This window comes from Rattus rattus, chromosome 1 (assembly GCF_011064425.1).
Source record: "Rattus rattus isolate New Zealand chromosome 1, Rrattus_CSIRO_v1, whole genome shotgun sequence".
NCBI classification, from domain to species: Eukaryota; Metazoa; Chordata; class Mammalia; order Rodentia; family Muridae; genus Rattus; species Rattus rattus.
In genome coordinates, this window is record NC_046154.1 from 176,836,928 (window position 1) to 176,909,016 (window position 72,089).

The window sequence follows — 72,089 nt, forward strand, 5'->3', positions numbered from 1 at the left end:
TGAGATTAGCTGAATCTATGAGATTGAATTTCAAACATCTCTTTGAGACTAAAATAGAGAGTAATAGAGGAAGACATATCATATAGGTAACCCATAGACATGCACTTTACACATTCTCTCTCTCTCTCTCTCTCTCTCTCTCTCTCTCTCACACACACACACACACACACACACACACACACACACACACACACACACACACACACACACACACTCCTATACAGACATGAACACTGGCATAGGTTGTGGATTAAGGGCTCTCTTAGACACTGAAAATGTAACTGTGACTCTGACAAGTAATGTTTATGTTATGAAGTTTATAAGCTTTATTCATTCTAGCTTCTACATCCTATAAAAACTGTAATTTGAAAGACAGGATGAAACATCAAGGAGAATGGGCAGAAATGTCTCAGATGCAACCTGCCAGAGCTACATGCACGTAAACAGAAGGGCGATGAGTGAAGCAGGCAGTAATAGGGAGCAACATAAGAAGAACAAGTCTGTGAGAAAATGAAAAAGGATGAATGGAATCCCAGGCATTAGGTGGAGAATACACGTACAGATCCTTGCACAGGCGCAGAAGGGAAGGCAATGATGTACAATGGAGTGCAGGTGGATCTGAAGACTAAGAACTAAACACTTGATGTTTAGCTCCTTTTGGTAATGAGACAAAGTGTATAGGACAGTGCTTCACGACCTTCCTAATGCTGTGACCCTTTATGACCCTTCTTGTTGTGTTGACCTTTAACCCTTAATTAGTTCTAATATTAATTCATAACTATGTAATTTTTGCTACTGTAAAGAATCTTAATGTAGATGTCTTTATTTTCAAATGATCTTAGGAGACCCCTGTGAAAGGATCATTTGAACCTCTGAGAGAGTCATGACCCATAGGATAAGAACCACTGATATAGGGATTATTGTGACAAAATACATCTTGTAACATAGCCCTCTTAGTGTTAGTAATAGAATCATCCTAAAACTATTGTCTCTGAGTGGATTTACAATTGTAACAGCCATTCTTTTTGTGTAATTTTCAATAGCAGTAGTTGTAGCTTCTCACAATAGATGGGGGGGAGAAGAAAAAAACATGCGTTCAACTCTAAAGGATTATAGTAATTATTTATCTGACATGAGTGTAAGAAGAAAAAGAAGGTACGGAAAAGGTGATGGAGCCTTTCAATGAAGCTCTCAGAGGAAACGAGGCACATTCAAGAGTACAGAGTGAGAGGATGAAGTGACTAGGGTTGACAGTTGGAAGATGGCAGTTGCTAAGTGGATAGCAATGTGGTGGTCTTTCTAGTAAATGAGGAGACAACACAGTAATGTGCCACCAAGACAAATGAAACATGTGCTTGGAGAATCATGTCACTGGGAATGATGGCATGGGTATGTGTGGAGGGTAGGGAGAGCCAGGAACAAAGTTGAATCCAAAACCCCAACCAGTAAGTCAAGGGGAGATGTTGTGGGTAATTAAGTGAAGAATTTACGTACAAAAGAAGTGAAGTCCAGAACAGATAAACCTATTCCCTGAGCAACAAGACAAAATCGTTTGGAAGATAAAGTGTTGGGAATGAATTCTCCCATCGTTCAGCTATGTGAGTGATTGGCTGCCAGAGAAAACCTCTGTCCGGAGTTATAGTTGCATAATAAAGTAAAGGAAGGGAAATCTCCATCAAAACCAGAGCACGTGTGTTTATAGATCGGAGAACAGTCTTGGAAAAGCCTACCAGAAAACTGTATAGGATTGTGCGTGCAGGCAACACAGTCTGTTTGGGTAATGGTTTAACTAGGGTTTTGCACTCCTACTAGTGTGTAAAACTTTGCAAGGCAGTGGGGGGAGATTCACGGTAGATAGCTCATTATAAGAAGACAGCTGAACATTGTAAGCAATATTTTCATTGATTAACATCAGCGGGTGGAATATATATGTCCCACCTTGTAACTGTTTAACTTGATCCTTTAGTATCCAAAGGGAAGCTAACAAAGATTATCCTCAGAGTTACTGCTGGTTTGAGCTCATTTTTGCTACAGAATAGAAAGACTTTTTTAACACTAATGCTGTTAAAGCAATCAGCCTAGTTTTTAATTCTGTAAAGAGTTCTAGCCAAAAGTCTTTGTGAAATGTTTTGGAAGAGGAGAAAAGGCTCCATAAAACCCCAGTTATGAGCTAATGCAACTTGTCATAATAGCTGATTCCCTGGGGTTTCTGATAAACAGGCTTAGCCTCTATTAAGAAAATTATCAGGAGACCAAAAGATGTTTACTAAGAATAAAGCAGCCTGGAACTGGTAATTAATCCTTCCTCACTGCTCAGTGTTGATTATGTCCTCGGGAGCTTGTTACAAACTTGAGAACCAACAGTTCAAGATAGATTTTGAAAATTTCAAGAAGACCAAGTCAAAATAAAGGGAACGACTCAAGAAATTATCCATTTTTACAGGAAGAAACAGAAGTGATATTAATTTGAAAACAGAGAACAGAGAAGTTTGAGGAATTATATTTTTGCTCTAATTTTATACTAAGACAAGTAGCTTTATCTGTTCATCCATCCATCCATCATCCATCTAATCATCTATCTAACCATCCATCCATCCATCCATCTATCCATCCATCCATCCATCCATCCATCCATCCATACATACATACATACATACATACATACATCTAATCATCCATCTAACCATCTATCTATCTATCTATCTATCTATCTATCTATCTATCTATCTATCTATCTATCTATCTATCTATCCATCCATCCATCCATCCATCCATCCATCCATCCATCCATCCATCCATCCATCTATCTATCTATCTATCTATCTATCTATCTATCTATCTATCTATCTATCTATCTATCTATCCATCTATCTACCTACCTATCTATCTACTTAAACAGAAGCTCATATATACTATCTGGTTTCAAACCCATGAATCAGAAGGTGGCCTGATTCTGACTCTCCTTCCCGACTACCTAATTTCTGAGACTTTAGGCATGGATCATTGAGTGCTGATTGTCAGATGCTGGTACTTAAACCCAGAATTATGCATATGTTAGGTAAGCACTCTACCAACATTCTCATCAAGTCTTGGCTTTTAAATTGTGATAAAAATAAGACATCGTTTAATCACTGGTTTAATAATGGACATTATGGAAGTATTAGTTCTGAAACTAATTTTAAATATTCATCCAGAACTCTCGAGGAAGCTCTGATAGGCTATGTCTATCTCATGCTTCCATTGTGTGGCAATGTATATATGAAACCTAAATAATAAGAGAAGAAAAAGAAATGTTATATATTTCCTGGATTTTTATCAACCTATTTATTATTCTAAAGAAATCAAGAGCCTTAAAAATACCAATAATAATACAGGTCTTAAAATAAAATCTAAGGAGGTGAGAGCTATTATTTTCTTCATCTCCCAAAGCCGCTCAGACAAGCTCAGTATCATGCAGAATCTGGGAATCAGGGAAAATATAATTGGCTTCCTCTTTCTTATTCTACATGTAATGTTAGATCATTAACATCTGATCATAACCATCTATGGGTAGAAATAATCATACAGTATCTGAGTGCCTTGGAAGAATAAAGAGTTTATGGAATGACTGACTGAGTGCAGAACATTTCTGCTAAACAGAGCTGGTACATGAAGCAAGATTTGACCTTTCAAGTCATAATCGAAAGTTGTCTCCACATGAAGGATCAGGAAAATGTCCTGCTGCAGGGTGGCCTCTATTTTTTGAATGATATTCACAACTTCCTACCATACTTATTATCACCACTTCCATTCTAAATAAAAGTGGTTGCAACAAAAGGAATATACTGTGAATTAAGCAAAGAAATTAGAAGCAGCTGGATGGTGAAAATGATGCATTAAGAGCTCTTAATAACGTAGGTGAAGAAAGACATTTTAAGGGCAGAGGAGTTTGGGAAAATGCTATAAAGAGAAGGGGAAGGTCCTGAGAACAGACCTTCATTATCTGCATTGCCAGAACCCAATTGGCTTTAGGAATGCAATACATCTATTTACATTGGTCATATATGAAAGATTCTTGATGCATACGAGTCAGGCTTCTAGAAGTCTATAAAATAGAATAGAGTAAAACATGCTACTTTTATTTTCTCTAGGACTTTCATAGTCCTGATACTAAGAAATATAAAAACTACAAACATTATTTTTTCCTCCCTGTCTGTAATGAAACTCAAATTTATAAACCACTTCCTTTAAGAAAAGTTTAAAACATTTTTTGGGGGGTTGGGGAATATCTTGTTCTTATGTAATTTGATTTCTTGGGCTCTGTTAGATAAAAGAGGGGAAAATGAGCTTTTATAGAAAGAACACTCAGATCATATTTATATATTATTTCTAGAAATACTCCTTTCAAAATTGTTCGTGCAAAGGGCTCATTGTTCATTGTTATCAAAGCATTCCAGGCAATCTGAATAATTTTGGCTATCTTTTCTTACACAAAGGGAGACAGTTAAGTCTTTTGTAACATTCGAGATTTCAGTTAACATTAGTGAAAAGGGAAGCATGTAATCCAAGACATGCAAAGTGAGGGGGAATTATTCCTTCTTAGTCTATTTACTTAAGAAACCCTTGCCTACAATAACCTCATGCCCATTCCCTTCTTTTCCTACCTGGCGAATTCGTTATAGAAGAGACATATGAAAACCAGCCTTTCTCTACTTAAATGTTTTAAGGTGACAGGTTGGCGATTATAACTAATTAGCATCATTGCAAGCTTCGTGTGCTGTGTAATTTGGATTATGCAGCAAAGCTTGTGTGACCATAAAATAATGCGTGGTTTTTAAAGACAGAGAAGCATTCTTCAGAGTAGGTTTTGCGAACAGAAAGTTGAGTGTTATAAATTACACCTCCCACAGACCAGAATTCATATCCATTGGTCAGGGGTAAATACCAAGGACTCTGTATGCTCAGTCACCCTGTGCCACTTCGTCAAGTCGGAGCCAAAGGTAAGTTTTTACACATGCTTTCTTCTTTCTCCCCCTAGTATAACAGCCTTTAAAAAAATAATTCAACATGCTTTAAGGTCTCCTGCTGCCTTTGATCGATACAGTGGGTTTGTTTTAATTTTGCTGTGGACTGTTGATTGATATTACTCTTGGAAAATCCAAAATTGTGGATTAGCTTAGGTATTAATAACATTGGGCAAGAGAGTTAATCTTAATAGTTGTAACAGATGGGAATAAAATTATAGTGGTTTGCAATATATGCCTTCAATCAATATCCCTTACACTAACCATAGCCTTTGACAGCAGAAAGACAATCTTGATTGATATTGATTGAAATAGTATGCAGAAGGAGAAAATGGTGGTATTTCATCTGTTTAAAATGTATTGATCATTATATGACACTTTACATGTGGTATCCTTTTGTGATAAATATTTTAAAGTTTTAATGAAGTTGATGTTTCCAGACTATTTTAATATGATGTAAAGTGAGCCAAGAAAACCTGAAATATTCAACTACATGAAATACAAATATAAATGTATGAACAAAGAAACATCTTTGTGACAAAACATACTTAGATACTCTTACCAATTGTACTTCACACAAGCTGCCTGTCCTTGTCCTGATAGATTTTCTGCAAAGGCTAAATGCTATTAAACACTCACATGCAGACATTCGAATTACAAAAGGAATGTAAAGAGAGAAACAGTATTAGTAAGTGCAAGTTTTCTTTAAATGATGGAATGTGTTAGAAATGTGCAGGGGACATTCTTTTCCGTGATAGCCATGCTGATACTTCACACTGGAGTGGGAGAACATGGTTCATAGAGGATTCGTGAATCGTGCTGTCCTACTAAGCATGACTGTTGGTTATTGTTCGTGAGGATTCTAAATCCTCAACCTGTAAATCTACATTCAAAGGCAACTGAAATAGAGCCAAGTTCAACCAGTGTGAATTTTACAAAATATTTGGAGAAAGCATGGGAGAGGGAAATAAGGAACTATTTGTCCTGATCTTGTTCTCGGAGGAATCAAAGATCATCCTGCTTATGTGAGCTTCATAAAAGCTTGTTTCAAGTAACTGAAGGTGCATTTAAGTCTCAAAGTGATAGATCCCCTTCTACAAGTGCGCTCAGAGGCAGTAACATCACAGACACTGTCCTTAAACTAGAAAATGAGTCTCAGATCATAAAATCTTTCCATATTTCACATTGAGCAAGAAAATCTACTGTCTTGCATGGTGAACAATTGATTATTAGTGAATATTCTTGATATTACCAATGTAAACATTGATTATTAGTGAATATTCTTGATATTACCAATGTAAATACTCAAAATTAAGCATGAGGAGTTATTTATCTTTTATTCTTAAATTTCTATTATTTTTATTCTTTTATTCTTAAAATTCTATAATCTAAGGGATATGTACACACAGAACAAAAAACATTTGAAGCAATTATGCTAAGACTGTATTGGAGGCATTCCAAAGTCTCATATTATAACGAGAAACAAATTATGCTTTCTCAACAATTACGAAAGAAATGCTGAGTCCCTTTTATGTGTGTACAAACCCCCTCCTAGAGGGAATTTGGCAACTATTGCCTTTCTGACATGTATCATTGTTGTTTTCTAAGTCAACATCTCGGTTATAGATAATTAAAACAAAATACCATGACATTAAAGTGACATTATATACTCTGTTAAAACATCAGAAATTACTGCATAAAATATTAATTTTGAAATATATCAAATTGTATATGCATTCAGATTTCCATGTCAACAAAGGACCGATAGGAGAAGTTGCCTTCATTAATTTGTTTTGAAAAGGGAAAGCCTTAGGCGTGGGTGCACAGGAAGTGTATCAGTAGCTCAGTAATGACCTCTGAGTCTCCTCATCTGAACAATGGCAAGATGATCAATCTCCATCTTCATCATCATCCTCATCACACATCTGTACCCCAAAGTCAGTGAGAGTTCTAGGGCTTCTTACATGGTACAGAGAGCTCTAATGCTTATAATTATCAGCTAACAAAAGGCTTTGGGAATCAGTGCATTGCAAACATTTCACATCCTAGCACATTCCTCCCCATGAATAGCGTGAGGCATTTTTCACTGTAGTTTACATTATAGAAATATGAAGATGCGTGTGAATGGAACATTTGGCTCCTTGAAATTACCAATTTGCATGTGTTGTTTTTAAATTATGTTTTAAAGAAAGATACCAGCTTGAGTTTTCTTAATTCTGACATTGATCAATCATTTCTATTTACTACAAACTATTTCCAAGATATCATGTTTTGTCTTTTACATTTTCTGTTTAAGAAATCTCTAAAGATGAGAATGGCAGCAAGAATTGTCCTGGTACTTATCATCATTGATGCTACATTGGCCGCACCAACCACAGAGCTCTTTAACTATGACTCAGAAGTGTACGATGCCATCTTGGAGGACACGGGGACCTTTTATAACTATGAACACATACCTGACAACCAAGTAGAGGTAATGACATCTCATGCTCGAGGTTTTTAAATCCATTGCTTGATCACTGATAAAAGCTTTTTTTTACTGTCAAATATTACATTTTTTATTTGTAAAATGTATGTATTTAATCAGTTACTTTTTAGCAATAGATTTTGCTTACTTCTAAACAAAGGTTGGATCTCAATTTCCCATAAATATTTGGATACAGCATGTGCAACTTTTCCAATGTGAATGCGGGGACAGTGTTTTGGCTTCCAACAACAACAAAAATGGCACCGTCTGTGTGTGTGTGTGTGTGTGTGTGTGTGTGTGTGTGTGTGTGTGTGTGTGTGCGCGCGTGCGTGCGTGTGCACACAAGTGCACATGTGGGAGAGAAAAATTTGGGAAAGTTGTCTGTCTACTTCCACCATGTGGGTTTTGGTGACCAAACTCAGGTAACTGAGGGTCTTTCTATGTTTAGCCATCTCCTTAATCCAATAAACCAACAGTGTTTTCTATCAGTTACAACAGGTACATTTTAAAAATGTAATCAGCAATGCTGAGGAAAATATGAAGAAAATACGTGAGGTTAAAGACACACAAGAAGAAAAGCAAAAGCAGGCAAAAAGAAAAAGAAAGAGAGCATTCTTGTTTAGAACTGTGCTGAGTACCAGAAGGAAATGTACATTTCTGAATGGTTAATTTCTCTCCCCAGCAGTAGAAGAGGCTTTGGCAAGGTTACAGTCTGTTACATAAATCTAATATGACATGTTTCTAATTAAAGGCTGGGCTCCCTTACACTTTCACAAAACTAAAGGATACAGGCTAATTCTCATGAGTCAGAAAGCAAACAGACCTTGAAGGATGATTAATCTGCAACATTGGCAAAAATGTAGATATAAATAAAGAAAGAAGAAAATCAGATTAGCCTTAAAGGATCATTGTAAATTTTAAACTCTGTTTCGAGTGTAAATCCTTGAATTTCTGCTTTTTATGGCCATGACTATGAAATATCAGGGCAAGATGAGACATTTAACTTATATAAAATTTAAGATGCCAAAATATGATACAATTCATGTTGCTCTATGAAATAAGAATCAGAACTTAAAACAAAACATTCACACTTCTCTCTTACAATCTCAGCCTAACTTTCTTCCCATATTTTATCTCATTTTTCTTCTGTTTTTAATAAAGTTTTAGTCTCTTAGCAGTTATCTGCCAAGATGAACATTTTAGCTCAGATATATTTGATTCATTGCATATTTTAAAATAGAAAAGAAAGGAACCCAGGGACTAAACATTTAACTATTATCACCAAAGAATTCTGTTTGAGTATTTCTGAGGAGTAGAGTAAGAACTTTGTCCATTTCTTTCAGAAGAACCCAATGCATGGTATAAGAAATACTTATCTAGTTCTGAGTCTTTCAGGTAAGACTGTGAAAAATATTTTTTTTGGAGATAATACCCTTTATATAAAATTTAAAACTAGTCATCGCTGTCAGAATCCTGCACACTGTCCTAACTCCCCCGGATATTCGGGGAAGTAAGTGGAGTATCTCCTGTTGTCAAGTTGTTTAAGGATACGTCTGTATAAAGATGATTTGCATACAACCTTCTCTCAATGAACAAATTCCCACGTGCCTACTATGTGGTAAATGCCTCAACTATTGCCTCACGCTAATATCCCTCCTCTGTGATAGAATTTTATTTTAAAGCAGAGCCCATGCTCATTTCATTCCTCAAGGAAATTTTGAAAAGCCCTAACAACTTCCATTGAACAGATGTAACTTTAAAGACAAAGCCTTTAAAGAACTTGCCTAAGATTTAATGGCAAGGCTGCATCTACAAACAATATTACCTTAAAACAACAACCACAAATTCTATCTGAGCAATTCCTCTCCTTGCTTCCTACATTTTTCCATAGTATTTTTTTAACTTGATATTGATTTTAACTGAACTGGATTCCAAATGCTCCGACATCCCTAAAAGTGCCCAAAAGGGATTCACCTATGTTGGCATAAATATGAAGTAGAAGGATGCCTTGTAGATAGCATTGGCTATAAACCCATTTCTCTACAAAAGAATGTCTCAGGACTATAAGGAATGACTGAGCATAGACATTCTACAATGTATGTTTCAGCTCTCGAGGACAGCCTAAACATGAGCATATATTTACATGTGATGTCATATTATGTTCATATCACATAGGTAACATATATCTCCTGTGGTTCTTAGGGAAAAACTTTTTTGTACTTGCCTAGATGATTCATCAAAGAGCGTAGCGTTTGAATCTGATAGTCTTTGTGTAGCTTAACTATTTCCAATGACCATGGTTATTAAATGTTTTCTGTCTAAATTTTAGGTTATGGGTAGTTTATCTCTCTTATGGTAAAGGGAACTCCAAACTGTCTTAAAGAGAATGGTGACCTGTGAGTGATATCTATTTCTAGGAATATATTCCATGACAACTGTGGTGCTGGTGGCATTTCCATTCTTCATCAGCAATCTATAAGGCTCCACCCAAATAGATTAGTTAGTCCTATGCATTTAACTTTTCTTATATGGATCCCAGGTCTCCAATAAGAAGAAGCATTGTCCTAGAGAATTCAAGAGGGGTTGTTGCTATAGTTGCTGTGAAATATCAACGATTGTTGTCATAAAATTATAAAAAATAAAAAAAATGGTTGTCTTTTATCCCCACTAGGTCTGACACCATGGTGCCCCAAGATATCTACTGGATATCTTACCAGAAGCACACATTCCAATTCCGTGGCAGCCCAGACCAGTTGCCCCACACTCTATTACACTTAAATCTACACATGAAAGAACACACAACACAATAACGTTAGATCCAACTGGTAAGATATAATTACCCACCTAAACATACAAAGCCCAGTACCATCCATCCCTTAAGAACATTATAACAACCTGTAAATACACAGAGTGGAATCTTAACATCACCTGCCATGACTTCTCTCCCTCTCTCTCCTGTCTCTTCCCCCTTTCCATTCCAGTCTCCTCTTCCTTCAAACTTCTCCCCCACCCATCCTTTCTCTCATTCAATGACAGGCCTCCTTCTATCCTGAACCTGCCCCTCACCTGTACTTTACAAATTCAATGGGGAGAAGGTTCTGGTGAAGTCACCTGAGTCCTGAGTATGTGACAAGGCAGCTGTTCTTGAGGGAGTGGAATTAGCATCAAAATACAGATAACTCCGGGGCAAACCACAACAAACGATGACACTTGGTGCTCTTATGAAGATATAAATCTTCATGAGTTATTCATAGGACAGCCATCTTTCCAGTCTCAGTCATAGGAATCGAAATGTTTTATCTTGTTTTATTACTTTTATTTTTTTTACAGTCCAGTCATTACCCTTCTCCCGATCTGCCTCCCCCACAGTTCCACATCCCATTCTTGCTCCCCCTTGTGTCCAAGAGGATGTCCCCACCCACCTCCCCACCCCTTTCATGACCCCCACTCCCACTCCCTGGGGCTCAAGTCTCTCTAGGGTTCGGAGTATCTTTTCTCACTGAGGCCAGACCAGGCAGTCCTCTGCTGTATATATGTTGGGGTCTTATATCAAATAGTATTTTCCACCTGGTTGGTGATCCAGCGTCTGAGAGATCTCAGGGGTCAAGATTAGTTGAGACTGCTGGTCTTCCTATTGGGTCACCCTCCTCCTCAGTTTCTTTCAGCTTTTCCCTAATTCAACCACAGGGGTTGCCAATTTCAGTCCATTGGTTGGATATAAATATCTCTATCTGTTTTAGTCAGCTGCTTGTTGGGCTTCTCGAAGGAGGGCAGTCATGCTAGGTTCTGTCTGTAAGCACACCACAGCATCAGTAATAGTGTCAGGTCTTGGAGCCTCCCCTTGATATGGATCCCAAGTTGGGCCATTGGATCCTAAGGAGGTCATTGGACCTCCTTTACCTCAGTCTCTGCTCCATTTTTCCCTGCAGTTCTTCTAGACAGAAATAATTCTGGATCAGAGATTTTGATTGTGAGATGGCAACCTCATCCCTCCTCTTGATGCCCTATCTTTTACTCGAGATGGACTCTACAAGTTCCCTCTCTCCACAGTTGGGCACTTCATCTAAGGTACCCTACCTGAGAGTCCTGAGAGTCTATCTCCTCTCAGGTCTCTGGTAAATTCTAGAGGGTCCTCCCAAACTCCTTCCTCCCCCTGAGGTTGCTTATCTCCATTCACTCTGCTGGTCCTCAGGGCTTCTGTCCTGTTCCCTCCCCAATACCTGATCATGTTCCCCCTTTCCCCTCTGCCTCCCCTCTCCCACTCAGATTCCTCCCTACCTCTGCCTCCGATGATTGCTTTCTTTTCCCTCCCAACTGGGATTGAGGCATCCTCACTTGGGCCATTCTGCCTGTTAAACTTCTTGAGTTCTGTAGATTGTATCCTGAGTATTCTGTCCCTTTTTTGGCTAATATCCCCTTATTAGTGTGTACATACCATGCATGTCCTTTTGGCTCTGAGTTACCTCATCCAGGATTATATTATCGAGTTCCACCCATTTGCCTGTAAAACTCATTATGTCCTCATTCTTAATAGCTGAATAGTATTCCATTGTGTAAATGAACCACATTTTCTGTATCTATTCTTTCATTTTGGGACATCTGGGTTGTTTCCAGCTTTTGGCTATCACAGATAAGGCCACTATGAACATAGTGGAGTACATGCCTCTATGGTATGATGGGGTATCTTTTGGGTATATGCCCAAGAGTGGTATAGCTGTGTCTTCAGGTAGATCTATTTCCAATTTTCTGAAGAACCTCCAGATTGATTTCCAGAGTGGTTGTACCAATTTGCAATCCCACCAGAAATGGAGGAGTGTTCCCTTTTCTCCACATCCTCACTAACATGGGCTGTCATCTGAGTTTTTGATCATAGCCATTATGATTGGTGTGACTTTGCTCCTTTGCTAAACCTTAAACCATTAAAATGAGTGTTCTTGTTAGTTTATTTTGCCTGCTCACAATTCGGGAACTAGATTTTTGTCTTCTTCCTTAGTTTCTTGTAACTTCCTTTATCTTTATTTTCCAGTTGTCCAAAGTCATTGTGCAGATTTTTGGAAGCCTCATTATACATTGTTTTAAATTATACATTGCCTTTTACAATGTCTGAAATGTGCGATCATATATAAATACTAAGAACAACAGCAACAGAAAGAAATGTAGGCAAAATTTCCTTCTTAGGAATGATTTTTTTGCTTTTCTCCTTCAGTGCTGAGGACAGTCTTTTTTGTCATGAATTTTTAAATGTGTGTTTTGCTTTCTTTAATGAATATTTCATGCTTATTTAGTGTATGCATTTAATAGCTCAGTTCATCTAGCATGTTTAAATATAAGTTACACATTTTTTTTTAATGAAAAGGCCATGAGTTTTCAAGACAAAACTCATCAAGTAGTAACAGTGGAACAATGGCACTGTTTTGTGCTTTTGTAAATCCCTTCAGTGTTTGGTCTAATATAACACAGCCTCTCTCTGTAGCTGCTTTGGTTTTCAGTGTATTAGGATGTTTTGGTTGGATTCTGAAAGAGTCCACCTTGACATAGATACACAGTACAAAGGGCAGAAATATTTTAGTAAGGGTTTAAGAGAGCTATGATAATATTCGTTGCTAGTCTAGAGATGTTCAGTATGTCTCACTGCAGATATTAATTGTGAAGCCTCATCAATGAATTTTCTGACACTGTACCCTAAGACTCATTGTCTAGCTTCACTTTGGATGAGTGACTTAATTGTAAATGGTTTGATTCTGCCATGCATTGACTTTTTGAAAAATACTTGTTTGTGAAGTTAGGCGAATCTTTCAAATGTTCACTTTTACCGTCATCTCCAAACAAAAGACAGTTGATAGCATCACCGAGCATCTCAGAAAAGTCATTAAAAGATGAACAAGCAAGGAACACAGGGAAAGTATGTATTGGGATGATTTTGTTCTTACAAAGTTGTTTCAAGCTTTAAATAAATTAAGTCTGAGAATGACATTTAGAGATGATGAAGCTGTAAGATTCTTGGAAGGAGTGAAATTATTTCAGTGAGACTGTAGGGATGGGGAAGGCCGGGAGAGCAACTTTATTAGCTAACAATGGAAAAGAGGCTTTTCTTCTCCTGTCATGATCATAGCATGTCACTCAATGATCTAAGGACAAATGCTTATGCACAGTGACCCAAGATCCAGCCTTTAGACGAGTCAGAGTATTTCTGCTCTCTTTATAGAAATGAAATTTCACTTTAGACAGTAAAAGTTACATTCAATTTTCAAAACTGAAAATTAATCAACAGCCTTTTTATCTAATACATTTTAACTGGAATACAATTACATCACTTCCTTCCCTCCCTATACTCTCTCCAGCCACTCTAGAGTTGCTGTTTCCCATCATCTCCTCAAATTATAAATTTTCTTATATTGTCATTCTTACAACTAGATACACAGACATGGAAATGCAGCCTACCAAGTCTGCCATTTCTGTTGTTTATGTGCAATTGATTTCTGTACATATAATTCCAGGGCTGACCACTTCATATTAGATAGTAAATCAGGTCACTCAACCTTGGAAACGGGGAACTTCAATTCCCTCAGCACTACTTGCCTGTAGCTCTTTATCTAGGTTATTTTGTATTGAAATATTCTTCAGCTTTTCTGATAATATTTAGATTAGTATTACTATTACTGGTCATTTCACTGGGTAGCAGAATATAGGCTATGATTTAATCCTTATGTTTCATTACTACTGCTACATTTGGGCCAAGTTTATAGTACACGTTAGCATTTCGAACATGAGGATTTCATGAGCAACACATTTCTATTAAAAGAGAGATTCTAACTCATCAGCCTGAGTTAAACATTCTTTTCTCGGTTTGATGAAAAATAAAAGTGAACTTACACTTTCCCTATAGTGCCTCTGGTTGAAGGAAGGGGAGTGTTTCACAGATGAGCTTACAATGAATTATTCTGATCAATACTCTGAACATTTATTTTATAGAGTTTTGAACAATCTAATTTTTATTTTAAGATGCAATAAAACTGTACAAATGAAATGCCAGGAAATGTCAGAATCCCGGTGTCTCAATAGGAAAGTATATTGATAAACATTGTCAATAATTTCCTTTTGTTTGTCTTATATTTTTATGAGATTATACACATAAATTGATTCAGACTATTCATGACAATAAGATACTATTGTACTGCATAAATATAGTAACTAAAGACTAGAGTTTTGCTCAAGGTTATTTACCCAGAAAGTTTCAGAGTGACATTTAAGCTGGATCCTTTCCTTGCCAAGGCAAGAAGACATTGGCACTAACCACCTCTGTTACTTTTCAGCTTGATCTCCAAACTTCAGTTCTTTTAACTATGTCCAAATAGTGCTTTATGTCCTGTGAAATTAAGTCATTAGGAAAATAACAGCTCTCAAGTGATTATAATTGGTGCAGTATCACAATGAGAGTCAATGTTGTTAAAAGCTCAAACGAGGAGAAAATGTATCTTTCTGACCTAAATTCAGCTCATGGAAATTCGAGGAAGGGCTTGCCACACTTCTCTCTTACTCCGTTCCAAGGTACACAGAGGAAAGCACAGCATTTCCTGTCAGGTGTTCACAATCACCACTTTTAAATAATTAATATAGATTACTATATTAGGTTTAAAGTAAAATTACATATTGCCAAGCATATCTTCATGCCAGTGTGTCAAATTCATCTGAATACATCATTAGCATCATAGGCTGAAAGCTCAGGGCCTTTTAACACTGAGGAATTCAGTCGTTGACATAGTGGTTATTAAGTAGTGCCAAAAGTTATTTGCTCAATGATGAGATGTATTTGGGGAGACAGGTAAATTCATGGATCCATTTTTATCAATAAAATCATCAGCGATGGAGTAAATCTCCAAATGTCATTTATTTCCAAACACTTTTTCTGAGAATGAAAAGAAGGGAAATCCATACACTAAATAAGATTGCTGAGGACCAAGGCTTACTAGTTAGGAACTGACAAAGTGGGAAGGCAAGGTAAATAACTACACAGTTAAATGGTTTTGTTTCTGAATCTGTGTTCCTGGGGTGTTAGACTGAACATGTATACTCTAAAGGTGGCAGGAGATCTTAACCCATTTCTGTACCCAGGAGGCACTCTGTCACCTTGTACAATAATAGGAGTGAGATTGCCTAGAAATTGGGTGCGTGCTTGTCCTACCAATTATATGACTTTAGGCAAAGTCTTTACATCTGTCTCAATCTCTACTCCTAGTATATCTTTTGACAATTGGGTAAAATAAACATGATAATTGTTTAAGGTGGAGCCTTGGGCATAAAGAACATCTAATAAATGCAGTTAGTTTTATAATGGGCTCGTTCAAAGAAACTCTACTGAAACTTCTAAGAATACGATCATGACAGATTCCTCATGGGAAGGGTGGACCTTGAGTAACAGTTAGTGTTAAACTCCACTGTGCTTTGAGCACATATTGATCAGGCCACCCCTTTCTGTTGCTCAACACTTATCTGGAAGTCAGTCTGGAGGTTCCTCAGAAAATTGGACATAGTACTACCTGAGGACCCAGCTATACCTCTCCTAGGCATATACTCACAAGATGCTCCAACATATAACAAGGGCACCTGCTCCACTATGTTCATAGCAACCTTATTTATAATAGCCAGAAGCTGGAAAGAACCCAGATGCCCTTCAACAAAGGAATGGATACACAAAATATGGTACATTTACACAAAGGAATACTATTCAACTATTAAAAACAATGACTTCATGAAGTTCTTAGGCAAATGGATGGAACTAGAAAACATCATCCTGAGTGAGGTAACCCAGTCACAAAAGAACACACATGGTATCTGCATTCACCGATAAGTGAATATTATCCCAAAACCTCAGAATACCCAAGATACAAATAGGTCATTTGAAGTTCAAGAAGGAAGACCAAAGTATGGATGCATTAGTCCTTCTTAGAAGTGGGAACAAAAATATTCAGAGGAGGAGTTATGGAGACAAAGTTTGGAGCAGAGCCTGAAGGAATGGCCTTTCAGAGACTGTTCCACCTGGGGATCCAGCCCATATACATACAGCCACCAAACCCAGAAAATATTGCTGATGCCAAGAAGTGCATGCTGACAGGAGGCTGATATAGCTGTGTCCTGAGAGGCTCTGCCAGAGCCTGACAAATACAGAGGCAAATGCTCACAGTCAACCATTGAACTGAGAACAGGGTCCCCATTGGAGGGGTTAGAGAAAGAATTGAAGGAGGTAAAGGGATTTGCAACTTCCTAAGAACAACAATACCAACCAACCAGAGCTCCCAGGGACTAAACCAAAGAGTACACATGGACAGACCCATGGCCCCAGCTGCATCTGTAGCAAAGGATGGCCTTGGTAGTCTCCAGTGGGAGGAAAAGCTCTTGGTCCTGCCAAGGCTGGACCCCTCACCTCCAAATGTAGGGGAATGTCAGGGCGGAGAGGTAGGAAGGGTGGGTGATTAGAAGGGGGGATACCTCATAGAAGACAGGGGAGGGGGATGGGATAGGGGGGTTATGAATGGGAAACCAGGAAAGGGGATAAAATTTAGAATGTAAATTAAAAATATCCAATTAAAAAAGAGTAGACTTATGAATAAACAATGTAAACACACCAGAGGAAAGGAAAACATATGAGTGAATTGCAGGAGTGGGATGTAAAGTTGTATGATTCTATTCACAAAATGCACATAATAAATTCTCCATGAATTCCTTATCATCATGAATCTGATCAGTGTCTCAGGTCATTTACATAAATGAATGTAATGAAAGACAGCCCAGCAGTTTATGAGTGTGTACTCTTCTTGCGGTAGGGCTCAGTTCAGCCCCAGAACCCACTTCAGGAGCCTCACAACAACCTGTAACTCCAGCTCCAGAGGGATATGATGTGTCTGGTTTCCACAGGCACCAGAACCCATTTGAAAAGATCCACACAAAGACACACACTGAAGCAAAGAGAGGGAAGACCTGTATGCCTCCAAGGAACCAGAAACTGTGGTGAAGTTTCTAGTAACCTTCATTCAAGGTCATTGGAAAGAACTTGGAAGAAACTCATACCCTAGCCAAAGCAATTTCCCCCCTCTCTCTGCTTACTGGCACACTGGCTGGCAAGCTCAAGCACGAGCACTTGTCTGAAGTTCATTTTACTTTCTGCAGATTTGTTGAATTGACATTCCCATTTTTCCACCCAAACCCTATGTTTATTAAACTTGATGTTGCACCAAGCGTGTGTTCTATCAAATGCCACTCTTAGGTGACATGAAGGATTTTTCTAATAGGCTTCAAGGATGAATACCCTTGAGGAAGGTGTCCAGTAGTTTCCCCCCTTCCATCCTTCCATGAAACTCACACAGTGTGGCTTCTGGAAGTGTTTGCCAGTGACTCGCACTTCCTCTAGTTTTAGTTGAGGAACTAACCTCAGTGTATTCTTCAATGGAAGCTTCTATAGCTATTTCATAAAGCTTTGGTTGAGTAGTAAAAGCCAAACTCTACCTCAGCCGTTCAACTGCCCAGGATTGAATTAACCTTCCTGTCTGCTGTTACACCTGTTACATTTGAGAAAACGCTTCTCTGGGTCAGGGATTCTCTGATTCTCTTATTTGATTTAACATTTGAATTCTCTCTCTCTCTCTCTCTCTCTCTCTCTCTCTCTCTCTCTCTCTCTCTCTCTCTCTCTCTCCTCTCTCTCCCTCTCTCTCCCTCTCTCTCCCTCTCTCTGTGTCGCTGTCTGTCTCTGTCTCTGTCTCTCTGTCTCTTTCTATCTGTTTCTTTCTCTCTGTCTCTTTCTCTCTGTCTCTCTGTCTCTCTGTCTGTCTCTGTCTGTCTCTGTCTCTCTCTCTCTGTCTCTCTCTCTGTCTCTCTCTCTCTCTCTGTGTGTGTGTGTGTCTATCCCTCTATCCCCTTTCTTTGTGTGTGTGTGTATGTGTGTGTGTGTGTGTGTGTGTGTGTGTGTGTGTGTGTGTGTGTGTGTACATAGGTGCACACATGGGGAGGTTAGAGGACTAACTGGGGTATCAACTCTCATTTTTTACTTTGGTTAAGACAGGATCTCCTTTCTGTTTTTGTTTTTGTTTTTGTTTTTGTTTTCTACTGTAGTTATGGGCTTAGCTGGTTCATGGACATCTCCCAGTATAAGTTCCAAGATTAGAGATGCTCTTAAATGTCTAGTTTTTTTTTTTAATGGGCTTTTGAAATTCCAACTCAGGTACCCTACTTGTATAATAAGTCATTTACTAAGTAACCCATCTAGTCAAGGCTGAATTACTTTTATAGCTTTAAAATTGCCCAGTGTGAAAGATACACTCACAACACTGAACTCAATGTGTTGGCAAATGAATTTAGGTTCCATGTTGAGGTACTTTCTACTTTTTAATTTGGATAATTCATTATATATAATCTGTGATGCTCATATCTGTGGCCACACCCTCAAAGAAAAATGATTCCCCCTTTCCCAGCATCTAGCAACTGCTCACAACTACCTAGTAAGGGGTAGCAGCCAGAGATCAATCACCTGTGGTGGGAAACACAACTTGGGGGAATTCTAAAAGTTGATAGCCATATCATGTCCAGGAGACAGTATATCCCAACATTCCTTCCCATCCTCCAGATCTTTCCACTCCGTCTTCCGCAAGGTTTCTTGAGCCTTAACTGAGGGGCTGTGATAAGCAAGACCCATTTATACCTGAGCACGCTGTCTCCTGTTCTAAGTATGACCACATATGCATCTTTCCATTAACTGTTGTCCACCATAAAGGAAGCCTTTCTGATCAACTTCAACAGGATCCCACACCTGTTGTTATAAACGTAAATATTTAGAAAGTAATTTGACAGCTCGAACACTTAGGTAAACAAGAAAATAGCAAATTCTACTCTAAGCTCTATGACCTGCTTGGCATAGGCTTCAAACACTATTAAAATCTCAAATCATGAGACTTCTTGTGGAACATTCGTCTACAAGAATACAGTTGGTTACCTCATAACAGGCCTGCCACTATGGCCCCAAAGGGAACATTTACTCTGGCAGGCTGATAGTGTGGCTTGCTGGGTCCAGGACAGGGTAAAACCACACAGGTCTTTTCCCCTCAGCAGCCTATATAGTCACTTTCTGTACAATGAAAACTAGCCAGGAGGGAAAAGATTTCCAAATTGGCTTGGCAGACAGAGGGTACAAAATGTGTTTTGTCCTCAGCAAGTAAGCAAGTGGGTCTTCCATTGTAGCTTTGGTGGGAAACTAAATGCAATCACAATGGCCTCTGTTGTTCTGCAGACTCTGGGGTCTTTCATTTTTGCAGGTAGGCTATGCTTTGAGCTGTGATTTTGATCTAATAACCCATGTCTTCTGGAAGTGCCAGTAATGTAGGATACATCCATTCAAATGCTTCTCTTTAATACATTGTATTCTGAAATGAATTAATGGATTTTCATAAGGCTTGTCTTACATCCTTGGTTTGCATTAGCCCATCTTCTTCTAACTCTTTGCCTTGCTATCTCTCTACCTCACTCCTATTGAATTATTTAAACTCCAGATTCATGTCCTTCTCTTTTTATATCACAGGTAATTTACTGTCCCTACAAATATAATTCTATTGGTTTGGCTTCTGTGGTAGGACAGTTCATTATGGCTTTTTCCTAGACCCATCCCTTTAATACTCTCATGTCCTCCTTGTCTCTTCAGTTTGCTTAGTATTGTGTGGTAGGGGGCAGGGCAAGCTTTCCTTCTATTTCTTCATTACATCTTTTCAGGTTTATTTTTTTCACTTTTATTCTGTTTTCTTTCTTAATTCTCTCATGCATCACTTCCCTATCCCAGTTTCCCCTTCCTCCATTCCTTTCAGCACCTCTGCCCATATGGAAGTTGTATGTTTAGTTTTTCTTTATATTTTTTTTGGGGGGGAGGGTGTTTTAAAAGAATATTAGAGAGACTCTACCAAGAAAAGCAACCTAGAATTTTTCATATTATCCCCCATAATTAAGCCAAATAAATCAAACACAGTTTTACAACTATTAGTATAATTGCACAGATCAGTCAGATATGGTTTCTCAAGATAAACCTATATTTGCTCAAAATAATTTTAACAAAAGATCATCACTTAAAATAGCACAACATACTTTTACAACAAGGTCCTTCCATATAGAAACAGTACTACCATTGACCAGACTTGCAAATCTTAAATATTTTCTAAGATTATTCATATCAATGAATATTTGTATAAATCCCAGTACTCTTTGATATAAAAAATACAGGATTGCATTTAGTTTTTTAAGAAGTTTCCTTCAGGGAGCAGATGCTTACAGACACATGTTAGTGTCTCATCGGTCCAGCCCTGAGACAGCAGTGTGTGCTAAGATGAACACCTGGAGTTCCAGCTGTGCAGGGCGCTGACAGTGAATGACACTGAGGATATCCTTATGAGCTTGAGAGTTTCCTCTCCCATCTCCCATGGCAACAGCTGCTGAGTTCTCCCAAACCCGTGATGCTGTGTCTGGGCTGTCATTTCTGGTATCTACTCTTCTGTAGAAATAAAATATACTCCCAAACACAGTCTACCATGACAAATATTGTAGTTCAAGGTTAGGAATCGAGGTACCAGGGATACACAAGTTACCGCGAAGCCAAAATTAAACCAACCAACCAAAAAAGAAAAAAAAATGATATAGTTTGTGTTGTTCCCCGGCACTAGGTTATTATCTTCAACTACAGTGATTATGTTTTGGAATATTTGTAAAGCTGGGAAAGACATAATGCACATATCATAAAGTCATAGAAAGCAAATCTGAATAAACAGATAAAGCAAAAAGAATAGAGACGCATATGAAATCATCAACGAATATTTACGTGACAGACTCAATTGTACTTTCCTTAGAGAGAAACCAATCATAGCTGAGGAGTATTTGTGGGGGGCAGGGGGGTTGTGCTTAGGTCCACATTTAGGTTTCTGAAGCGTAAGGAAAAAAATGTCCATCCTTCTGACAGACAGGTGTCCACAATCCCCTGGCCTCGCTTTTTAAAATGAATTGCTTCTAACTTCACATTGCAGTTTGAAGACTGTTAGAGAAAGGGAAAAGATGGGAGCCCAAACAGTTTTTATTTAATCACCAGGATAAATGTGTTACCATGCAGACGGCTCTCCGGGCACAGCATAGTGGGGTTAGAGCTTTGCAATTTTGCCGAAATGAAAAGGCCCTGCCTCTCCTTGCTTCAGAAGTCGCTCTTTTTTATTTGCAAGCAAGCAAGAACAAAGCACCAAAAGCTGTTTGGCCTCATTGAATGACAAACAAGACCTTACAGTTTTACATCACATCAGTGGAAAAACAATTATCTTGGGGAGGTAGGGGGAAGATGGGCAAACATTTTCCTACAGAGTTAAAAACTCGAGGCAATGTGTCTGGAATGTGTTCCTCCCTTTCGGAGGCCCCTCTATTCCCTGAAACATCTGTCTCAATTTCCGCTCTTTCTAGAGCCCACTTTTAGTCTCTCTGCAAAGCCATTCCACTGAAACTGCCTCACTGTGACCACACTGATGGAAACCGTGTGTCTTTCTGTACTTGCACTCCAGCTTCTTGGCTGGAGATTTCTGGCCAGGCCTTTTTAGCATCTCTGGACACCTCCTGCAATATCAAGCAATCTACTCTTAGATTCATGTTTGAAAGCAGGCATCCACACATTCACAGAATCTTGGCACAAAATTCTTAGAGTCACATGCATATATGAATTAAATGCATCTTAGACAAGGATTTTTAAAGAGTATACTCCATAAATCTTATCAGTTGCTTATTATGCTTGAGCATAAAAGTACAAAGACAGAGGTATATTCAGAGTTTACTAATAGGCCAGAGTATGAAATCAACCAATGGGCATACATGTAGGGTAGAAAGGGGCTAAAATAGAGGACCTAGAAAAACTAAATTTTTAAAATTAATACTATTTTTAATAAGTAATGAAATGTACTCAAATCTATCAAAAGAATAAAAATATGTCTGTCTTTAAAAATCACATGGTTATTGTAAGACAAGCAGTAAATAACTAATCTAATTTATATTCCTGTTTTTGAAATTGCCTTTCAGGTAATAAATAAATTAAAAGTAATTTGTGTGGTTTTGCTTTTCTAATGAGTGCAAATAAATGCAGATGGGTGCATGCTGGTGTGATCAATCACGAATGTGAGATTTCTGATGATATCCTGGGAATAGCAGAAACAAGGAGTGGGGTCAGGGTATTGCTGCTCCAAATGTCTTTAGCAGATCTCCATCTGAGGCTTAGAAGGTCACTGAACACACTCATCAAGAAATAGAAAGGAATAAACCCTAGCATAAGGGAAAGGAATTGAAAATGAGGGATTTCTAAATAACTTTAGAAGCAATAACTCATAGGAGAAAAAAAATGGAAGGCCAAAAGAATGTGAAATTTGAAAAAGTATTCTGAAAAAAATTAACAATTTATCATTTTAAATGGCTCCTATTGCCAAAGGTCTCAATAATGTCGATTTTAATATAATCAAATATTGTTGGAGTATTTAGTATCCACGTGGAAATATCTATAGCAAATGACACCCATAATCAAATTATGTAGTTTTCATGCCACTGTAGGTTTTGCCTCAGTGGGAAGATTAATTTACAATAAAAATTAACTGAGAGCCATTGCGGATGCCACAAAATCATTGTGAGGAAGAGAAGATTTGCTCTTCTGAAGTAAAACTCTAAAGGAAGGAAATTTTAGTCTGCATCTCAATTGTTATCTTCGAGGGATGATAAAAGTGAACTGGGCTCAGGATGAAGAGGAGACCTTTGAATTTTGTTCTGCATACTTTTGATTAAAGTGATTTTAATAACTATATATTAAAGTGGTATCATTTAAAAAGTGAAATATTTTTAAATCTGTCAAATGAAAAAAAAAATGAAGCCCAAGGAAATAGCAACAAAAAGGGGGTATTGAAACCAGTTCCTAAGATTTGAGAATCAACCTCCGAAAACAATAATTGTATTTCTGAGAAACATTGGTGGGGGAGGCACACTGTGTTGATTGTAAGAACAGTAGTGACATCTTGTGGCACAGAGGGACACATTTTATATTTGAACCATGGGCATAGAGGGTGATTGAGGTTACTGTGAAATTCTGTTTGTTTTCAGACTGAGAAAGTGACAGAGAGGCTTTCTGGGAACAGAGAGCTCCTCACTCCAGGCCCACAGCTAGGGGACAGTCAGGATGAAGACAAGGATGAAGAGTCTACTCCCAGACTGATCGATGGGTCTTCCCCACAGGAGCCAGAATTCCCAGGACTTCTGGGTCCACACACCAATGAAGGTCAGAAAAGTTAATATTGAACTATAAACAAATCCACTTGGTCATCTCTCAAAACTATCAAGTTTTAACTCATTCCACAAGGAGTCAACCTTGCCCGTGGCAAAAGAAGTCATAAGTCCTAGGGGAGGACTTACAGGTGTTGTATTGCTAAATAGTCATGTTGTCACTCAGCCTTGTAAATATTTATTCTTTTATCCATAGGTTGTTGCTATTCCCAGCCTTGGTCAGAGAAGTGTCTTGTTAGAGTGGGTAATGGTAATGTAGACTCATTTCTGTATAGAATGCTGATCATAAATAACTGTGAGTGCTTAGCCATAAAGGGGGCATTTACTACACTCAAGGACTCAGAAAAGATGTTTAAATACAGGACTGAAGACTGTAGGCCCTGGAGGATGGGAAGGATGCCCAGATAAACTTATAACTGCTCTAGTTACCTACACGTGATCAAGACAGTTAAAATTCCAGCATGGATGACAGAAACCCCTCCTCTACTAGCTCCCCAGTCCCTCAAGGGACAGATTCACAACTGTGTGCACATAGGCGATACTGAGTAAACTAAGTGTGTCAAAATAAATAAAACAAATGAAGACATATGAAGATAAGAGGGAGATGGGATAGAAGACAGAGAGGGTGTTATGCAGAGTACGAGGTGTACATGATGAGGATGCATGGTATAAATGTATGAAATCTTCAAAGAAGACACAAACCTAAAGTTAGAAGAACTTGCCAATTGTCAACCCCACTCCAAAAAAGAAGTGAATAACCCAAAGACAAAAAGAAAAATGTAGAATGTTGGAATATACTTTGAAGCGTGGAGTTACACGTGTATTTTGTACTCAGATATCAAATAGCCTTTATAATGCATCTTTGTCCTGAATCAAATAACCAAAGACTCAGGATGGAAATATTTGCCTGGCATCTTTACTTGATATCTTTCTGGGCCATGTATTTCCAAAACACAGCACTGGATGAACGGATGGAGAGTCCTCCTCTGAGATCAACACAGCACAGTTCAAACTTGTTCTACACAATGGAGGCTGATTAGACAATGTCTTGTGCTGATTCGGTATCTCCTGTTTGTGGACCACACCAACAGCATACCGCAGCCTTCTTTTACCCCTTATAGTCTTTCTAGATTGTTAATAATACTTTTCTTTCACATTTCAATAATAAAGTCTTAAATTGAAAAGGATTAGTGATTTGGGGTTGAAAGCCAGTTTATTAAGATTTGAGACTGTATTTGTAGGAAAATGTTGGTCCTCTCTCCCACATCTCTCCATTGTAGGAAATAGGTCTCTAGAACTTATCCTATATAACAATGTGTTTATATGTCAGCTCCCCTTTTACATTACCCTGTGCCCTGGCAAACAACATCCAACTCCCTGTCTACATTTTAAAGTATTACAATTGAGTTATAAAATCTCATCCTTGCTATCCAGTCATTGACAGTGATTCATGGCAACTCCTGGCAAAACCACATACCTTTGGAGTAGGAACTGTCACCTCCTTGATAAACAGGAAAAAATTAATGCCAAATATTGTAAATCTGTGCAAAGTCATCGAAATGAGCCAGTAAGTATAGAGTACAGACACATGTACAGAATATCAAGTCAGTTTCTTTAAGGAACACATCATGTTCTTCCCACAGAGTTAAATTTCTATGTAATAGAAAGCTGCAAACAGAGTTTTTTTCAGATTACAATAAAACTATATCATTTTTTCCTCCTCTTCCATCCATTCAAATCTACGCAAAGCCCCCTTGACTTCTCTCAAATCCATGGCATTCAGTTGGGGCAGAGGAAACAGAAAGATAATACACCATCTTGTATTTATTTGCTTTTTAAAGAATTTTATTTATGATTACTATATTTACACAATTTCCATGACTCATTCTATTCCTATGTCTCCTCCAAGTCTTTGTCAATTTGATATATATCTTTCTTTAATAATTATTGACTAATATAAATTCATGTGTGTACACATACATATACAGAGAGAGAGAGAGAGAGAGAGAGAGAGAGAGAGAGAGAGAGAGAGAGAGAGAGAGAGAGAGAGAGAGTATGTATGTACATATCTCCCCAAATCCATTTAATGTTGCTCACAAGTCTTTGGGACTGACCACTTAGGGATGGATAAGCTCCCTGGAAGTTTGTTCCTGAAGGAAATTGTTTTCACCTCTCTCAGCAGCCATTGACTAACTGTAGTTCTTATTCTAGGAGTCAGATGGTCTAACATTTCCCATAGCCACGTTGCTATGTCAGCTAGCGTGCTCATTATTGCAGGTACTCTTTGGACAACTGTGTTGTTGAGATTTTATCGTTGTCACTTTCCTGTCTTCTCTATTGCAGCAACTTCTCTAGTCCTTTATGCCTTACAAACATTTTCATATACTCTTTCATGATAGTACCCAAGACTGAGATGTAGGAGTTATATTGTATCTGTCATAGCTGGGTACCTCACAGTCTATGCATTTTGACCAGATATGGATCTCTATAACATTCTTCATCTATTACAAAGAGGAATGTTTTTGAGGTTGAGTGAGACCTACTCTTACGTGTGGAAACAAAAAAAAATGGGTATTTAGAATACAGATAGAAATTTACTGCTTTAGAGTATTAGATTTAGTAGGCTCTCCTCTAGTGTCCCGAATCATGGATAGTTGGCTAGATTTACTAACCAAATGTCCTGTGCACAGGACCAGGATCTTCCCTACCCATGCCTTTCCTAATCTCCCAAGCATAACCCTGTCTGCATAGCTTGGGCACAGTCCTTCAAGTATTTGTTGTGAAGTTTGGGTTAATTAATTTTTGAGAGAATATCAACAAATTGATATTTTCTTATATTTTATAACTAAGAGTCAACTGAGGGTATATAATGAAGCTGAAATGTAAATCACATTTTAATTTCCAGAAAAGAAGCATACATTCATGCATGTTTAACAGCTCAGAAAATTTTAGAATATTAAAGTTCAAAATTTTCTTTTTCAAAGTTAATTCAATTCAAATGGTCACAATCTATGAGTACTAAAACAAAAATAATTCACAATCCAAGTGAATATGTATGTCTATTCTGTGAAATCAATGCTAAAATATAAGACTAACACTGTACAAAATCAAATACTCTCATTTAAAATTTTTCAGTGGTTAATAGTGAAATTATAATGACTATAGAACATATCAAAGATTTAATACCTTGCAGATTCCCCTTAAAGAACTCTCTTTACTTTCTTGTCTAAATGATTTTTATCCCAGAGTTGTTACTGTGTGTAGTATACCTTTTTAAATGAAACCAATAAGATCTTAATAGGTATATTTTAGTTCTTAATCAGAAATGACAAAGGAACCCTCAACCTAGAGATGAACTATTCCTTTTAGCCACAGTACGAGTATTCCAGAAAAGTTCCAGGTAACTGTAGACAAACTGGTGACTGAACAATCCTCAGGTTCCTTCCCACCACCACCATTTTCCTCTCCTTGTCTTGATAGAACTCACTCTACCTCATAGCCCTACACCTTGTACTGAAGCTAATTCATATCTTCAGTTCACCTCACACCTCACTGCTCTTGTCTACATCCTTTTTCTTAACCATGAACCTCATCATCCAATCCCTTACTTTACAGAGAAAATGCAGTCTCCCAGCCAGACTCACAATCCACCTATCGTAACGATCATGCACTTCACTCGTTTATTGCTAGGATAACTGAGAGACTGAATATCTTCCCACGTGTGAGGTGTTGGTATTTTTTTTTTACTGTGCAACAAGGTCTAATTGCTTCTTCCTTCCCTTCAGCAACCAACCTCTCCTTATCTGCAATGAGGCTGTCTTCTTCCAATTCCCCCATTGTGATTACCTATTGTGGCGGTTGACTTTTAACTCAACTAGAAATAAATTGGGACCACCTGGAAAAGCTCAGTGAGGGGATTGCCTACATCAGGGTCCGCCCATGAGTGTATCTGTGGAGATTGCATGGAAGTGGCTGATGCTCTTGCCCAGTTTGGGATCCTGACTGGGATAGGAGTACAGAATTCAAAGTAAGCACTAAGCATGCATGCATTTGTGCCTCTCTCCTCTTGGCTGTGGATGAAATGTGACAAGCTTATCCAAGCTCCTGCCCCTGTGACTTCCCTGTACACATGGTAACCTAGAATTGTGAACAGCCGTACACCTTTGGTTCCTTAAATCCTTCTTTGTCGGTTTATTTTATCATAGCTGTAGAAACTGAGCTAGATCAATCGCTTTACAAGACACACAACCCCCTCTGAGTTATGACCATCTTATCTTCACCTTTCCTTTCAGTAAACACCGCTACACAATTTTCCTCTTTCTCCTCCCTTCAGTTTTTACTGACGTATTGTCATTTATCATGTGTTTCAGACTTTCCAACCTGCCTCCTGTGTACTTGTATAAGTACCACTGTATACTGTGATGACCATGAACTTGATGCCATCCCTCCGCTGCCCAAGAAGACTACGTATTTCTATTCACGCTTCAACAGAATTAAAAAGATCAACAAAAATGACTTTGCAAGTTTAAGTATGGACATGAATATTTATCTTTCCTTATAGACTTCCCTGAATTTTTAATCATGTGAAATGTTCGGTATCTAGAATGAAACTTTGATTTTAAAAAGTTCTAAAATTAGTTCCTCATTTTGCTTAAATATTTGAAAGCATGTTTCAATAATGGTAAGATGGAAAAACACATAGTCATAGGCAAGAAAATTACATAATTGCTATTCATTTTCAAGCTACTTTGACTAACTTTAATTATAAATAGCTTACTTCATAAGCTACAACTAATTTTCACATTGTAATTTTGGGGGCGCTGAAGGTATTAGACAAACAAATGTTCTGGGCTTCTTTGATATGTTTCCATTACAGAACAGTTGACTTATGATTGAAGAATATGAACTTATTGTACTTTAGAGTAGTTGCTCTCTTAGAAGCAATTTAATAGTTGTCTTGATAAAGCATTTCAACAATATAAACATTTCTTTCTAATGTCTGTATATTGGACTGTCAGGAAAAATGTAGAACTTTTGTTTTCAAGGAAAAGACTTTAAAGAGAAAATTCCAGACAAAGATTATGATAAATGTAAAGAAAAGAACAGCTATTTAAAATATAATACACCATTTATTTAGTAAAATGATAATTTTCTCTAGGAATATGAGCACAAATCTCATTTGAAAAGCACTTTGATAAAATAATTATCTTATCCCAGATATAATACAAATTAATATTCATATTTATAATTATTATGTATTTATTCATGTTTTGTTTGAGTCAACCATATTCAAGAATGTTTAGCTATTGCCATATTTCTCTTCTAGGTGATTTAAAAAGGATTGATCTGACATCAAATTTAATATCAGAGATTGATGAAGATGCATTCCGAAATCTGCCTCGCCTCCAAGAGCTGGTCCTGCGAGACAACAAGATAAAGCAGCTTCCAGAATTGCCAAACACTTTGACATTTATTGATATCAGCAACAACAGACTTGGAAGGAAAGGCATTAAGCAAGAAGCATTTAAAGTAAGCTTTTGATGCTACCTGCACAGAGTAGCTTCCAGTTTCTACTTTCTCTTCTGTCATGGTCTAGCCTTGGCTCATTTCCAAAACGATTTCATGGAACAGCCACTTTACCTTCTCAAAGAAGCTCCTCTCCACTGTCTGTGGAAACTGAAAATAAAGTGTATTCTGGTTCATTCTGAATGTGGTCAGGCCCTATGAATGCAAAGTGGGGCTTGAATTAGCAGTCAATGGTACTTGGGACACATGTCGGCAAAAAAGCTCCCAGAAGACAAGACGGAACATGTAGCTTTTCTTAGAGATCCACAAATGGGGAGATCTAAAGTTGTTGGGTGATTGGGAAGGGAGGAAGGAAGTATGGCTTTGAGGATAGAAGGACACAAGAGTCTAGATTGAGTTATCCTTTGGGAATTTGTTTTGTAAGTTGAAGGAAACAAGTCTGGATTTGGAAGCCCTGCTTGGAACAATGGCTGTATTCCAAGAACAATAGCTAGCTAGTTTTCTTAGCATCCCCCATTCCATTAGAATCTCTCCTGCAGATATAGGTTAAATGGTGAGTTTTTACTTGGTCTTAGAAGGGAAAATTATTGTACTCAGGTAGCTAGTGGTGGGAAGTGTGGATGTCTGAAGGGTTCTGAAATCAATGGTGGCTGAGTTTAGGGCATCTCATCCTACACATTAGCAAGTGTTGAAATGAGAGGGCATGAGTGGGGTCACTGCTTCACTGGGGTACTTGGCTAGTGTATACAGCTATTGTCTAAATGTTTTCTATCTTGCCACAATACAATTTTCCTTATGAAGCATTTAGTCATTGGCTAAAAGAAATTTTAATTTTTCCAAATTTATAATACATATATATCCCTTTTGAGATCTAATTTCAAAAATCCAATGGAAAACAGCTGCTTCCTCCCATAAATTGAGAAATTATACCCAAAGTAATAATTTTTTCTAAATGATTAAACCATAATTTTCATTTCTATAAAAGAGTGCTTATGACAAAATTTTTCGAGATTGATTGAATTGTCTAGTAATTTAGGAACCAGGGTCCTGACAGGGACATACTAGCTTAAATTTATTGCATATAGAAGGAAGTCAGTCTTCCATATGGTTGTTTACAGGACATGTATGATCTCCACCATCTCTATATAACGGATAACAGCTTGGACCACATTCCTCTGCCACTCCCAGAAAATCTGCAGGCTCTTCACCTCCAGGTAGGTTTCTCATGGAAAATCGAGCCCCCACTGCAGGATGATCAAACACAAATAAAAGGAAGCCAAGACTAACAAATTCATCCATCCATGACCTATTGACAATGTGCATCAATTTCCTTGCTTCTGTTTCTCTACTAGTCATGCTAATAAAGTGTTGGCATCTTCACGGTTCTATCTACTCTATTAAATTGATGGTATCTTCAGTCGTTTTTTTTATTCTTTTAGAAATAAAATTTAGTTAATAAAGATTTTCCTAAAGAGAAGGCAAAAATCTAGCTTGCTTTATAGTTTTCAGAAAAACTTTTCAGGTTCATTCCTTTTTTAAAATATTTTTTCATTCCTTTTTTTAAAAAAAAATCATGTTTTATAATGAAGAAAGTTCAGTCCAAAGGCATCCACATGTCCTGACAAAATGATGTCTCCATTTTTTCAGTAAAAGAGAGTTCAGTTTTTCCCTTTTACCTTCTTCTATTATGAAAAACAAAAACAATAAACAAAACAAGACAACAGAAAAACATTTCAAAGTTATTTCTACTCCCATTAAGCAGAACCTGATTTTGGAGGGAATGAAGAAAAACACATTTTCACAAATATTATGATCTACTAGTTTCTAAGCATATTTCATTGCCTTCCATACGATTACACTGTGCTCTGTGAAACAATTTTAGCTATTGAAACAATGGTAGATAATTTACTTCATACCTACATGGCTATAACTTACTTTACAGCAGTAATCAGGCTTCCTGGGTATATTCTAATTTTTGGTGGAATAATAAATAGACAAAATATCCATTATTTGCTGAAGTACAAGCAAGAAGTAATTTCTGGTTTCTATGATTTTCTCTGTACATTGTTATTATTTACACCTCCATTTTCTTATTCCTGTTAGTGTTTATATTCTGATACTTTTGTTGTATTTCTGTATAGATATGAAATATGGCTAATTGTCTCTTGAATTTTTCTTTTTATTTTCATTTACTTTTTTATTGGATATTATTTGATTTACATTTCAAATGTTATTCCCTTTCCCGGTTTCCCAGACATAAGCCCCCTATCCCATACCCTTCCCCTTCTTCCATAAGGGTGTTCCCCTCCCCATCCCCCCACTTCCCTCACCCTCGACATTCCCCTACACTGGGGGTCCAACCTTGGCAGGACCAAGGTCTTCTCCTTCCACTGGTGCACAACAAGGCCATCCTTTGCTACATATGTAGTTGAGCCATGGGTCAGTCCATGTATAGTCTTTGGGTAGTGGTTTAGTCCCTGGGAGCTCTGGTTGGTTGGCTTTGCTGTTCTTATGGGGTTGCAAGCCTCTTCAGCTCTTTCAATCCTTTTTCTAATTCCTTTAATGGGGGTCCCATTCTCAGTTCAGTGGTTTGCTGCTAGCATTAGCCTCTGTTTTTGACATGTTCTGGTTGTGTCCCTCAGGAGACTTCTAAAACCAGTTCCTGTCAGCATGCGCTTCTTAACTTCATCGATCTGATTTAGTTTTGGTGGCTGTATATATGGGCTGTATACCCATGTGAGGCAGGCTCTGAATGGCTGATCCTTCAGTCTCTGCTCCAAACTTTGCCTCCATATCCCCTCCTATGAATGTTTTTGTACCCCCTTTTAAGAAGGAGTGAAACATCTGCATTTTGGTAATCCTTCGTGATATTCATGTGGTCGGTGGATTGTATCTTGGGTAATTCAAACTTTTGGGCTAATATCCACTTATCAGTGAGTGCATACAATGTTTGTTTTTCTGTGATTGGGTTACCTCACACAGGATGACATTTTCTAGTTCAATACATTTGCCTAGGTATTTCATGAAATCATAGTTTATGATAGCTGGCTGAATAGTACTCCATTGTGTAGATGTACACTTTCTGTATCCATTCCTCTGTTGAAGGGCATCTGGGTTCTTTCTAGCTTCTGGCTATTATAAATAAGGCTGCAATGAACATAGTGGAACACGTGTCTTTGTTGTATGTTGGAGCATCTTTTGGGTATACGCCCAGGAGAGGTATAGCTGGGTCCTCAGGGAGTGGAAAGTTCAATTTTCTGAGGAACCTCCAGACTGCTTTCCAGGGTAGTTGTACGAGTTTGTAATCCCACCAAAAATGAAGGAGTGTTCCTCTTTCTCCACATCCTCCCCATCATCTGTTTTCACCTGACGATTTTATCTTAGCCATTTTGACTGGTGTGAGGAAACTCAGGGTTGTTTTGATTTGCATTTACCTGATGACTAAGGACGTTGAACATTTCTTTAGTTACTTCTTAGCAATTTGATATTCCTCAGCTGAGAATCCTTTTTTTAGCTCTGCCCCCCATTTTTAATAGGGTTATTTGGCTCTCTGGAGTCTAACTTCTTTAGTTTTTGTATATTTTGGATATTAGCCCTCTATCAGATGTAGGATTGGTAAAGATCTTTTCACAATTTGTTGGTTCCTGTTTTGTCCTAACCACAGTGTCCTTTGCCTTACAGAAGCTTTGCAGTTTTATGAAGTCCCATTTGTCGATTCTTGATCTTAGAGCATAAGCCATTGGTTTTCTTTTGAGGAAATTTTCTCCAGTGCCCATGTGATCAAGACTCTTCCCCTCTTTTTCTTCTATTAGTTTGACTGTATCTGGTTTAATGTGGAGGTTCTTAATCCACTTGGACATAAGCTTTGAATAGGGCAATAAAAATGGATCGATTTGCATTCTTCTACACACTGACCTACAGTTGAAAAAGCACCATTTGTTGAAAATGCTATTTTTCCCCATTGGGTGGTTTTAGCTCCTTTGTCAAAGATCAAGTGACCATAGGTATGCAGGTTCATTTTTGGTCTTTAATTCTATTCCACTGATCTACCTGCCTGTCTTTGTACCAATACCATGGAGTTTTTATCACTATTGCTATCCCTTTGACCTCCTTTCATTGTCTGATTTCTCTGGCTAGGACTTTAAAGAACTATGTTGAATAAGTAGGGAGAGAGTGGGCAGCCTTGTCTATCCCCTTATTTTAGCGGGATTGCTTCAAGTTTCTCTCCATTTAGTTTAATGTTAGCTACTGGTTTGCTGTATATTGCTTTTACTATGTTTAGGTATGGGTCTTGAATTCCTGTTTTTTCCAGGACTTTTATCATGAAGGAGTGTTGAATTTTGTCAAATGCTTTCTCAGCATCTAATGAAATGATCATGTGCTTTTTTTCTTTGAGTTTCTTTATATAGTGGATTACATTGATGGATTTCCTTATATTGAACCATCCCTGCATGCCTGGGATGAAGCCTACTTGACCATGATGGATGATCATTTCGATTGGCTCTTGGATTCTGTTTGTGATAATTTTATTGAGTATTTTTGCGTGGATATTCATAAGGGAAATTGGTCTCAGGTTCTCTTCCTATTTTGTGTCTTTGTGTGGTTTAGTTATAAGCATAACTGTGACTTCATAGAAGGAATTTGGTAGTGCTCCATGTGTTTCTATTTTGAGGAATAGTTTGGATAGTATTGGTATGAGGTCTTCTATGAAGGTCTGATTGAATTCTGCACTAAACCCATCTGGTCTCGGGGTCTTTTTGGTTGGGAGACTTTTGATAAGTGCATTTCTTTAGGAGTTATAGGGTTGTTTAGATGGTTTATCTGTTAATGAATTAACTTTGATACCTAGTATTGTCTAGAAAATTGTCCATTTCCTCCAGATTTTCCAGTTTTGTTGAATATAGCCTTTTGTTGTAGGATCTGATGATTTTTTTAATTCCCTAAGATTTTGTTCTTATGTCTTCCTTTTCATTTCTGATTTTGTTAATTTGGAGACACTCTCTGTGTTCTCTTTGAGAAAATCAACAAGATAGATAAACCCTTAGCCAGACTAACCAGAGGACACAGTTATGCTTATAACTAAACCACACAAAGACACAAAACAGGAATTCAAGACCCATACCTAAACATAGTAAAAGCAATATACAGCAAACCAGTAGCTAACATTAAACTAAATGGAGAGAAACTTGAAGCAATCCCGCTAAAACAAGGGGATAGACAAGGCTGCCCACTCTCTCCCTACTTATTCAACATAGTACTTTAAAGTCCTAGCCAGAGAAATCAGACAATGAAAGGAGGTCAAAGGGATAGCAATAGTGATAAAAACTCCATGGTATTGGTACAAAGACAGGCAGGTAGATCAGTGGAATAGAATTAAAGACCAAAAATGAACCTGCATACCTATGGTCACTTGATCTTTGACAAAGGAGCTAAAACCACCCAATGGGGAAAAAATAGCATTTTCAACAAATGGTGCTTTTTCAACTGTAGGTCAGTGTGTAGAAGAATGCAAATCGATCCATTTTTATTGCCCTATTCAAAGCTTATGTCCAAGTGGATTAAGAACCTCCACATTAAACCAGATACAGTCAAACTAATAGAAGAAAAAGAGGGGAAGAGTTTATCTTGGTGAAGTTTTCCTTTAAATAGGAAGTGTCCTTCCTTATCTTTTTTGATGACTTTGGTTGAAAGCTGATTTTATTTGATATTAGAATGGCTACTCCAGCTTCTTTCTTCGGACCATTTGCTTGGAAAGCTGTTTCCTAGCCTTTTACTCTGAGGTAGTGTCTGTCTTTGTCTCTGAGGTGTTTTTCCTGTATGCAGCAAAATGCAGGGTCCTCTTTAAGTATCCAGTCTGTTAGTCTGTCTTTTTATTGGGGATTTGAGTCCACTGATGCTAAGAGATATTAAGGAATAGTAGTTGTTGCTTCCTGTTATTTTTGTTGTTAGAGGTGGAATTATGTTTGTGTATCTCTCTTCTTTTGGTTTTATTGCAAGGAGATTACTTTCTTGCTTTTTCTATGTTGTACTTTCCATCTTTGTGTTGTAGTTTTCCATTTTTCATCCTTTGTAAGGATGGATTTATAGAAAGATATTAGGAAAATTTGGTATTGTCATGGAATATGTTGGTTTCTCCATCTATGTTAATTGAGAGTTTTGCTGGATATAGTAACCTGGGCAGGCATTTGTGTTCTCTTAGGGTCTATATGACATCTGTCCAGGATCGTCTGGCTTTCATACACTCTGATGAGAAGTCTGGTGTAATCCTTATAGGTCTGCCTTTATAGGTTACTTGACCTTTTTCCCTTCCTGCTTTTAATATTTTTTCTTTGTTTTGTGTATTTGGTGTTTTGACTATTATGTGACAGGAGGAATTTCTTTTCTGGTCCAATCTATTTGGAGTTCTGTATGCTTTTTGTATGTTTATAGGCAGCTCTTTCTTTAGGTTAGGGAAGTTTTCTTCTACAAATTTGTTGAAGATATTTACTGGCCCTTTAGGTTGGTAGTATTCATTCTCTTTTATACCTATTATCCTTAGGTTTGATCTTCTCATTGTGTCCTGGATTTCCTGTATGTTTTGGGTAGGAGCTTTTTGTGTTTTACATTATTTTTTGATGGCTGTGTCGATGTTTTCTATGGTATCTTCTGTCCCTGAGATTCTGTCTTCTACCTCTTGTATTCTGTTGGTGATGCTTGCATCTTTGACTCCTGATTTCTTCCCTAGGTTTTCTATCTCCTGGGTTGTCTCCCTTTGTGCTTTCTTTATTGTTTCTTTCTACATTTTTAAATCCTGGATGGTTTTGTTCAATTCCTTCACCTGTTTGGTTGTGTTTTCCTGTAATTTCTTTAAGGGATTTTTGTGTTTCCTCCTTATGGGCTTCTACTTCTTTACTTGTGTCCTATATGTCTTTAAGAGTGTTCTTTATGTTTTTCTTAAAGTCCTCCATCATCATCATAAAATATGATTTTATTTCTAAATCTTACTTTTCCAGTGTGTTTGCATATCCAGTATGTGCTTTGTTGGGATTGCTAGGCTTTGATGACGCCAAGTAGTCTTGGTTTCTATTGCTTAGGTTCCTGCACTTGCCTCTTGGCATCTGGTTGTCTCTGGTGTTAGCTTGTCTTTCTGTCTCTGACAGTGACTTGTCCCTCTTGTAGGTCTGTGTGTCAGCACTCCTGTAGACCTGTTTTCTTTCAGCCAGATCTTGGAACAGTGAGCTCTCCTCTCAGGAGTGTAGATACTCCTAGTGACTGGATATCATCTCTCAGCACAGACAGACACTGAAAGGTCCTGCCTCTGGCTGCTCCTAGGTCCCTGTACCCAGGGGACACAGATGGCACAAGGCAATTTCCACTTGTGTTGGGAATGATGTGGCCAGAGAGTAGTCTCCTCTGAGTTCTCAGGAGTGCCTGCACTTCTGAGTGTCCAGCTCTCTCCCCCATGGGATTTGGGTGCAGGGACCTGTGTGACCAATTCAGCTCTGTTCTGGGTTCAGGCTGGACCCAGCATGTTCTTGCCCCTGCCTGCTCCTATATTCCTCTGTCCAGAGGCACTATGCAGTTTCCTCTTGGGCCAGGGATGTGGGAGAGGTGGGCAGAAGTGGCAGTTTGTCCTGTGGTCTCAGGATTGTTCAAACTTCTGGGTCTCTTGAATTTTTCTGACCACCATTATTTCCTTCATACATTTTAATCCTTTAAAAAGAATTCTAAGTGATGGAATGTAAGTGTATGTGCTAACAAAAGTTAATATTATCTCAGTAACAAAAGTAGCCAAGTCTATCAAAGAAGAGAAAACTATAGATCAATGCATGTTATAAACCTAATCTACCATGGCAAGCAACATTCCAAATCCACTAACCTGTAAAAATAATGACATGCTACTAGCATGTAGTAGTTATTTCAAGAATAAAAGAATAATTTAACCCATATCAATGAAATGACATCAATATGCCAAGGTAACAGAATAGAAAATAAAACTGCCTTACTGTCTAAATAGATACAGAAAATGCTTTTGACAAAATTCAATACCTCTTTCTTACAAATTCTCTAAAGAAACAAAACTAGGAATAGAAGGACATTCATCAAGTCAATCATTCCAAGCCCACAGAAAAGTACTTCAATATATTCTTTCCAAACTCAGAAACAAGATGGGGAATCTTTATTCTTAGTATCTCACTAAATACTGTGTTTGACAGTCCTACTGAGAAACAGAGAAAAAGTAAGTTAAATTAATAATTACACATACATGGCAAAGGAAGTAGGCCAACAGTTCCTCTCACCCACTTATATTCTTTTAACATATATCCCATTATGTGCCCCATACTGGTAAGAACATGTCTGCTTTGTTAACTAATTGCATACTTATGGAACAAACAGTGCCTGGTATACAATAATGATAGAATCAACAGTTTTGACTAGTGGTATAAATAAAAGAATCAAAAGGGGTGACTCAAAATGTACTGCTGTTTCACTCAACACCTTGGAGTGTTATGTTTTGTCATTTCACTGTTTTTGTCTCTTTTAGAATAATGACATTCTGGAGATGCATGAGGACACTTTCTGTAACGTTAAAAATTTAACTTACGTTCGTAAGGCGTTAGAGGATATTCGACTGGATGGAAACCCAATCAACCTCAGCAAAACTCCTCAGGCATACATGTGTCTACCTCGTTTGCCCATTGGTAGTTTTATCTAATGTTAGAATGTTAGGCAAACATCAGAATTGTGATGCTTTCTGTAGCCAAGTGAAATATATCTCTCTTCAGAAACAAACTCGGTATATTTCAGATGTGTTAAAAAAATGTGGCATGGTTATATAAACAATAAGGTAAGGGTGTTAAGATAAAATAAGAGTTCAATAACTTAACTAAACATGATTAAGTATAAATTAACAAAAGATATAGACAGCAAATTAAGTATATATTTGAACTAGTCATCAAATCTCATACAAATTGAAAATTGTAGATGTTCATGTCAAGTTAAATATGTAAGAAATAAAACAGTTGAAATGAATAGTTTAGAAATGTTGCTAAGATGTAGACACGTAATTAAGCTTCTTTAGTCTTAATTATCACTGATGTATGTTTCCCACCTGATTCATTTAAGAGCACAAGGAAAGTATTAAATGTGTTTGAAAAATATGTGGTCTTGTGAAAAAGTGTTTCTTATAATCATAGTTTGCAAGTAACTGTATACAATAGCAACACACATTCATTCAGTTTCTTAATAAAATCTATCATTTTTAAGACCAGCAAGTCAGGATGATAGTTTCAAGTTTCATCCATTTGCCCGCTAATTTCATGAAGTCATTGTTTTTAATAGCTGACTAGTACATTGTGCAAATTGACCACATTTTCTGTATCCATGCCTCTGTTGAAAGACATTTGGGTTCTGTTCAGCTTCTGGCTATTATAAATAAAGCTGCAATGAACTTAGTGAAACATGTGTCTTTGTTGTAGGCTGGAGCATTTGGGGGGTATATGCCCAGGAGTGGTATAGTTGGGTCCTCAGGTAAAACTATTTTCAATTTTCTGAGGAACCACCTGACTGATTTCTAGAGTGGCTGTATCAGCTTGCAGTCCCACCAATAGTGGAGGAGTGTTCCTCTTTCTACATACGCTTGCCAGCATCTGATGTCACCTGTGTTTTTGATCTTAGTCATTCTGACTGAAGTAAGGTGGAATCTCAGGGTTGTGTTGATTTGCATTTCCCTGATGACTATGGATGTTGAACATTTCTTTAGATGCTTCTGGGCCATTCGAGATTCCTCAGTTGTGGATTCTCTGTTTAGCTCTGTACCCCATTTTTAAAATAGGGTTATTTAGTTTTCTGGAGTCTAACTTCTTCAGTTGTTTCTATATTTTGGAAAATATCATCCTGAGTGAGGTAACACAGTCACTAAAGAACACACAGGGTATGTACTCACTAATAAGTGGATATTAGGCAAAAAGCTCAGAATACCTATGATCCAATTCCCATACCATATGAAGCTCAAGAAGAAGGAACACCAAAGTGCGTTTCAGTCCTACTGAGAAGGGGTAACAAAATAATCATGGGAAGTAGAGGGAGAGAGGTACCTGGGAGGTACAAAGGAGGGACAGTAAAAGGGGGTGGGCAGAATCCTGTGTGGAAGGAGATGGGGAGTAGTACAGAGGGTCGGGGATTTGAGAGGAGGAGAGTAGCAGTGGGGGAGCAGGAACTGGGGATAGCCTTTAGAAAGTCCCAGATGCCAGGGACCCAAGAGGTTTCCAGGATCTAACAGGGAGGACATTGTCCCTAGTAACCAACAAAGGGGAGATGGAACCGGTAGAGACCATATCCAGTGGATAGGCACAGCCCTTGGTTGAGGGATGGGGCCACCCACCAACCTCAAAAATATTAATCCAGAATTCTTCCTGTCAAAAGGAAGCGCAGGGACAAAGAGTGGGGCAGATACTAAAGGAAAGGCCATCCATAGACTGCTTCATCTAGGGATCCAACCTTTTTGCAGACACCAAACCCAGACACTATTGCTGATGCCAAGAAGCACTTGCTGACAGAGCCTGGTATCGCTGTCCCCTGAGAGGCTCTGCCAAAGCCTGATCAATACAGATATGGATGAAAGCAGCCAAATATTTGACTGTGCGTAGGGACCCCAAAGGAGAAGTTAAGGGAAGGCTTGAAGGAGCTGAAGGGCTTTGCAACCCTATAGGAAACAACAATATCAACCAACCAGACCCCAAGCTCCCTGGGACTAAACCACCAACTGAGGAGTACTCGTGGGGAGGGAGGGGGTGGTTCCAGCTGGATATGTAGCAGAGTACTGCCTTATGAAGCATCACTAGGAGGGGAGACCCTTGGTCCTGTGGAGGCTCAATGTCCTAGGGTAGGGGAATGCTAGGATGCTGAAGCAGGAATGCATGGATGGGTGGGGAGCACGCTATAGAGGCAGGCGGGAAGGGGGATGGGATAGGGTGTTTGTGAAGGAGAAACTGGGAAGGGGAATAACATTTGAAATGCCAATAAATAAAATAACCAATAAAAAAAAGAAAAGAAAAGAAGACTATCAACTCATCTTACAGACTTCATTAACTGACAGGTTCCTCTGTATTTGAAAAATGAAATATGGAATACAGAACATTCCTCTGTATTTGAAAAATGAAATATGGAATACAGAACATATTAAAATGCTGTGATAACCACGCTGGGAAAGCAAAAACAAAAAAAAACAAAAAAAAACAAAAAGAAAACAAAAAAAAAACGTAAGGACAATATATCTTTTGAAATCTTTTACAAAATGAATAAATGTAAGTAAATGTTTAAAAGCTGACAGAATGCAAAAGTTTTCTTTTCAGATGCAGGACCCCAAGTTCAACACAGTGATTTACTATGTAACTACATGAAAAATTCCTCCGAACCAAAAGTAAAAATAATTTCTCCTTTCTTGGAGATGTATGTCTGTCAAATGTGTTAGATATATATGCAGAACACAATTACATATGTATACACATAAATATTTATGTTTAAGTGCAAAGGATACTAAGTATACCGAAAATTTCTTGTATAAGTTTAAACATTCCCTGGGGACATTTCCACTGAGTACAGCTCCTGGCATCCTGAAAAGTCATTTCCTTCTGTGGATATGTGAATACTGCACATATATCACAACTGTCCAAATGCCCAATGTTTGACAATCGATAACTCCATAAGCTTGAGAGTATTTCTGTGGATAACGTCATAGAAATAGGATTCTGAGTAAATTACCATTTAAGTTATTAATTAATGTTATGACATTTCCTTAAAGAGTACTAAATAAATTTCCTTCAGCCTTGGGGTGGTAGGGGCTGGAGTGTGATGCCAAGCTTAGGGCTGGGCACCTCACCATCACTTTTGCTCATTTTGACCAGTTGTGGGTCTGTATTATCTCTGTCAGCCGCAAAGAGAAACTTCTCTACAGAGGGCTGAGAACTGCAACAACCTTTAGGCATAAAAATAAGCATTTAGGAGGCAACTTGATACTATGTGCATTTAACAACGTAGTTGTAGTAGGTTCTTATCCACACTCCTCAAAGATATTCTAATAATTCGTTTTATCTTGCTCCATGTCATTTGTAAAGCCAGTACCACAGGTGTTATACATATAACTGAAATTAAAGAGGATTTTTCTAATGTGTCTCTTACTTTGTAAAATTTTGCCCTCGTTAGTGTTCACGTTCAACTTGACACAACCTATCTGAGGTAATCACAAATAAACACTGGCCAGATCTGACTGTCCTAAGTCTATGTGTGACAAACTGTCTTGAACTTTATAATTGATGTGGGAGAATCCAATTCACTTTAGTAGGTAGCACCATAGCACGGTTTCTAGGCAGGAAGGTGTGAATCAGATAACAAAACTTGAGGAGCAGGAGCCAGTGAACTGACGAATAAGAAACCTTTCCTCCATGGTTACTGCATCCACCGGCCTCTCCTGAGTTCCTGCATAAATAAAGCACACATTTTTCTGGTCTTATTACTACTCTCTGCTTTCTTAATTCTTTTTGAAAACTTCCAAGTTGTTGCATGACTAATAGCAGTTTCTAAAGATGAGAGTGAGTGAGACTCTAAATATGACACTACTATAAATTCAAAGCCAACATCCTTCCTTGTCTTACAAGGAAGAGAAACACTTTTTGCTTAACAGAAAATTAAGCCTTTCTTCATCATAGAAAAATGACTTAATGGCTCATAGAGGAGATGCCCCATACCTCACAATTTTTTTAAAGTGTTGCATCTTCCCAGATTCCCCTCAAAAAATGCATAGCTTCTTTTCCATTAGATATATACATATGAATATGCATACAACCTACTAAGTCCATTTAGAGTTATTCATGTATTCATGTTTTTAGGGTTAACCACTTGGTATTAGATAACCCAGTGCAGGGAGAAAGACTGATTCTCCCTCTCTCAGAAATTATGGTCTATAGCTCTTTATCTAGGGTGGGGCCCCATGAGATTTACCCCATCGATGTTGGGAGGTCCACTGGTGTTAGCATTACTCAAGTCCTTATAAACAGTCATACTGTTGAGCTTCCATATGTAGAGCTCCCCTGCTATATGTCTAGGCTCATGGGTCTTTGGATCTTCCCAAGAAATCTTCAATATTCCTTGAACCTTAGGAATAAAGATTGTGTTGTACTTGTATCAACTCGGGCCAGGTAGCCCTGAGTTCATTGTTCATTGCATTTTGAATATTTTGAAAGTTGTAGCTATCTGTAAAACTGTGGTAGTAAAATCTTCTCTAAGTGACCCATGGCATCACCAGCCATGGTTAATTGATTCATTTTCAGCATCAACTATTATGTGTGTGTGTGTGTGTGTGTGTGTGTGTATATATATATATATATATATATATATATATATGTATGTATGTATGTATGTATATCCACTTAGACCCTACATGGTTACTGCCAGGTTATAAATGCCACTATTACATTTAAAAGAATATATTGTCATGCTGGACATTGTTGGGGTTCACAAATGCCACATCTGGGAAGGACTACTGATTGCTTCCCTGTCATTGCAGCTTACATAGCATCTTCCAGTACTATGAAATTAATTCTAACAGAGAAGTTTGGTGCATCAGATCCAACATGGATTCTCTGAATCCTATGTCTGAAATAGGTGTTTTCAATGTCTACACTGAAGTTCTAGGACATAACCAAAGTCACCAGCAATAGCTTATGTTGTTTTGGAAATCTCTTCATCTCCCCTGACTAACAATTTGAAGAAAGATTTCATATGCTTGGTACTGGGGTTTTTGTTAGTCTATAGATCTTGGAAGGAATGTTATCTTCCCAAGTGGCTTAACGTCAATGCATATGTGCAAGTGTGTGTGTGTGTGTGTGTGTGTGTGTGTGTGTGTGTGTGTCTGTGTGTCTGTGTGTCTGTGTGTGTATGTGTAATTTTAAGTATATAAAAACTATACTTATATCTAAACATCCTTATTGATTCTTGCTTCTGTCTCCTTCTCTATTGTCCTTCCTCACTCTTCTGAATTAAAGCCATTCCCTACTCATTTTTTTCCATCTCTTCCTTCATAATGACCTGTATGCCAGCAATTAAAATGTATTTTATTAGTTTTTTGAGACTCATACTTTTTTTATCATTTCCACCCATCTCTCTTTCTGAAAGTATTTTCCAATTCCCTATGACCGACTGACCCCTTCTCTATCCAAATAACAATGAGTATTTTTTGTAATCCTTCAAAACAAGTTTGTGCTGCTCAAAGATTCTTGGATGCATGGTCTACCACTGCAGAGTCAAGGGTCACACTCTACCAAGGGCTACACTTTTGGGGAGTACTATCTGTATGTTCCTCTCTGTGAAGATTGTAATTGCCAGTAACTCTATGGCTGGGGGAGGATTCTTTGTCCAACTCTTCTCCCAACTGGGATTTGGTCTGGCATAGATTTGCACAGGGTTTGAACATGCTATTAAAAATACTGTGAGTTCTTATGAGCAGCTACCCTGCTGTGTACAGAAGATAATGTTCCCTTGCAGTTTTTCATTACTTTAGGACATTGCATTCTTCCTGTCCCCTCTTCTTCAGTCATCCCGAGATTTAGGAGGAAGATTGCTTTTGCTTTGTTCAGATTGTGATTGTATCCTGCTTCTTCCCTCTTGAAGGAACAATCCATTTAACCAATTTAGTTTTATTTTGAAAGGAGCCCGCAGTTGAGAGATATTAAATTTTAAAGGAGACTAAATATTTTTAAAGGACTGAATTTTTAAGTGTTTGAATTTTTAAGACCATGGGGCATTAAATATTTAGAATGCTTATAATAGTGTTGATATTAACGTGTGGTTGTGCAAATAAACATGTAACAAAGTTTGTGGGCTTAGAATCGTATGTATTTGTAAAGTTGACAAAGGTCAGTTGTGCTGTCTGGTTTTATGTCAACGTGACATAAACTAGAGCCATCTGAGAGAAGGAAACCTCCGTAAGACTGGGTGGCATTTTCTTCCTTGTAGGTCTTGTAGGCAAGCCTGTGAGGCATTTTCTTCCTTCTATTTTTTTCTTTTTTATGTAAAGCATTTTCTTACATAGTGATTGATACATGAAGACTTACCCTATTTTGGATTTTGACATCCCTGGGTATATGGTCCTGGGTTGAATAAAAAGAGCCCAAACTGTGTAAGGCCATGAGAGCAAGCCAGCAGGCAGCACTCCTCCATGGCTTAGGTACCAGCTCCTGCCTTGGAGTTCCTGCCACTCCACATATAAGTTACTATCCTAACTTCCTGCAATGATGGGTTAAGAGGTGAAAATTTAATTCAAATAAACTTTTCCTTCACCACTTGTTTTTGATCCAGTGTTTCACCATAGCAGCAGACTCCTTGACTAAGATAGGGACCCTAGAAGAGAATCTATTACCACAGCTTTGCTAGAGTAGCACAATTCCCTCCTACATTCTACAGCTTACACACCACATGTCACTTATACTTACAGATGGCCATAGCTACCACTCCTCATCGAAGAAACTTCTCTTTAGAGCACATGGAGATTGTCTTAGTTAGGGCTTTACTGTTGTGAACAGACACCATGACCAAGGCAACTCTTATATAAGGCGACTTTTAACTGAACTTACAGGTTCAGAGGTTCGGTCCATTATAATCAACGCGGGAACATAGCAGCTATGATGCAGGAGGAGCTAAGACTCTACATCTTCATCTGAAAGCTGTTAGCAGAATACTGGCTTCTAGGCAGCTGAGATGAGGGTCTCAAAGCTCATGCCCACAGTGACACACCTACTCCAACAAGGCCATACCTCCAAATAGTGCCACTCCCTGGGCCAAGCATAGGAAAACCATCACATTTAATTCTCTGACCCCCATAGGCTTGTTCAGAAACATGAGTCTATGTGGGTCATACCAAACCACAGCATAATAAAAAGTATATTTAGTCCAAATTTCAAAGTTCCCATAGTCTACAGCAGTCTCAACATTGTTAAAAGTCCAAAGTTCAAAGTCTCTTTTGAGATTCATCTAATCACTTTAACTGTAATCCCCAAAGCAAGATAGGACACCATCTGGGCAGTCTCCAAACTCTGTATCTCCATGGTGATGTCAAAGCAATCTTCAGATCTCCACTCCTTTTTTCATCTTTGTTGACTGCAACAAAGTTCTTTCCCCTGGGCTGATTCCACTTCCTGTTAGCAGCTTTCCTCAGCAGATATCCCAAGCCTCTAGCATCTCTAACATCTTGGGGTCTCCAAGGCAACTTCAATGTTACAGCTTTTGCTTGGGTTAGACACATGATCTTCTGGGCTCCTCCAAAGGGTCGATGTTACTTCTCCACTCTGCCCTCTGTAGCACTCTAAGCTCAGGTTGATTCACTTCACTGCTGCTGCTCTTCTTGGTGATCACCCCACGGTACTGGCCTCCCCAATATATTTTAGTCTTCTGCTGCGACTAGGCTTCACCAATAGCCTCTCCTGGGCTCTCTTCTCAGTGCCAAGCCTCAAATCCTTTTCATGACCCCTTCAATTCTGGGCTGTCAACTGCAACAGAGGCCGCACTTTCACTAATGGCTTTCTATGGCCTCTCACAGTGCCATTCCTCAGCTGCTCTTCATGACCTTCAAAAACAGTACCACCTGGGTAACCTTAAACATTATCAAATTCAGTTGCAGCATGAGATGCAACCTTGGTTACCTCTAGAATATAGCTTCTTTGTGCCTTCAGAATACACTTCCCAGATTTCACCTGAATGATGCTGGTCTCTTCTTAATCACTGCTAGCTTCTTAGCACCAGTTAACTAGAATCGATTGTCCTAGTAGTCCTTTCTATTTTTCCCTCTAAAGCTACATGGTAGAAGTTGTTGCTTGCAGGAGCTGGAACATGCCCACCACCCCCTTGTTCTATTACATTTTCACTAGCTTTCTGTTTTCCAGCTCCTTCACTGTCTTAAGTTTGACTGTCCTGGATCTTGCTCTATAGATTGACCTTGAACTCAGAGATCCACATGCCTGCCTCCTGGGATTAAAAATATATACTACCATGCATGGACTTCAGCTTTTCTTCACCTAGAACTTGCTCTGTCCCAGGGTGGCCTTGAATTCAGAGATCTGCTTTGTATACTCAGAGATATGCCAGGATTAAAGGTATTACTATCATGCCTGAATCTAAACTTAGCTGGGTAGAATCTTGCCCCAAAGTTCCACTCCCTTAATCTGTTTTCTCCTAGAACAGAGGATTTGGTTCCATTTTACTTTCTGGTACCCTTTTGATACTCAAACCTATATTTTATATTTTTCCCCTTCTCAGCTTGTTAGGCTTGTTCAAAATGTTCTTCAGGAGACTCAACCAGAAAACAAATTCTCTGCTGGTTTTTTGTGTGTTGTGTGTGTGTGTGTGTGTGTGTGTGTGTGTGTGTGTGTGTGTGTGTGTGTGTGTGTATGTGTGTGACTTTCATTGTCACTGTAATTAATTTGAATCTCTTCACCTTAGAGTCATCTCTGGCAGACTCTTTAGACAAGGTCAAAAAGTAACCACATTTTTCACCAAAATACCACAAAAACAGGCTCTTGGCCACATATTGAAATTATTCTCTGCAAACTCTTGGGCCAGATCTGTATAGTTCAAATGACTCCAAACAACGGAGCCTTCCATCTTCCTAGCAAGATGGCTCATTAAGCCCTGCTTAAAACATTCCATAGCTCTCCAAATCTGAAGTCCCCAAATCCACATTCTTTCAAACAAAAACATAGCCTGACCTATCACAGCAATACCCTACTCCCAGTACCAATTTCTGTCTTAATTAGGACTTTACTGATGTGAACAGGTACCATGACCAAATCAACTCTTACAAGGACAACATTTAATTGGGGCTGATTTATAGGTTCAGAGATTCAGTGCATTATCATCAAGGCAAGAACATGGCAGCATCCAGGCAGGGATGAGGGAGGAGGATTTAAGAATTCTACATCTTCATCTGAAGGCTACTAGCAGAACACTGGCTTCCAGGAAGCTGAGATGGGGGTCTTAAAGCTCATGCCCACAGTGACACACCTATTCCAAAAAGGCCATACCTCCAAATAGTGCCACTCCCTGGGCTAAACATATACAAACCATCACAGAAATCATCAAAGAAAAATATAACTCCATACTATTCAGTGATGGACAGATATGGGGGAGTACAGCTCCAGTGGATACATGTATATAAAAGCTTCTGGGATTACCACAGAAGAGGGGGTATAAAGACTGTAAGAATCAGAACACCAGAAAGTCTACTGTGCCATGGCTATGTAATGAAGACCAGAACCATGTCAGTACCAGTAGTGGTGGTAGTGTGAAGGTGGATAGTTTAGTGGCAGATCCACTCCTAACATGGCCAACTAGTGGATTTTGACAGAAGAATTAATCTTTTCCGAGCTTGACCCCTTCAATTGATCATTCAATGCAATATATTATTTTCGTCCTTAAACCACACACACACACACACACACACACACACACACACACACCACACACACACCCCACACACACGTGGGGGGGGAGAGAGGCAGAGAGAGAGACAGAGAGAGACAGAGAGAGACAGAGAGACAGAGACAGAGAGAGACAAGAGACAGAGGCAGAGACAGAGACAGAGAGAGACAGAGAGACAGAGACAGAGAGGCAGAGACAGAGAGAGACAGAGACAGAGAGACAGAGACAGACAGAAACAGAGACAGAGAGACGGAGAGACAGACAGAGACATACACATACAAAGCAGACTCAGCAGGTAGTATTTGTATATTTCTGCATATGTAAACATATGTGTACAACCATGGTAATCAAATAAAAGGCTATCAGTTTGACAGGGGTCATTGTGGAGTTGAAGGGTAGGTTTATGTGAAGGCAAGATGGAGAAAAAGAAGAGGAAAATGACATGATTTTACTGTGATTTAAAATGTATATATATCTTAGAAGATTTGAGTCTCTGTTCATTCTGAATGAATTTTGGATGAACTACTACTGCCACCAAGTGTTAGGATTACAACTCAGAGATATGTTTTCTACTGAAAATATAGCATAAGCCATATCAAGCTATTTCACTACATAGCATCTGTTGGAATTTCCAAATGTCAGCAGTGTCATTAAGACTGTCTAAAAAAATACTAGAGAATCGATAAAAATATTTTTCTGGATTTTCTTAATATACTTAGTCCAAAATAAACTTAATACAGTTTGTAAGCAAAATTATTGGTGATTTTGTTTCCACTAATGTGATGGTCATTATTATAACAGATAGGCATGTGTATTATGTGTGCACAGCACACACACACACACACACACACACACACACACACACACACAGAGAGAGAGAGAGAGAGAGAGAGAGAGAGAGAGAGAGAGACCATACAAGGGAAGTTTTACTAGAAAGAACTACAGTGATTGTGTTTGCTGTTTTAGTGGAGTGAGACACTGCACAAAAGGGTTCACTGTCATGTAACATGGATTCCAAGGTCTTGGGTTATGCAGGTGGCCTTTGAGTGATGAAGGTAACTTCCAATGAAAATTGTTACCCCAAGCATAGTTATAAAGGAGTGAATTCTTGCAATAACATAAATAATTTTGTGCTTGGCTTCTCAGGTGAGAATTTAATGCAGTCCTTTCTGCCCAGCTTGGGCCAATACTTAGTGAAGAGAAGGCTATGCTGTTGCTGGGATCCTAACCATTAGAAGCTGACATTTCAATAAATGCTGCCTTAAGCAATCTCATTTGTCATAATTGATTATTCAAGGACAAAAACTATAGCAATATATATGGACGTCATAAATGTGTCTTGTTTGAAGCTTGAATTGGAGAGTTTTATTTGTCAACATGTAATGTACACAAATCAAGTAAAAACTTTTAAAAACTTCCCATCATGCTCCTGGAGTAATGTTGACTGTGACAGTAAACTGTCTAAAAGCCATAGTGGCATTGGTCTGCCAGTATATTAAAAAACTTATATTACAGTCCCAAGGTTATTTAAAAAAAATCAAAACCCAGGGGCTTGAGAGCTGTTTCAGTGGTTAAAAGTGTTTGATCACCCTCTCCTGATCACTCAGAGTGTGGGAGAGGGTGACTGGGATTGGGCAGTGAGTGGGATGTAAAATGAATAAGTAAATAAATAAATAGATGATAGATAGATAGGTGATAGATGATAGATAGATAGATAGATAGATAGATAGATAGATAGATAGATAGATAGACAGACAGACAGACAGTCCCACACCTTTTGATTCAGGTGCGTGCTCACATGTGTTATATACTCACACAGGAACACATTTAAATTAAAATAAAATAATTTATTTAGAAAAAGAAATTTGTATAAATCCTCAATTACAATCTGTTGCTTTCTTAAGAATGGGGCAAATGTTACTGACTCGATATGTCTTAGAAATGCTAATACTGTTTCACTAAAGTCAACTGATCAAAAATAAGGAGTGCAGACTGTCGGTAAAAAGATACACTTTTTTTTTTAAACTTAGGAGAGGGGGATTTCACTAAAATAATATAAACTATTGTTGTCAGCCTTAAAGCCCATACCGAGTCCTTTTAGAAACAGATCTTGGTTAGCATAGATCCATTTTGAATAAATGGCTACAGTGTCTGCCAACCTTATGAATATGCCTTGAAGAGCCAAGGAGCCATTACTCTGTGTTTTGTGTTTAGTAGACTGCTCTAAGCAAACCACTGAAAAAGCAACGCTGAATGAAGCCTGTGGAGCCTATACTCTCAAGGCAACTGGAGTCCTAACTCGAGAAGACTCATTCTGGCCTCAGTATTCAGAGGGATGTTTGAACATGCTGCTGCTCTAGCATTTACTTGATTGATGTTCCCAATAGGGAGTGTTCTATTTTCTGCAATTCTGTTTACCACAAAAATGTGATAGTAATATTCTAAGATTTTTTGTCGGATCTATGTGTGATCATGATGCCTGGAGGCTTCCTTGATGATTCTATAAAAGTGGGCTCAAGGCTCAGGGTATGAGTGTTGTTGCATAAGAGGTAGGATCAGTGTTTTTGCATATACTATATGAGACGTCAATATGAAAATGATGTTTGTTATGAACATTTAGGAGTACCTGTTATTTGATTTTTATCAAGTCTTCTTCCCAACCCTGGGGAATGCATACTACATAAACCAGAACCATGCTTACAGAATGGATGAGGAACTCCAGACTCTCTAAGAGCTTATGAAGGAAAATAAATCTAATTCATAATCACTTACCTAAGTCAAACACCATGTCTTACTATGAAACTTAAATGGACCCAGTGCATGAATCATAGGGTCAGTGTAGGAACAAAGCAAAGAGAATCAGAATATTCCTATTCTCAAAATCCAGTCCATGATAATACCAAAGTCAACAGACTCACCTATAGAATACTAGAATTAGTAAGGTGCTTTCTCATGTATGTTCTTAGTACAGTGGTGCTGTGAGCTTATCTCTTTTACAGTCAAACACGTCTGTGTTTAAAGACTAGTTAGCTGTAAAGTCTATCAGTCCCCAGGACATTGAATATATAAAAGAAAAGAAAAGAAAGACAGACAGAAACTTCAGTCCCGGAATCTGTGAAACTGGTAGCCATCTCATAAAGAAGGCAGGGCATTATTCGTTCGAGATGGTACACACAATGTCTGTGCTCATGTTTCATGTACCATGAGTCTAGCTTTTGAACGTAGGGTGGGGAAAATGGGGACCGATTTCTGTTACCACAGCTGTCCACAGAGCTGTAGGGAATATAAGTGTTTCTCCCCATTCCACTCCCGTTGAGATGAAGGCCCGACCTTCCAACACCTTCCACCAGACTTAAGATAGAAATTTCTAATACTCCCCCTCCCCTAAAAGTTATCAGGGTATGAGCATTGCCCAGCTTTCTCTCTGCCTCAAATCCTACGTCATAAGAACCCTTGCGAATGTTCATGGGCTATCTAGTTCCGGGAGGAACCCCTCCTCCTCACAGAGAGAGCCATGTCCACCCTAATTGGCTGTCGTCCTGGGCAACCAAGGACGCAGGGGGCACGCGGGGGCCCCCCAGCCAGTATTTAAAGACCGCCACCGCCGGTGCCCACTCAGTCCGGCCAGGACGGCGACGGTGAAGCACCTGGGTTGAGAGGGAGGAGCAAGGTAACAAGCGACCACTGCCTCTCCCGTCCCCAGCCCTAGCCTCGGCGGAGGCGGGTGTGTGTGGGACCCGGGAGTGGCTCTCACATCTCATTGCCCACCAACACCTTCCTCCCCCACCATCCTTACCCCACCCAACCCACCTGGGCAAGACAACCCAGGTGCGAAAGACAGTGATTCTGACGAAAGAGCGAGCAAGTGGAGAAGAAAGAGGGGGAATCCTCGTGAAGAGGGAAGGCGTGGTCACGGTCAAAGGCACGTGGCACTAGGGACTCCAGCTGAAGCGGCGCTTCCGATTGACCACCGGATCAGGCCAAAGTGACTGCTCCTAGGACGCCACCACTGAGACCTGGTGGAGATCCCTGAACCATGACCCAGACGGTCAACGAAAGGGAGGACCCCCTTAATCTGGGCGGCGGCGGCTGGGCATCCTCCATTCCCTTGCGCACCTGGCCCTCCTACCATCGAAGGCAGAGGGGCGCTCCGATGTCCAAGCGGCGCTACCGTGATGGCCCCAAAACTGAGTATGAGGCTCCCAGGAAACAACCCAAGCAACAGCATATCCCTGGCCCTTGGTTCCAACCACCTAGAGGGCCCTATTGGGCCTTGTACTCCAATTGGGGGCGCTGCGGAGGGCCCTGGCGCCCACCCCTCGTAGCATTCCAGAGCCCCCTGTGCCCAGCTCAGATGATCCGGGCCTATGGTCTGCACCCGCTCTGTGTCTGCTGCTGCTCCTGCTGGAACGGGCCCTGGAACCCCGGCTGGGAGAGACCTCCCGGTAGAAAGAAGCGCTGGGGGCGCAGGGGTCGTGGCCTGCGCCGCCACCCTCGTCGCTCCTTCCCGAGGAATCCACCAATAGACCTGAGCAAGATGCTGCGCCCGGTCAACCTGTACGGGTGGCGGGCACCAGGGATGAGAGCGCCACGGAACACCACCCAGTTCATCATGAACCAGGTCTATGAAGACATGAGGCAGCAAGAGAAGCTGGAGCGCCAGCAGGCAGCGTTGCGGGCACATCAAGCGCAGGCCGGTGGCATCTCCCCAGGAGACTCCACTACCAATGATGCGCCCCAAAGTGGCGCCGAAGAAGATTCGCAGTTGCCGGAAGATCTGTATGGCTTCATGCAGGATCCCTCTCTAACCTTTAGTCCTGCTCCAGGGCAACAAAACCAATCTCCCACCCCAGGGTTGGTAGAGGAAGAGGAGAAAAATGTTGATGATGATGAGTGTGACGAAGAGGTTTGTGATGAAAAAGAGGAGAGCGAGGAGGAGGAAGTGGATGGAGAGTCAGAGGATGAAGATGTGGATGAGGAGGAAGTCGAAGAGGCTGGCAATGGGGAGGAAAGGGAAGAGGACCAAGAGGAGGAGGATGTATCGGAAGAGGCGGGGCTGGAGGAGGGAGAACAGAGAGAGGAAGACAAATTCTTGCCTCTGGGAATGCCTTTGTCAATCCTAGTAGGGGACGAAGAAGAGAGAGAGAACTTTATGAACTATGATTACTTAAGCCAAGAGCAAATAATTCCCAATGTGCCAGAGGCAGATCTATTTATGGTACCGGACATTAGCCATTAGTCACCAGGAAGGGAACTGAGAAACAAAATGGAACTGATTTGAGGCTAATATGGATTAACAGCTTGTTAAAAACAAATTCAAAAGTGAGTTCCATTAATAAACATCAATGTAAACACCTTGGTTGGCCACTATAAAATATTTAAACATTGGTGTGTTTGTGTATGACTCTGGGTGGGGGACGGGAAGATTGCAGATATATTTTATTGGAAATGATTAAAGGCCAAATATTTTATTACTACAGTTTGAATATTTTCATTTGCTGCCCCCCTTCTTCAGACAACTGAGATTTTGTAGTTCAAAAATTTTGCAATGTTGGAAACCATTTGAATTGCACAGGTTTATGAGCTTGAAGTCAACAGGTTTCTGATTGTCACATGCTCAAGGAGGATGTATGATGGCCGCTCAGTCCCGGCCAATGCTCTTGTAACTGAGGGTGCTTCAGAACAGCATTTTTCTGCAGGTGTAGGTGTTCTGCCTTCAGAGGTCATTTTTGAGGGCCGTATTTTGGTAACCCCGTTTGCAGTCTGTTGTGGCATCGCTCATTTATATTCCTTGTTCCACAGTGCTATGGATCTTCCTCAGAAGAACATGAAGTTGCTTCTGTGGAACTGGTTATCTGCCATGGCCTCAGCAATCCATAATCCATGCATGGAGAGGATTCCCCATGGTCAGAAGTCAACTTGCACATCTAGTTAAGATCCAAGGTAACTGCAAACAGCGGCACATGGCTTAGATTGTCAAGCCTTGTTCCTGAATGTATTCCTTCCATACGTTCAGAGGAAATAGAAACATAGTTTTGCAGAGTGGATTAAAGAAAAGAATGTTGACCTTTGGGGGGGTGGAATGTCTAATTTTGTTTCCCAGTTTGTCTTCTTTAAATTGAAGAGTAAAAATGGTGTGTAATTATGAGCCTGTGTGAATAATCTCTGATAACTTGTTAAGCAATTACCCAAGGATGATCCATCATTCCAAACACCAATTTGGGTTCAAACATTTTAAGATGGAAAAACACATTTTCCCTGGTTGCATAAGTTCCCTTGATAGCATACATCCAGAGTTATCCTGGATGAAAGATTCGAAGACAATGTCTGAGTTACATGGTGTCAGCCCCCCTTCTTAACTTGAAACAGGAGTTAGTATTTATTGATCAGAATATTTTTTGTGTTGATCTCGCTCTTGTATATTGACATTTACTTTCAGGACTATAAGCTATTAAGTAATAAAAGTATTGAAACTGTCCTCATTTATATTTAAATATCAGAAATCTAATTCAACTATATTCTAGGGTCCAACAGGATAAAGATGAAAAAAAAAGTACCATTCTGAAATCATACCAGACACTACCAATTACAAGAGTAAATCACAAACATTTCATTGTAAGCTAAGAAAGTTTTACTTTCTGTATGATCCAGTTTCTAAATGTCCTATATAAAATTGGCTATCATATGCCTTCTTACTGTATGTATATATAAGGAAAACAAAACGTTTTGCACCTGATGCTCCTGGTCATTCTGTACACATCAAAAACTTAATCATGCTTCACCCAAGCTCAAAATACAAAATTCACTGCCAAATGTATATAGGTTTCAATTCAAGATATCTATTTAGGTTTGCACGTCTTACCACGTCTTACACATCTCATACCTGGACAGTTCTCACTTTTCTTGTGAGAGATACTTTTATATTTTAGTCACTGTGAATTTTATACATGTACACAATGGTAATGTCTACCCTATTGCATTCTCCCTGGGTCTCCCAACACATCATCTTATCTTCCCAACTTTGTGGCTTCTGAAACTTTAAGTTCATCACATTAAATGACTCCATATTTAAAGCATTTTCATTACTACTAGGGATGTCTTCATCACAAACCTATTGCTATGCAGAGACCATGACCAAAGCAATTCTTGTAACAGTTTCAGAGGCTTAGTCCATTACCATCATGACAGGGAGGGTGACAGGCAGGATGCTGGAAGAGTAGTTGAGAGCTGCATCCTGATACGCAGACACAGGGAGCCCAGGGCTGCCATAAATTTTTTGAAAAAGCTTATCCCCAGTGACCCACTTCCTCTAACAAAGCCACATCTGCTGGATCTTATAATCCTTCCAAATAGTGCTACTTCTGGTCACTATTCAAATCTATGAGCCTATGGGGTCCATTCTTAACCAACTACCACAGAAATGTAAGCAACTGTTCAACTTATATTCTACTCTAGGGACTATCATTCAACAGTTAACTAGACTAGAATTTGTTATTTATTACTCTTCACTAAGCTCCACCAAAACCCTTCTGTCTGGAGGAACACTATGAAAGAAGACACAAATCATAAACCTTAGGTTGAGGCTGGGATATTTCCTATGTGTCTGAGGGTGAAGGGTACAGAGTCTAAGATAACCAACAGCTGGGAGGAGCTTTGTGACACCGAGGAACGGAGGAATGACCAAGAAGTAGAATCTCAAGGAAGAAGCAGCCAATGAGAAGCAAAGAGGTAGGCAAAAGTCATTATCTACTTAGTTCCTGTGTTTATTTGTATCTTTTAAAAGACATGAGCAAATCTTAATAGTCATTGATGAGTCCCTCCTTAAGCTTGCTTTGTAACCGGACACTGTGATGATACTGTAGACTGAATAAAATAATGAGGTGGAGAAATTGGCACCACTATCTACCCCCCCATTACACATTTCATATACCAGGCCACACACTGTCACACGATGAAGCGTGTTTAGTTTTGTTCAGCATGATTGTTGAACCTACTCCTTACCTTCCATTCAGGAACTGTACACAGCCTCTTCAGAGAACTTTAGGGATGGTTCACAAGAGTTGAGCATCAGTGTGACTCAAAGTAGGACCCAGTGTATATGTTTGGAGGTTAAGGTACACTGGCAGAAAGTAAATCAGGTAGTCATGGTTGCCTACAGCTGCCATTTATCCTTCACTTTCAAGGATAGAGGCATTTTGTCAAATACCAGAACATATTTAGAAGGCCTAGTTTTGATAAGTTTCATTGCTGTCTGTTTGAGATGGATAGACATACAGACTTGTGTTCCATGTGTTCCACAGCTAATATACTTCATATTATAACAATTGGATGGCATGATTATATATAGTAATGAAGTAATGAACTTTGTGAGAAAAAATGCTCAACGAGGTAAAATGGGCCTTAATTACTTCTCATCAAACTCTTAATTTAAAAAAAATATTCATTAAAAAATTACAGACATATGTATTCTAATATTTTACTTTTCTAGCCATAGACTACTGGAGACATGAAACTCTTTCTGTGGAAATGCTGGCTTTCAGAGAATGGTAAATCCACTTGTTACAAGTCAACTTTGAGCCCTGAATACGACTTCATAAAAATGTACACCTCTGTATATAAAGAAGACATTATTTCCAACACATTTGGTTTCAATCCAAATCAGAAAAAACAAAACTAAAGTCTTTCAAGGTATATTAGCTACAGAAATCTTGGAAATGATAAACTTAAACAAAGAGGTATTCTTTGAGGAAGAGGCTTACTTAAATAAAATTTGGAAATTTTTAGGATTCCACAATGAAGTTACAGCTGTGATGTTTCAGTCAGGTATATATATCTGTGTAACCTGTATATATAAGAACTGTGTGTGTGTGTGTGTGTGTGTGTGTGTGTGTGTGTATCTTATTTGTATTTAATACATCTGAGTCACTGCATTGGCTTATTCATATACCCTAAACAAACTCAGAATGTGGCTGTGTCTTACCTATTTCATTATTAGCGGCTGTGTATGTATTACAAAATTAACAAGAAAGTGTTCAAAATTAAAGTTAGCTAATACATGAAAAAGAATTGGACACATGGTACAAATTCCTCAGTGTATGCCCTGGCGCTCTACGATAGGTGGTGATAGGCGGGATAGCACCTCTTTTTTTTTTTTTTCTTTTTATTCCATAGCGTAGTGATAACACTCCACTATCACAGAGACTATGAACTATAAATACCCCAAATTTAATAGTTTTCCTGTGGACCATAAACCATTGTCTATTGGTACGTATGGAATTAAATTTCATGGTGAAAGTAATGACCCTTGAATTTTGAACATTACATCAGAATGATTTATTAATAAAGCTTAGGAAATCTTGTTCTATCTTATGGTACTCAAGTAGTCAGTCATCCTGAATTAAACATGAACATGCTTAACCTTGACATCATGTTTAAGCATTTGGTAAAATTATACAAATAGAAAAATCCTGAGTGCTTTGATGTTTTAAAGTAAACTCCATGAACAAACAGAAGAGTAACTGCAGTTAGATTCTGAGGAAAGCTTGGAGGAATTTCATATTTCAAGCTTTTAAAAGTTGTCATTTACTATTAGTGTGATCTCAGAGAGGCTACCACAATTTTGGCTTTTAGTTTTCCTCATCTCTAGTATTTTCATGAAATCTAGTGAGATTATGCAAACTAAGTGATACTATTGACATAGTATTTACATAGCATCTAGGTAGTACTTGTCGCTTATTAAGATAAGCAATATAACATTTGTCAATGAACAGAATGGTTGATTGACTTACTTTCTCTAGTATAACCTCAGGCAGATGTATTGCTCAGAACTTCATATACCATAATACAAAATAAAAAACCCTTCATATTTCCATAATTGGATCCATTTCCCCCAAATACTTCCTGTTCTTTATTGTGCAATTTCGCTTTTCTCCCAGTCAGTGTTGTGCCCTTTATTTTAAGGGCTGACATTATATCATGACTGGTGCTAAAAATTACCCATTATACCTTTTAGTAAGCATAAGATATTAGTATGTTTTATTTTTCAAAACCAAGATATTTGAAGCAATACTCCAAATGCTAATATAATTGAAGAAATCATTTCATTAATACTCGTTAATGGTTTATATGAGTTATATCAAGATAATGGATTCCATTAGCAATATGTAGTTATATATTGTATATATATATAAAACATATATACATATTATATGTAATATAGACTGTGCTGTTAATGTGTTCAGTTGTCTTGTTCATATATATATACATATATATATATGTACATATACTTCAATAAATAAATATGGGTAGAAAAGAACAAACAAGGTAAATTAGTCTAATTTTGTTATTTCCCATTAAAAATTAAAACAAAGTTTCACCTAAATACTCATGAATTAATGGGTCATCTTGGAATTTTGCAATATGACAACATCATTTGTAAGTTATTAGTTGAAAATTTTTACATGTTTTACTTTAATAAAATTTATTATAAATGAAAATACAATGAAAATGCTGAAGAATATCAATATCCAGAATAAGGCTGTGGGAAGATGCACTTTAAATTACAAAACCCATTTAGGTATATGCAAGGTTCTTAGCATACATTATCAATTTTAACCATATAACCACTCTCACAATGTACATTTTACATATCAGACACATGTGTAGAAAAATTCAAATGAAAAATGATTTCCATTCCCCAGTTTCTTTCCTTTTCTTTCTTTTTTTTTTTTTTTCTTTTTTTTTTTCGGGGCTGGGGACCAAACCCAGGACCTTGCGCTTCCTAGGTAAGCGCTCTACCACTGAGCCAAATCCCCAACCCCAGTTTCTTTCCTTTTCGTTCAGAATTGTAGGCATGCTTTCTTACTTGAACATACTTCCCTGTAGAATTTAGAATTTTATTGGGAATCCATATAGCAAACTTTAGTCCAGACACACACACACACACACACACACACACACACACACACACACACAAATGAGATCGCATTAAGACATAAAAAGGTAAACAAGGGGGAAAGAGAGAAAGAAATGAATGAAAGAATAAAATTGATGGAGGAGGTAAGGAAACAATTCAGAAGTAATATAATTTTGGTCTGCAGTCTGAGTAGCAAAATATGGTCTCTTCAATATGAGACCAACAGCAAAGGACATAAGGAGGGTGTACCGATGCCCCTACCCTCTGCTCACATACATAAACGCAGTATGGCATGTGGAAGGGTGACTCTTCCCAGGCTGCTAGTCAGGTATCAATTTGCTAGAGCAGCTATATTTCTCAGACAGTCAAAATGAATTAGAGGTGATTTATTTGAAATCATCAGGACACAGGCAAAAACGTTAAACTATATTTCTCTACTTTCATACCTTGTGGTATAGAGATGTTTACTGTTGCTTCTGTGGGGAGCAATCGACAATTAGAGACAAATTTCATTGCTGGAATGAACTATAAATATTTTCTGGGAACTCATCTAATGACACATGATTTCACTTCAAAATATATTCAGGATTTAGCAAGTAGATGTTCACTACTTTAGAAATATCATTTACATACAGGTACATGCATGAAGAGACTCACATAGCCAAATTCACCGAACAGGAAGAAGGCACTTTGAGAAGTTGGTCCAAGATGAAGGCCTGATCTCTTAGGGTAGTAAAGAGCTATGGAATGTTACAGAATAGCAACTTTCCATAACTATGAACACTAGCTCCAATGACTTATAATTGTTGTCCTCTAAAGCATTTCAGTAACCTACAAGGGCCCTTCCTCCATGGTAGATGATTACCTCAGCAAATCTTCCAAATGAGAAGCTGACCTCAAGTGTGTAGACCATGAAAGCACTGATCACTTTCCTTTCTAGTTATGGAGGCATGACCGTAAATTTTTACAACACATATGACCCTAAGTCAAAGGTCTACAGATGCTTGAGTTGGAAAGTCACAGTCCCAAGTCTCTACCATCTTATTTCACATAAAGCACGTCCAGCTATTTTCCATGTGAAGGACACTTTCAGAGATAGGACTCACCTGTGGAAATGCATAGTCATGTTTCCATTAATGAAATCTCAGGGGTGGTGGCCATGGCTCAGGCAGTAAAGCATTTGCCTGATAAACGTGAAGGCCTGAGTGCAGGTGCTTACCGCATCGTAGGTACACACCTGAAACCCACAGGGCTGGGGAAGTGAAGAGAGGCAGAGAACTGGAGGTCGCAGTCAGCCAGCCAGCCATTGATGAGCTCCCAAGGTGAAATAGTTTGTTTCTAACAATCCCTTCTCTCCCTCTCTCTCTCTCTCTCTCTCTCTCTCTCTCTCTCTCTCTCTCTCTCTCTCTCTGTCTCACACACACATATGCATACACATAATTTAATAAATTCAATGGTCCTTTGTACACCAATTTGTTCCAAGTTTTCTCTATAGGAAAACAAAACAGGGTATATGTTAAATAAGATGAAAAGGTGAAGGATTCAAAATATCTTTCAGGCACATCATGAACTCTGTATACTATTGCTTCTTTTACATGTGCTCCTGTACCATCCAGCTAAGCTTCTACACTCTGAAATCTTTTTATGTTGCTTTTGAGTGTCAGTTTGTTGCATACAAGGCTACAAAGAGTTTCTCAAGCAAACAACTATAGAAATGGATTGTTCCAGATTTCAGACATTGATTCCAGGCTCCCACAGACACATCTCATAATTGGAATGCTTACTTTCGAGCTGGCTTGATATTGCTACTTCCCCCTAAGTGAATGTTGTACGTGGTCAGTATTGCAATTTTACGAATTGTAATGTAGCACTTGCCTTATAAGAGGAAATTGGGAGGAATTCCTGCAACACAAGCTATGTGATTGCTAACATGTGCTTTTCCAACTTCTTCAAATACTACTGGCTGCGTTTAATATCCCAGGATAATTAATTCGAATACTTTTAGAACATATACAATTCGAGCTTTATATTTCTTTTTATACATTTCAGACCGACGTTAATTGTCATGTATGGAACAATTTATTCTATTGATGTTGACACGCTTGGGCATTTTGCCCTGGGAAAATTATGACTGATAATTCTTACCGATTGATGTATTTATACTTCTCATGCGTATTTTTGGTTCTATTAACTTAATGTTAACCTCTGTTATTCATTACTTCTCAAAAAAGTTTTAATCACAATTTAGCCTCCGACACTACCAAAGTCCATTGAGTTGACTTTCCAACTCAATGCTTCATACGCAGCTAAGAATTTTGTACTTTGGCTAACTTTTTATCGATGGTAGAATTGCCTTGAACTGGGAGATGAAGTCAAAATGGCTACCTCCGGTCTCTTTGCACATCTCGCAGCTTTTTTAAAACTGATATTCTCATTTTTTTAAAAAAATATTAAAATGTTAATAATTCCACTCTTCTTGTAAATTTCCATGTAAATGTTGCATGGTTGCAAACTACTTTCCTCACAAATATTTAGATAGAGAGTGACTTTAATACAACTGACTCTTTCTCTCACTGACTGTATGCTCTGAAAAACGTGAAACTTGTTCCCCAGCTTAATGTACAGCTGCCCCCTAGTGGCCACATTACACGTGTCCTGCGGATGACAGAAAGCACAGTTGAGACTGGATGTGTTCCCTAAGCATCCGAAAGTCACCACTAACTAACTCATTAGCCATACATAAAGATAATGAGAAATTGCCACAGCATAAGCTTCCGAGAATTGTACATCGTCTCATTCAATTTTATTTAATGAACATCTCTTTCAGAAAAAGCTAAAATAGGAAGACAGCACATTCATACACGTAAGAATATAATTTCATTGGCAAAAAGCACTATAATATTTGAATGCATTGCTATGGAATTCTCTGATTTTTATCCATAAGCAGAAGATATAGAGGGAAAATAAATGTTTAAGAAATCCTTAGATTCACATGTATTTTAGAATTCTGGGCATATTTCTTTGTGGTTACAAAAAATATTTGTTTTATCTAAAAGCATTCTCACAGTGAATCTGCTGAGTCCCTTGTGACATGCGGGCCACTAATTATGGTTTTCACTAACTGTACTTGTTTTCTTTCAATGGTGCCAGTACAGAGGAAAGTTAACAAGTTTGTGATTTATATGTTTAAATACGAAATCCAAATTGTTAAGCTAAATAATGTTTAATACCTTAATCCTAAGAACAACCACCTAAAAATATGTGTTCATTCCTTGACCTACTCCTGGGACTTGAACATTATTTAATTTATTAATGGTCTCAGCCATCAATTAGAGCAATACATTTCTAAGGGACGAAACAACTGGCGTGTCTGTTACTGGTCTGACAAACAGAGTAATTAACATTTTTATTCCTCTCCTATTTTCAGCTCTTTGTAGCCGTCCAGGTGGTGTTAGGAGAGCATACATGCAGGCAGAGAATGAACTCTGCCTTGGTTAGAGATGGGGTCCCTGTGCATACAGCTTCATTAGCAACGCACTCGTGAGTAGCACAGAGTCCCTCGAGGAAGAGATATTAGCTTTCTATGAGCCTCATATTCCTCTGCATGGATGATCACTTCACGGTGTAAGCCACGCTGGGTTGTGGATGATTCTCTTCCTTCTAGAAAAGTGTGTAGGGCAAAAACTGGACCATCTATTTCCAATGTAGAATTCTGTAATGGTATCAGTGTTTGTGGGAAATGGAGACACTAAAATAAATATATGAAATGAATGCTAATTATTAGCTAGTTCTAACCAAGGAGCAAAATGACTTAACTCCATTGTGAACTAAATCCACTTCGGTAGGGTACAGAAGCAGAGGAACGTGTAGGCAAGGGGTGCCCACCACCTCTCTGGCATTCCAAAGCCTCTTCTCTTAATATGGTCCTTGGAAGTGACATTTTCATGGGAAATTAAAAAAGAAATAAATTGTTAATGCAAAGAGCAATTCTCAGTTCCACAGTCTTGGTGACCCTTGACCATGGAATCTTCATGAGAATGACCCACTTGGAAAATGCTCACTGAAACATTACTGTGCATAATGCATTAAAAATGCATGTAAAGGTCCTAGTTCAGAACTTTCAATCAGCACTTACTTTATTTTTTTGTTCTGTTTACCAAACACTTGCCCTAGGAAGAGCTTTATATTACTTATATATATTCTAAGCTCACCAAAGGATAGGCCAAAGCTATCAACTACTAAAAGACTTGGTCATAGCCATATGGCTAGTAGATGTCAGATGGGAAGCCACTACTCTGTTGCTACTGCCATTAGTTCCACTCTGATGGGAGGTTGTGGATAAAATGTTGCAGTCACTTCAGATTATTCAGGGGTGTAATTTTCATTCAATATTTAAAGCCATGGGGTTTTAGTCACACTGCACACGGCAATGCTGCCTTTGCAAAGTGCTGAGTCTCAGTAATTGGAGTCCAAAGGTTTTGTGATAAATTATTTATAGGAGGAGATATTTTAAAGAGAGAGAAAAAAAAGCAGAGTGCCAAATTGTCTTGGCACATCATTAGAGAGGTTTCCTGGCCCCTTCCCCTGTCTTCTAAGGTGAAAGCAGACAGAACACTCTGGCTGTGTAGTCCTTAATTGTCTAAATTAAGAATCAGCCACCTCTGATGAAAGTGGACGAAAATGGAGAATTGCTGACTGCCAGAGGAAAGGAGTCTAAGGGAGGCCACATGTGGTCATCGCTGGAAAAAAATTAAAATCCAACATATATTATCAGGAGGCCAGGAAAAGGTATAGCAGGAACATGAAGAAATGTCAAAGTGTATAAATGGGTAAGCTTGGCTTGTGGAAAGAATCAGATGGGAAGAATCCAAATTCAAACACAGATTTAACTTAGAAAACAACTTTGGATTAAAACTGAATAATGCTCCTTTCTTCCTGGTTCATTGAGATGACCAATCAGACAATCAGACCAGACATAAGGATGAGACCAGAGACACAGGTTTTACTCTTGGCAGGCCTCAAAACCGTTCTTAAAAGTAGTTTTTCAGTCAATAGCACATCTATGTTCTGTCTTAAACATCTTACCTTAAATCTTGCTACTGTCAATATAGATTAAGATAAGCACCCCCCTCTCAAACTCTCACACACACATTCACATGTATATGAGAAAGAGAAAAGAGTGCATATATACATCTATATATAGTTATATAGTATATATAGAGATGTAGTATATAGAGTTACAAAGTATATGTATACTATAGAATATATAGTATATATATATACATACATATATATATATATATACACACAATCTCCATAGCTCCATATTAAATGATAGGCATTAGTTTATAATTTATGGGTATAGCTAGGGATTATGTCCAGAAATCTTACCATTAATAATATGAACAAAATTGCTCAGAGCAGTGAGTAAACAGTACCACAGAAGTGGATGAATTAATAAACAAACAGGCTGTGTCATGTGCTTACCCTTTAGTAGGGAAGACCTTTGAGCAGGATGAAGTTCCTTTCCAGCATGGGATGTGGATGTGACCTAATGAGAGTAAACATGCCTGTGTCACACTCTTACACCTGTGTTTCCCTTGTTTAGACTTTTTTCTACTTCATAATTACTTTTTAATAGTGTAATGAACTTAAATACATGTACTATCTACCTACCAGAATATATTTGCAAGAATTCTGTAATCACAAAATTAGAGAAGACACAATACATATATTTATTAAAATGCTTAAAAACAAGACTAAAAGACCTCGGAAACATCAACCTACAAAATAAGGAGAGAAGACACTACTGTGTCTGGCACTGAGATTTTCATAAAATAACTCATGTCTTCTGGGAGCATTTCTGTCTAGTCATCCAAGATATTTAAACTCTTGTGCATAATGTTTTTATTATATTAAAACCAAGTGGATTTCTGTGAAGTTTCTCATATACAATTTAGGCCAACCCATCCCTATCCTTTTCCTCCCAGTTACATGCTCTTTCTCTTAAACGTTTTTCATACACAATTCTCCCTTTCCGTGTCTCCGTGTTCCAATAGTCCCCCTAATTATTTTCCCCTTGGGTTAAAAGATCGTAGATTCCAAACCACTTCTTCATCCAAACTCTCCATTCTCCCATCCCCACCATGTTTGTAATGTTTTGACCCCAGAGTTTCACGGTGGCATGTGTTTAAAACAAAACATCTCTACCGCCTCCCCCCACCACAACCCCCGCCCCCCATCGTGGAGCTAGATCGCACTCCCAGGCCCGCCCAGCTTAGTTTTGGATCAGCTGCCATCAGCATTGACCTGGCTTGCCAGTGAGCTGTTGCCCATACTCTATCCTCTCCCTGCTTTCTTTTGTTCCTCCTAGCTATGCTCCTCCATGCCACCAACACTGACCCAACTTCTGTTTCCTACCTGTCTTTGCTCCTGGAGAGGTCGCATTACCAGCCCTTATTTTTTCTTTCTCTCTCTCTCTCTCTCTCTTTTTTTTTTTGGCAAGCGCTCTATCACTGAGCTAAATCCCCAACCATTACCAGCCCTTTTTAATTCACAGATAAAAATCACGTGCTTTATTATTTTAGAATTTGCCTGGTTAACGCACAGAATCTCCTGTCCTAAACTTATCAACCAGCCCGTATCTGCTAGCCTATATCAGCTATCCCCCACCCGCACTCCCACCCCCCTCGCCAACCTCCTAGACTCTTGCCCATGGTTGGAGGCTGCTGGTTCTAGCTCCCCAAGATCTTACATGATGGTAGCATGCCTCTCCTTCCAAAGCCTGGCTGAAAAAGCCCCTTCTCTTTCTCTGGGTTTTCTTTTCCTCTTGGGACCCAAAAACAAAACAAAACAAAACAAAACAAAACAAAAAAAAAAAAAACAATGGGGAACTAGACCTTAGTATCAGCACCTCCTGCTACATTCTACTTCTCCACATTCATTTTGCTTAATTTTGCCAACTCCTCTTCCTTAATGAAAGTCCGAACGCATAGTGGCTCATTTCTAGTTTCCTGGCTTCAACATATATTCCACTTCAAATATACAAAAGATTTGAAAATATTATTCACATACGAGAAAGACCATGATACATTTGTATTTAGGAACCTGGGTGATCTCACTCAGTATAATATTTTTTGAGGGACATCATTTATCTGGATTCCGTATTCCTTGCATCCAAGTAATATTCTGTCTTGTACAGGCACAGCATTTGTCTTATCTACTCCTTTGCTGACGGATATCTTGGTTGACTTTACCTACTACCTGTTGTGAACTGAGTCATAATGAACAGGAAAGTGCAGGTATCAGTAGCCAGTGGTGTTTTACGGTTTCATGGCTTTGAAGAGAGACCATGACTAAACAACTTTTATACAGGAAAACATTTAATTGGGGCTGACTTACAGTTTTAGAGGTTCAGTCCATTACCATCATGGCAGGAAGCATGACAACAGACAGGCAGGTAGGGAGGCTGGAGGAGGGGCTGGGAGTTCTACATGTTAATTATAAGGCAGCCAGGAGGACTGTCTTTCACAAGCAGCCATGAGGAGGCTCTCTCTCTCTTCTGTACTTGGCAGAGTTTGAGCACCAAGAACCTCAAAGCCCACCTATGCATTGATACATATCCTATAACAAGGCCACACCTATTCCATCAAGGCCATACCTCCTTAAAGTGCTACTTCCCACGGGACACGCATATTCAAACTACTACGGTGGGTTAGAAAATCCTATGGTATATGCTCAGGGGTAGTAGAGATGTGTCATATACTCTAACATTCTTGAACTACTGAAAACTCAGAGTCCAAGAAAAGTGGCAATGGTTTAGTCCATAAAGTGCTTATGGCACAAACATAAGAAAGCTGAGTTTAGATTCCCAGTGGCTGTGTAAAATGCCACATGTGGCGTGTGTTGATAGCCTTGTGACTGAGCATACAGAGATAGGTGTGTGAGCTCCTTGGCCAGCTTGTCTTTGCTCATTTACTGAGCTCTAGGTTCAGTAAGATATTCTGTGTCAAAAGCTATCTTCATGAGCAACTGGGACAAATACCCGGATTATGAAACCAGGCCTCCACATTCACATACTACCCTCACATGCACATGTGCATACAGTTGAACATGCATGCATACATATATAACAACAGAAAAATTCACAGCCATGTGATTGACCAAAAACTCTTACCTATAAATCATAAGATTTTAATGAAGAATTATCTTTAGGATTTTGTAGGAAGCTTCAACTTTTAAGATTAGTAACTTATTCAAACAGGGCATTCAACTTTGATCTGATAAGGTATTTTTAAGCTTCCCCGATGTTTTGTAAATTTCTTTCAATTTTTTTTAACCGGAGGAATCACATTAATATTAATATACAAATATGATGAATATGCTTCCAGAAATCTCAGGACTCTCTGAAATAGTTATCAAAAATCACTAGAAACGAAATCAAAGTTATATAGTCTGATTTTAAACACCTAAGTAAATTATGTTGCCTTTTACTTGCTATTATTTGGAAACCTACACACACACACACACACACACACACACACACACACACACACACACACACACACACACATCCTAGACACTGCATTTAAAGAGGAGATAACTCCAAGCTTTTATTTACTCAATTTTTTAACAAAAACATACAAACAAACAAAACAAAACAAAACCCTCATACACTTCAGACCCTTCTGGGCACTCACAAAATTTTTTGTGGTTAAATTGCAAAATTTTCCCCAGATAAGTTTTAGCCCTGTACCAATATATATCTTCTTTCTAAAAATATCTATTTTAATTGCTTTTCTTGATATCGAAGAATAAATGGGAATTCAACTCCTAATTTGCAAACAAAAACTATACGTAAGCCTAACGAAAGGAATTGAAATAAAACGGTGTACACATAATCTTTCTAGACCCTACCGGTATTGCTTTCTAGATGAACTCACTGACTGCAATGTGGTAATCATTTCCTTTTGTCCCCTTTATTATCTGTCGTTGGAATTAAGTAGGAAGGTGGTGCATTGCAGATGTAATGCTGACTCTGTCAATTTCCCCTAGGTGGCGCTGTTTTCTAAGAAGCTACAGCCGCTTTTTTTTTTTTTTTTTTTTTTAATCGAGTTGGTGTTAGCACATAAACCTTAACTAACTACTGCTTTTAGGTCTTGGGGGGTGGGGGGTACAAATTTTGAGACCCAATATGAACATGATTTTAAGGTCTTCTTTCGATTTCCTGAAACCATAGGAATGCATTTGGTTTGCTTTAAACCCTTAAATATACATATAAGAAAAGATACGTCAGTAGGCTTTACTCTGCGATTTTTGTTAATTGTGGAAAAGGCTGTGAAATTTTATACTTGGATGTTAGTTTCTGGGCTAAATGCCCAACCGAGAATCTTTTTATAATCCTTCAGTGATTATTACTCTCTTTAGATTGACAATGGATTTCTCTCGCTCTCAGCCTTCAAAACTATTTTATTACAGTAAGTGTGTGTGTGTGTGTGTGTGTGTGTGTGTGTGTGTGAAGAGAGAGAGAGAGAGAGAGAGAGAGAGAGAGAGAGATGAAAAGTATGTGTGGCCTCAAGCACAACCTGAAGGAGTGGGTCCTTTCCTTCCACCACATGGGTTTAAGGGATCAGAACTGCGGCCATCTTACCGGGCAGCACATTAACCTCCTGAGCCCTTTCACCAGGTCCTCTAGTGTTCTTTTAGGACCCTTCCTTCACATGCTCAATTTTCTGGTGAGTCAGGAGAGGCCCTGAGGTATGGTTAAACTAGGCTTTAACAACAGTACATACAACAGCCAAACCACTTGGAAGCAGAGGTGATGTGGAATAAAAACCTGCATAGAAATCGGAGAAATAAAACATTTCTTTCCTTTTCATCGTTGTCTCCCCTCAACATCCCACATCCTCGCTGTTCATCGCCCTCACCCCCTGTGTCTCCCAAGTTACTTTGTAAATTCTCCATTTCTGATTGCTTTGTTTTTTGAATTTCCCACTGTTCCACCTAAGTCTTTCAGGTTCAAGGGAGGTGGGGCTGGGCAAGAAGATGCATGGCTGTAACTTCCTCCCCTACACCCAGTACAAGGTGCTTTCATTCATCCTATAATCCTCTGAAAGGGGGGAATAAAATTTGAATTAAAGTATCAGCACTATTATAGTCATTTGCAAGGGAACTAAACATGCAGTCATTGTGTTCAGAGCATCTAGGAAACAACAACTACAAACCCCATTTTCTAGATAAAGCATAAAAGAAACTCAGGTCTTTCACCCCAGTTAAAAAGTTGGTGACTGAAAATGGAGCCCGGAGAGCTGTTTCCTTTGTTGCTGAAAATCCCTGGGTTTTTGTCATAACCAGCTTTATAGAATGAAAAGTCAGCCTGGAGTAATCATCTGTGTCTGTAATCTCAGCCCTAGGGAGGTAGAAGCAGGAGAGTCAAAGGTTCAAGGCCATTCCCTGCCACTCAGTGAGCTCTAGGCCATTCCTGAGTGAAACTTAAGGTTCTGTCTAAAAGCCAAAGATAATGAAACAAAAGCGGAACACAATAAAACATGACCTAAGCTCGTCACTGCCATTCTGTGGCTCCTTCTGCCTAGCCATCCCCTGACGTTCCCTCTGCACTCAACATAAGAAGCTGCTTCAGATTCGAACTGGGTTTTCTATAAATAGACACTTGGAGAGGATTTACTGTACCAACTCATGAACTTTGCTTCCTTCTGGTAGCCTGAGCAGGGGCCTTCGCCAGCAAAGGGAGTCATCGGGGATGAGTGCAATCATGAAAACTTCGGCCTGGTTCCATTTGGAATTTTGATGGGACACCCTCCCTGTCTCTCACAAATGCTACCTTGGCAACTGCTCAGAATGTAAAGTTCCTCAGCCCCCACAACCTAATGTGTTCATCCATCCTCTGTCTTTTCCCTGATGTGCTTTGTAACTGCTCACCAGCACCAACCTTCCAAGTTCTTCTCGGGAGACATGGATTCTTCACATAAGGATCCAGACCCAGACAGCACGAAACTCTAGTGTTCTATATAAAAGAACAAGGGGAGAAAGCTTTTTATTTCTTCGGTAATTTATCTCTTAAATTCACACACACACACACACACACACACACACACACACACACACACACACACACACACACACACTTTTATTCCCAAGGGAGTAATGTCACGTCGCTAAACCTTTTCTGATTTCACAGAAACGCTCATACTCTTTATTCGTTTGTTTTTCATGCTGACCTTTCTCTTCCTTCACTGTTATGAGTACCGGGCCTGAAGGTCACAATATATCATTGGAACAGCTTTCTTGGAAATACTTTCCTGTGTCTTGTCTCCCCTTTGAAACACTCCAGAAAAAGAAAATACAAATGATGGGTCAAAAATAGAGATTCAAATCTTTACGTATTTCATCTAGGTTTTTCTAACATGATCCTCACAATACGACCCAGGGATAGGAATGTAAGTCCACACAATTTGCATGCAGGCAGAGCAAAAGATAATAATTTGAATTATTTGTTTATGTTATCTCCTGTGTAAGGTTACATTATCTCCTGTGGCTCTTGAATTTTCTTTGTAAAAAAAAATAGCATTCAAAGATCTGAAGTGAGATTTCTGGGTCCTACTCAGAAGGTGGGAGGGTTCACATATGGCAAAGGAAACTGTATTTTAAACCAACTCTGCAGAGGATTGTCAAAGGAACATTTAGTAAAGTTTTCTAGAATTTTAATATTCTTACTCCCACATTGCCTGGTTTAGGGAAGTTTGTCTAGAAAGACAAGATAGGGTGGGGGAATCTATATTCCATTTGAGGGGTCCCAATAGCCCTGTTAAGGTTGTCGTATTTATGACAAAGTAAGATGGAAATGATCTGTGTCTAAAAGCATACTGATCTTAAAAGGTAAATCGTACAATTAATAATACCAGGTGTTATATGAAAAAGATGTTTTATTTAAGTTACCAACCCAATTTGAATACTCTGTTAGTTATTAATAGGTTTGATGCTTTTTTCTTTTTGCACCACCTTAAACCACTCAGAACTTACATTAAAAAAAATTTCAAGTGGGAACAGTACAAACTGTTGTAATACTTTTAACTTTGTTCTTGAACAGGTAACACTCATGTAAAACCACCCTACATAACACACAAACAACTGTGTAAAACAGACACCAAACATTGAAAATTCTTACAAAAACTTCTTACCAATGCTTTATCCATACCTGCAAACAACCCAGTTTGTTTTACTTTAACAACCTATGACTTCTCTGGTTTCCTACTTATTCGTCGTAAATAGTATTGCACTTAGAAGACGGGAATCCTGCACACATTGGTAGAGGCTCTCATTTCCCCACTTTTCCTGTTAACCATAGTCAGCTGCATTCATGTGGCAAAGTCCTCAGTGTGTGTGTGAGGCACCTCTGAAATGCTATATTTCATTTCTTTTTACTCCCTTCTGTCAGTGGTTGTTTTATTAGACATAGTCAGCTGGGGTAGCATATGTTTCTTTAAAGGGAACTTTTGAATTTCAGAGAGCACATTTTCAAAACGCACCCGGGTAAGTTATCACCTCTTATAGCATATCTGGAAGGATTCAGGAGTCAACAAGTGAGAAGCTTCATTCTGAACTTGAAGACACATCCGATTAATAATAAAGTCAAAGGCTGTTGGCAGTATCTTTCGATAAACCTTTGCCTATATCATTGCAATTGATTAATGAGACTGTATTTTCCTATTTAATAAAAATAATTTTCTTTGCTGTGTTTGCATTTGACTTGCACAGGTGCCTTTTGACGGGATATTGTATTCTACCAAGGTGTTGGGCTCATTCGTAGATGTTCTGAGATATATTCAGACTATAGGCTCCATGTTAGACGTGACTGGTACGAGTATGAGAATGTATGTGTTTTCTTATAGAAGATGAGAAAGGAGCAAAAAACATACTGATAAATGGGGAAGGCATCTTAGAGCCAAATAGTGTTTGCTTGGCGTCCTTATGTCTACACCTCATCCACACTTCTCATTTAACCTTCACAGCCTGTTCAGTAGCATGCAGTGTCCTTAAATAACAAATTATACTAAGACTGTGGAGAATAGAATGCTCTGTTTAAATTGTAATAGTAAACTACTTGAAAGTAAATAGATAAAGCTTGTCAGCGAGTTTAATTGATAATGCTCTCCAGCCGACTCTGAGTGTACCCATTCCACCTGAGTGACGCCAGTTATTGCCTGGACTGTTTTGGTAATTTAACTTTATCCTATTTTTGCCTTTGTCTCCTTAGAGTCTGTTCTTAGCCCAGAAGAGGAGCCTGGGACATTTGCCAGCTAATTCACACCTCTCCTCAAAAGTTTTAAATACTTTCTAACTCATTCAGAAGAAATGTCAAAATGCTTAATGTGTTATAGATCCCATGAAGCAAGCATCT

General features: G+C 38.7%; 2 protein-coding genes across 2 annotated transcripts; both read left to right on the top strand.

The window, feature by feature from the left end:
* Positions 1–7,299: 7,299 nt before the first annotated feature.
* Positions 7,300–38,450, top strand: Epyc (epiphycan). Its single transcript, XM_032890782.1, has 6 exons — positions 7,300–7,476; positions 23,605–23,779; positions 28,155–28,313; positions 29,111–29,313; positions 30,429–30,524; positions 37,835–38,450. The coding sequence occupies exons 1-6, from the start codon at positions 7,312–7,314 to the stop codon at positions 38,003–38,005; spliced, it is 969 nt and encodes a 322-aa protein (XP_032746673.1). The 5' UTR covers positions 7,300–7,311; the 3' UTR covers positions 38,006–38,450.
* A 12,941-nt stretch (positions 38,451–51,391) lies between these two features.
* On the top strand, positions 51,392–53,146 carry Ccer1 (coiled-coil glutamate rich protein 1). The gene has a single exon (XM_032890783.1). The coding sequence runs from the start codon at positions 51,794–51,796 to the stop codon at positions 52,994–52,996; it is 1,203 nt and encodes a 400-aa protein (XP_032746674.1). The 5' UTR covers positions 51,392–51,793; the 3' UTR covers positions 52,997–53,146.
* Positions 53,147–72,089: the final 18,943 nt, after the last annotated feature.

Coding starts and splice junctions, on each gene's coding strand:
- Epyc (XM_032890782.1), top strand. CDS start 7,312: ATGAGAATGGCAGCAAGAATTGTCCTGGTACTTATCATCATTGATGCT. Junction 23,780..28,154: donor GGGTCCACACACCAATGAAG/GTCAGAAAAGTT, acceptor CATGTGTTTCAG/ACTTTCCAACCTGCCTCCTG. Junction 30,525..37,834: donor TGCAGGCTCTTCACCTCCAG/GTAGGTTTCTCA, acceptor TGTCTCTTTTAG/AATAATGACATTCTGGAGAT.
- Ccer1 (XM_032890783.1), top strand. CDS start 51,794: ATGACCCAGACGGTCAACGAAAGGGAGGACCCCCTTAATCTGGGCGGC.